Source organism: Polyodon spathula, chromosome 6 (genome assembly GCF_017654505.1).
Source record: "Polyodon spathula isolate WHYD16114869_AA chromosome 6, ASM1765450v1, whole genome shotgun sequence".
Lineage (NCBI taxonomy): Eukaryota > Metazoa > Chordata > Actinopteri > Acipenseriformes > Polyodontidae > Polyodon > Polyodon spathula.
The window spans coordinates 13,826,828-13,887,775 of record NC_054539.1 but is presented as its reverse complement, the minus strand read 5'-3'; the positions used below and the strand labels follow the sequence as shown (position 1 = coordinate 13,887,775).

The 60,948-nt window shown below is 35.3% G+C and overlaps 1 protein-coding gene and 1 long non-coding RNA gene across 2 annotated transcripts; both read left to right on the top strand.

The window, feature by feature from the left end:
- Nucleotides 1-264: 264 nt before the first annotated feature.
- LOC121316867 (myomesin-2-like) lies at nt 265-29,272 on the top strand. Its single transcript, XM_041252145.1, has 39 exons — nt 265-369; nt 2,127-2,263; nt 2,713-2,865; nt 4,050-4,185; nt 4,556-4,713; nt 4,940-5,032; nt 6,863-6,951; nt 7,069-7,119; nt 7,465-7,629; nt 8,814-8,975; nt 9,333-9,474; nt 9,740-9,939; nt 10,326-10,379; nt 10,741-10,868; nt 12,185-12,368; nt 12,601-12,618; nt 13,409-13,583; nt 13,887-14,008; nt 14,952-14,969; nt 15,743-15,930; nt 16,512-16,638; nt 16,931-17,109; nt 17,403-17,517; nt 19,095-19,251; nt 19,621-19,727; nt 19,971-20,015; nt 20,293-20,429; nt 21,050-21,194; nt 21,281-21,340; nt 22,085-22,152; nt 23,666-23,779; nt 23,899-23,986; nt 24,416-24,454; nt 25,160-25,265; nt 26,316-26,479; nt 26,830-26,866; nt 27,171-27,202; nt 27,340-27,386; nt 28,409-29,272. Exons 2-39 carry the CDS (start codon nt 2,148-2,150, stop codon nt 28,760-28,762), a joined length of 4,473 nt encoding a protein of 1,490 aa, XP_041108079.1. The 5' UTR covers nt 265-369; nt 2,127-2,147; the 3' UTR covers nt 28,763-29,272.
- A 7,455-nt stretch (nt 29,273-36,727) lies between these two features.
- On the top strand, nt 36,728-41,688 carry LOC121316866. The gene is made up of 2 exons (XR_005950463.1): nt 36,728-36,829; nt 41,648-41,688. It is a non-coding gene; the product is annotated as an uncharacterized LOC121316866 (long non-coding RNA).
- The last annotated feature ends 19,260 nt before the right edge of the window (nt 41,689-60,948 follow it).

The window sequence follows — 60,948 nt, the reverse complement described above, 5'->3', positions numbered from 1 at the left end:
TACGTTTCTGATGAATTACTGTTCATATATATATATATAAAATATTCACTTTCTTATTTTCAGTGTATTCGGTACCTGCTATGAATCGCATTCAAAGCTAACTATCTAAATATTATACACTGAGAGTTTCTTGAATGAAAGCATCTTATTAATATACGGCTTCTGTTGACACAATTGACTTTAAAATCCCAAAACAGGGAGAACATTGATGTAAATGCTATATATAGTTCCATGCCTATCCATAAATGGGATGGATGGGGAGCAGCATTCCTGCACTGAGGGATAATATTTTTGTTTTCATCAGCAAGTGGTTCCTAACGGGGTAAGGCTGAGCTTGTTCTCTGCTTTGCGATCTTCAATTCGTACGAGGTAAGTCACTTTCTTAAATCTACTCACTTTCACTTAAATATATCCTCCAGGTGACGGTTCCATTGTTCAATTTTAGCAATAAAAAAAAATAGAAATTGACATGATTTGTTGAATTGAAAAACAAAATCACAGTGTAGCAAGAGTCGGTTTGATGACTTCTGAATCTAGTTTATACATTATAAAATGAACGCGATATATTTTTCATAGACTTATTCAAAATATGCACCAGTTCATTAGTAAATATTATATTTAAAATAGCTGATACGGTTTAACAACCTTATCTATCTATCTATCTATCTATCTATCTATCTATCTATCTATCTATCTATATGAAATACAAAAGTTAGATTTTTTTCAGTACGGTATTTTAAGTATATTGGTAAAATGGAGTTGTAGGTTTTACGGCATCATTTGTGTCTTTCAATTGTTTGTTCTTTTCTATTGTTTGTTAAACTATTTAAAAACTACTAATTTAACTATGAACTGCTTTATAATCTCCTTCCTGTAACCCCCACTCTCCACATACACCACTCGTATGATGGACTACAGTAATCTCAAGATTTCGTGTTACAATGGTACACATTGTAAATTAGGCAGAACATAATTAATGTCCAGGTATCCTATGCAAATCTGACGAGCATTAAAGATCAACAGTGATTGCAACTGGACAGGGTACAGAACATTTAACATTGAACAATTAACGCAATTAAACAGTTAAAACAAACATAGTGGATTAAAGTCTGCATTTACTATTACTCACACTGTAAATAGAAAGTTTAAAATCCGATGCCTGTGCCTACATGAAGCAGCCTGGCGGCACTTGAGAGGTCTGCAATGCCGCCGAGTGGGGACAGAAATGTTAATTGACTGTCATTTATGTGGCTCAAATCTGGTGACTCCTAACATAGCGTTACTGAGGCTCGACAGCGCTGAAGAACAGTTTCCTACGTGTCCAGTTTTTTTTTTGTACCAGGGACGTGTGGTAGGGATTAAAGATTTGTGAACACCAACATCAGCCTTCCACCTTGGTGCAGTTTAGTTTTGCAAGCAGATTTTAATTTGCCCCATATCACCTCAACCATGGAAAGTTGCAAGTGTGAGAACTATGCTTCAATGTCTCCTTGCTGAAAGTGTATGTCCTTGGCAACAGGGGTCACATTCTTAGTGAAAGGGATATTCACAGCTTGATGTATCCTCTTGACTTGGTGGGGGTGTGGTGTGGGGTGGGGTGCAGTGTTGGGTGGGGTGCAGTGTGGGGTGGGTTGGGTTGGGTTAGGGTGGGGTGGGGGGGTAGGTGGGGGCTGGAATTGATCTTCTTGAACTTCCCCTCGCCTCAGTTTAGATCTCTTACGTTTCTTTGGAATCTAACACAAAATATGGTGACAGCATACTGGATTATATTATAGCATTGAAATGTATTGGTTATATTATAGACAAGAACATACTTGTTAAATAAACTATAATTGTATAAGGGGATAGCCCTATGATAAAATGAAGGGTGCTTTGCTACAAAACATCAGTGCAGCTACAGGTTTATTGCCTGTTGTACTGTATGAAGTGGCATTTTGCTACTGTAACCTAATATTTATCTGTCCAATAATTCATATTCTGAAGCCTGGTTATGCATTAAACTGTTTTATACCACTGCTCAGTGGCAATAAACCTTCCTTGACAGCCAGACGCTCTAAATAATTATTCACTGAGGATGAATCACAAGTAAGTGAGATTAGAAAACTGAATCTATGTCTTATTTGCAGGTTTGCTGAAGTGTGGCAGCTATGGCAAGTAAGGCAGTGCCGTTTTATCAGCGGAAGCACAAGCACTATGATCAAGATTACCGTAGCACTCAGACAAAATATCTGGTCCAAGAGTACTCGGCATCATCATCATCAAGGTAAGGCTGAAGCAGCTGAGGCATGCTTCATGACACACACATTATCGCACACACACACACAGTAAACATTCTTCAACTTCTTCTTTTAGCATCAATTACTTGCTTCTACTAAGGATTTGTGTTTTTTTTAAATCCAATAAGAGCCTTGAATGTAATATTTCACCTGTATATCAAAATCCCTCCTATGCGTGATTACGTTTTTTGAACACGTGAAAAACCATCCAAGGTCGTTATTAAACAACACATTTTCATTAAAACTTTTACAACATTAATTTTACAAGTACACTATAGCGATATTTGTTTTTTACAGATTCCATTAAAAGGGATTTGTTCTCAAAGTTTAATAACTTATATCTAAAAATAATAAATAACAGCATTAATTTTAAGTTTTAAACTGTAAGTCTACCTTCTGGTAGTTATTTGTTTAACAACCCTTATTTCAAATTTAGAGCGTCTTCTTCAAAGTCCAGAACATCACAATCAAATGTTTCAGCTCAAGCAGAGGGATCGGAATCTATAAGGGTTAGCCCCCATTCCAAGTGGCTTCGTTCTACTGCTGATGAAGAAATAGTGGAATATACTGTGCCCCTTTTTCGTACCAGGTTTGGTCTACAAAATCTATACTTACTGGGTGTACAGCCCTATCATGTTATAATTTTTTCCTATTAATATATAATATTTAGTAGACTCTGATGTCGAAGTGATACAGCCCTCTGAAATGCCAATCATGTGAAAGTTGCCTTACCTACAACCTGTTGACAGAATGATCCATAACGTTTAAAAGTAAAACCAGGTCTGACATGGTCACTTCAGAATTTGGTAACTCGAGATACACCTCTAGAGTGACCCCTCTGAAATGTCAGGTTGCTTTTCAGATGTGTCCATATCACCTTTACCAATCATTACATGTTCTGGGCTTATAATTCCGATGCCACACAAAATGCTTTATTGTAAATAGTTAAACATAATTAATTATCCTTTTTTTTTCCTGTATTTGTACTCATAACATTTAATGACCTAAACAAAAAAAAAAAGTGAATTATTTTGTGCATGTACTGACTGGTGCAGCACATACATGTTAACAGGTTTTTAACCAGGCATTCATTTTGTAAATTCTTCACATTTTACATTTACTTGCCAAATATCTTAATTAGATTTATTCCCACTTGTTGTATAAAAAGCAAGATGTTTTTTTATGGATCAGCTGCAGTTGCTAATCTTTATGGATCAGGTCCTATGGATCTGTTTTGTATAGCTTGTTAACATACTGTACAGTATCTCTGATAATAAAGCTCTGGAACTGAAAAAGGCAATCAATGTGTTGTACAGTACTGTTGAGAGGATATATCCTATAAATAGGCTGGATAAGCAAATTAACACTGGCATTTGACAGTTCTTTGAAATACAAAGAAGATACATATAGGGCTCTGATTACTGGGGGCTTTATTTTGTATTCTTTTCGAATAAATGTACATAGGATAAATAAAAAGATACAAATTTAACAGTTTATAATTAGGTGTATTTTGCCATACAAATAAAAAGAAGCTTTACTTTTTAATTTACTTCCATGTTAAAAAGGAAATATCTTTAATTTTTAACCAGGAAAAAAATATTGTTGATTTCTAAGTGTTAGTGTTAGATAACATTAAACCGTAAAACCATAAACCCACAAAAATACACAATTAAAAATGTGAGGGGTATAATTGTTTTGTATCACAAACGGCTGTTGTAAGAAGACTGCTATGTTTTTCTGATTATACTCTTTGCTCTTTGTTTATGCATGTAGAAGTGCAGCAGAACAACAGGAATATACACGCAGGGTGGTGCATTTTGGCAATGAGTTGTCATGTTTGGAGGATGAAGTCCATAGGGCCAGGGAGGCCACGAGACAGCAAGTGGACAAACTTGCTATTCAAAGAGTGGTAACTATCAAGTTTAGATAGGTGTTAATATCAGTTATTAGTTATGTATTTAGCTATTATTATTTTTCAGCCAAATAGTGTTTTAAAAGAGGGGTGACATGGTTAAGTAGGAATCATTTGCCAAATTCAGCATTTTGTTTATGGGAAACCCTAAAATGTAAGACTCCACAGCCTGCACATGCAACGTCACACATGCATAAGTTCAGGGTACCACAGAGTGCCACAGATGAATCTATTTTCACAAACTCCCGTTACTACAGCCTTACTTAACTATCAACTCTATGCCCAGGGGTGTTCACTTAGTAACATCTGATATATTATTATTATTATTATTATTATTATTATTATTATTATTATTATTACTAATCAGGTTGAAGAAAAGATGGCTTTTGAGAGGCATGTTCGAGAGGAATGCAGGATCCGTGCCCCTGAATTCCTTGTAAGACTGAGGACCCACACTGTTTGGGAAAAGTCACCAGTGAAACTCTTCTGCACTGTTGAAGGATACCCAAACCCTATTGTTAAATGGTAAGCAGATTCTATTCATATAATTTTAGCATAAAGAGAGTGCTGATATCCGATTCTGAATTAGCCATATTTATACACAATTTTCAATGCTTGCATGTTATTCAATTGGCCTGTCCTACACACAGTTGAGTACTGAAATCCACGTCTACAGTTTTAATGTGTAGTGTTTTACCTTTGCTGTCAGTGGTATCCAGAATATTATTTTACTTTTACAAATGTTTTGCAGGTTTAAAGACAATGTTATAATTGATACAGCAAGTGAACCAGGAAGGTACAGAATTGAGAGTAAATATGGAGTGCATAGCCTGGAAATTCACAGGTGGGTGGTTTTATTTGGCTCTGCAACATTGCATTGGTATATACTTTAGACATCTATTAAAAAGCTAGATGACCTAACCCAAACCTTACAAATCCAAACCTTGTCCAATGTACTTGAGTACCACATACTGTATCTGCAAAACTGCTTGTACCTATTGAAACATGAAGTTGCATTTCAGTTGGGCTAGGTAAATTAAAAATGATTGTAGCAAGTGCAAAAAGACACTGATGTAGGAGCTCTGTTGCAATTGTAATTAGACGGCTGTATAACTATCTAGAGTTTAGCTTGACTCCCTCTTCCATGGGGATGGGTCTTCCTTGCTTTATCACACTGTTTATTTCCACTACTCCCAAAAACCCAGACGACAAGCAACCTGCATAATTTACTCAAATGTAACGCAAAACTGGTACCCATAATCTTTCACCCACAGTACACAGTCAAAAATTGCTGGCCCTAAATATAGTGTGTGGAATACTGTATGTGCCAGAAAGATCACTTTGCATAGCCAGCCCATAGAAATTGTTGACATTTTTAAATACCAGGACTTGAATACTGTTTATATTGGACATAAAATGACAATATGACTTTCAAGAGAAGGTACATTCAGTATAATAAACCAAGAACTATAAGACGTTTCTGATGGTGCAAAGGAACTTGCCTCTTCAAGAGTCTCCAGCTGCTCATACCAATAATGCTGAGCTACGTGTCATCTGATCCATGCCCTCCAAACACAGCTTGGAATGTCTTGGCTGTCACCTAGTTAGTAGGTCAGCTGTGAAACCAGAACTAAAATCAGCTGCAGCGTTTCCACTCTTAATCTTATCCCTTCGACCTTGATATGGTAGGAGACAGGCGTGTAAAAATACCATGTTCCACTTGAAGCACAAAGCAACTTCTTAAAAGGGAAATGAATTGAAAACTATTTCAAGACCTTGTTTTTTTTTATTTTGTTTTGTTTTTTTAGGTGTTTAAATACTTTAAAATTAACAGCGACATTCTAAAATTAAAATAATGACAAAAGTTGTAATATATCATTGTTAAAACATGTCTATATTTGGTATAGTTTCAGCAGCCTCAGGTTTGAGTGACATGTAAATTAAAGTGTCCTTTGATCTGGGAAGTTCTACCTAAAATATTGAGGAAAACTGATAGCATTGTATAAGATGTCAAGGCTTTGTGGTGCTATTTTGCACCCAGGGTGACCTTTTTTGTGATAAATGTATAGCTGTATAAACATCCATATCACTATAGCAATCAGCTTTAGGCTCCTGCCCATTGCATCAATATTTACCAAGTAAAGCGGTAAATGTCCAAAATAAACGTGATAATGCTTTACTTCGGACATGTACCTGTAAATCTCAAGAATGACCATGTGCGTTTGCCAATAAGCTTTCAGTAAATATCCAAAAAGCAACACATTTCTTCATAATTCCAGACACTTACCAATAAGCTTCGGTAAATCATAAGATTAACCAGTAAATTGACTGAAAAGCAATCCATTTCTTCATAAATGAGGACATTTACCACCTTACTTTGTAAATGTTGACAGTTACCATCAAAAATGAAGAGTTACCAGATTCAAACTTTTACCGTAACATATACAACAGTGCAGTCACATATACAACAGTGCAGTCACATATACACGAGTGCAGTCACATATACATGAGTGCAGTCACATATACACTAGTACATACAAGGACACATTTTGCTTTCCTCCTTCTTGTATTTTTCCTTACTGAAAATTGATTGCAAACATTATGTACTAATAAACTGTAATATGTTACACTATTATGTAACAATAAACTATATTTGTTATTTGTTTAATCTCAGATGTGAAGTCCGGGATACAGCTCAGTACACTGCAGTTGCAACTAATGTCCATGGACAGACATCTACTAATGCTTCAGTGATTGTCAAAAGTAGGTCTTTCTAGCTCTTTGTAAATGAAACGTGATTAACTGGCATATTTGTTTCCATATCTATGTATATCTATATCTACCTTCCTTGTTAATAAATACGCTCTTACTGCTTTATAGGGTACAAAGGTGAAGAAGAGCCTTACCACTCGGTGATGCTTCCTATCCAGAGTAAGTAAAGGCTTACAGTCTGTGTGATTGCTATAAATAAAGATCACACAGTTTAACAAAGACATATTGAACTTAATCGATGTAAATATAATTGTTGGTTAGACTCCCCCCCCCACCCCAATCCTAACCCTAACCCTAACCCCCCCCATTTTATTATATGAGAGGGCACCATCCGGTGTTATACAGGTACTTCATTCTTGGTACAAAATTAAAAAATGAGTTCAAACTAGTTTTAATACAATAATCTTTTTGATTACCCAACTAACATCTGGCACTTACTTTTTAAGTAATAGTAAGTCAACTGGTGACATGTGAAAGTGCACATTATCGTTCTTTCTCCTTTAGTTCCTATGCTGCCCGAAATAACTTACACTAAAATTGATATCACGTTTCTGGAGAAGTTTGATGTGACCTTTGGCACTGAAGGAGAAACTCTTACCCTGGTCTGCAAAATGATGATTGTACCTGATCTGGCCAATCTCCAGCCTGAAGCTCAGTGGTACAGAGATGGTAAGGAAGCATTGACTTATCAATAGCATTAAAAGTTCTGAAGAAAAAAAGGGGGAATAACTACAAAGTACAATGATGTAATTTGATTTTTAATGATTGAACTGTTGTGGAAATAAGAATTTAAAGTTTTCCTGGGACAAAATATGCTTCTTATGCATATTCATTCACCTGTCAAACCCCCTTTTTATCTAACAACAGTCCTTCCCCTATAGATAATTTCCTCTACCCATCCTTTAATCAGCCAGGCACTAATTTAGTGCTGTTATTGCCCTACTGGTTCTTTCCCTGCTGAAAAAGACAAAAGCTCATTTAACAAGTCTTTAATTGCTTTAGGATTGCCTACAGTTAATTGGTATTTCATCACTGAAAGGAACTGTTAGTTTAGAGTACAAATACCTGCTAATTAGTCAAATAACCCAATGACCTCTTTATCAATTAAACCCACACTGTCAGCATTTAAGCCAGATAAAACATTTTCTTAAGTAAGGAATACAAAAAACAGGCCTCACAAGGCCTTTGACTGTAATAGCTCTAGAGCTTATTTAATGTTCTTGCTGCATGTCCAATAATACTCCTGGGTCTTTAATTCATTACATCCATCAAAGCACCTCCTTTGTATACCCTCTGTCAACTTCAGTCCATATTATTCCCTTCCTTACACGTGCTGTCTTGTCAAAAACCATGAATTGCATAAAACATCAGTTAAACCATTTCCAAACCTGCAAACCATGCCAATTGTAGTAGAGGCTGGTTCTGCCAAATGCCTGTTTGGACACAGTGGATTCTGTCAGTCGGGAGTGATTGTAAGACATCAAAATATAGGGGTATAAAACAACACAGATTTGTGTAAATAAATAAAATTTAAAGAAAATTATACTTTAACATTGCAAATCTGAGAAACAACTTCTAGTTTTTTTTTCTTTTAATGAACAGTTGTTTTAGACCTTGACTAGCACTAATTTTGGACTAACTAATGTTAATAGGTTCATATCCCCAACATCTGTTTGTAATAGTCTACCCTGTACTGTTTGCAATAAAATGCTAGACTTTGTGTCATGACCCAGTTCTGCCATAGCAAGGACTGTGTTATGTAGAACTGCAGTATTACTGTGTATCTTATTTGTTTGAGTGTTAAGTAAAGCTACAGTGACAATGTCTTTTTTTTCATTTTGTTTTTTTTCTAGATGTTCGCATTAAGGAATCAAAATGGGCTGAAATGAAGTTCGGAGCTTGTGTTGCTAGATTAACTCTGACTCATCTTAATAAGGATGATGAGGGCCTGTACACATTGCGCATGGTTACCAAGGGTGGAAGTTCTCAGCACTGCGCCTATATATTTGTAAGAGGTATGAAAAAGTTTCTGTTATATTGTTACATCTACTTCTATTGTATATTTTTTTAATTAAAATAATAATTATTATTATTATTAGTAGTCGTAGTAGTAGCACTAGTACTAGTAGTGCTGCTGTTGTTATAGCTATTTGACATTACTAAAATATGTAAGAACTAAATACATCTGAATATGAAGACATAAATAAATATTCTGTTTACTGAAATCCACAGATTATAGGAAGTTTTTGAAGCGCACTGATACCCGTTCACTATCACTTTCATCATCCAGACATATTCCGTTGGCTGTTCTGTTGGAAATACCCCAGTAGTTTAACATATATTGCAAATCATGTTTTTTTTTTATATTACAGATGCTGAGTCAACAGTAGCTGGAGCCCCCGGAGCCCCCATGGATATTAAAATTCATGATGCTAACAAAGATTATGTCATTGTATCCTGGAAACCACCAAATATCACTAGCGAGAGCCCAGTCATTGGATACTTTGTTGATAGGTAATTACGGAATACAATTTGAAATATGAAATATCTATTGCATTTCAAAGCTTCAAAGTATGATCACAATAAATGACAACAGAAAATATCAGCATATTGTAAATCTTTTTTTTATCAAAACATGAAACATTTTCAGACCAGCTATATTAATTCTGTGTTCAAGATGAGATACATTGAGTCACAGCTTAACTGATAGACAACATTTACTCACTAACTAAATACAATTTTGCTTCCAGTTATTTGTATTTTTTAAATTGTTTTACAGATGTGAAGTTGGAACTGAAAATTGGATTCAGTGCAATGACTCTCCCATTAAGATCTGTAAATACCCAGTTCATGGTTTATTTGAAGGGCGCTCATATATATACCGGGTGAGAGCAGTCAACAATAAAGGCATCAGCAGGCCTTCCAGAGTTTCTGAAGCAGTAGCAGCCCTTGATCCTGCTGACTTGGCTAGACTGCAAGGTAAGAACATGCATGGAGAATATTCCATCCCTACTATATATATATAAAACACCCAATAAGACTTTTTATTAAAAAGTCTGTCATTGAATATACTCTGTTTCTATTAGCATTTCTAAACAGTAGTGTTTGTACAGTACATAAGTGTGAAGTAGAAAGTGTACAGCTCACCTGCTATTTGGAGACTCTGGGTTTGTTTAATGAACTTCATAAATAATGTTTTCAACATCAATCAGCATTAAGACAGGGGTTATAGTCCCTGTATTTTGGTAGGGGTACTGAATTGTAACTGAGCTGCTATCCAGCTACCTAATAACAATAAATTTGCACAGCAGTTTTGCAGCTTCCAGTGCTTTTGTTATCAATGTGCTTTGCTTTTACTTCAACAGTCATTCATCTGGAAAGAGGGAAACAAATTGTGATCTGTCAAGATGAACTGGAAGGTAATTTGTGTTTCATATTGTTTTCCTTAATATGCATTTTAATAGAATCAACAACAATATCTGTACATTTACAGAATACATTTAAATACTAAGAAGTAAATGCATGCAACACTATGAATTATGTGTACAATACAGTACACGCAATCACGTACTGTAAGTGTCTTCCAAGTGCATGTTTTAAATATTAATGAACTGCAAATACAGTGTAACAACATGTATATAATATCCTTATACACTTTGAAGTGTATCCAAGAAAACACTTATGTGGTATTGAAACACACAGATCAGAGTATTAATCTGCCATGGAATTGCTGATCCAGACTAAACCTCCTAATAACACAGTGATATATGAATCATGTAGGTGATGTCAAGATCCCAGGACCCCCCACAAATGTGCATGCTTCAGAGACAAGCAAAATCTATGTTGTGCTCAGCTGGGAACCACCTGCTCCCCGTGGCAGGGAATCACTGATGTACTACATTGAGAAGGTATTTATCCCTTTCCTCTAAGTTTCATAATGAACCACTTCAGCACCCGAGCTGAAAAGTACATTCTGTTTTGGTTTTAAAAATGCTTGTACTGTTCAACTCTACAGAAACAGATTTGTCAATATCAAACTGGGTTAATGTGAAAAAAACAAAACACACACATGAATAATAAGTAATAAATCGTTATAAAAATGAAATATACTCAATGCAAATCAATTTTAAAAATAATAAAGTGTACTATTGTGCTTTTTTTAATTAATATTTTATTTAATTAACTGGTGCATCTGAAATGTGAAATGATAATATACATGCATATACATCTGACACGGTTTGTTCTTACAATGACAAATGCATTGCTTAATTTGTTAAAAAATCATTAGTAATGTATATATAAATGTTTTATTATAAAAAAAAGCTGTAAAAAAATAATAATAATGATAATACAGAAACACATAACACGTGCAACTAATTATAAACTAATTTTTACTACTGTATAACATAAAATTCACTGGACATGATCTTGGGCTGCGTAGAGGACCTCGAAAATTAATAATAGAAGATATATGCTTTAGAGAAGAGGAAGGAGATTCCTCTTGACTCGCGGGAAAGCCACCCGAACTGTTCGGTCTCCCAGTCTTCCCCCAAGGCAGATCTAGAGGAGAGAAATGGGAAGACGACAGTGATAGTTAAATTTGGCCGGGGGTCCCCCTTGACTTGCGGCAGTTGGGCTTCTAAGGTTGGGAAGTGAGCTTTAGTTACCCCCCAGGAGGGAGCCTGTGGAGTAGCCGAATAGAGGAGGAAAGCGTAGTGGGGGAGGAGGGGAGGATGGTGAAAAACAAAAATGCAAAAAGAGAGCAAATACAAGGCTTAGGGTTTAAATAGGGGATTAGCAGATGTTACTGGAAGGAAGTAGGGGGAGGAGCCCTCGTTCATGCCCCCCCCATAACACACAAGTTTAAAATGAATATTTGTTTTACTTATAAAAGTGATCATTATCAGGTATGTAATATATATATATATATATATATATATATATATATATATATATATATATATATATATATATATATATATATATATATTATATATTAATATATAGATATATAATATTATATAATTTCCATCCTCTATTATAATATATAAAGGTGTCATAGAAATCCTGCTTAAACCCTATTAACTGATAATGATGTTACCTTAACTGTTCATCACTTGATTCCAACTGAATTGTATGTATACTACACGCTATGTCCTTATTCTATAGGAGAGGAGGGAGGTATTATTGTAACTCTGAATCATCCTGTAATTGTTTCTTTCAGTCCTTGGTTGGCAGTGGAACCTGGCAAAGAGTTAACACTCAGATTCCAGTGAGATCTCCTCGATATGCTGTATTTGACTTGGTAGAGGGAAAGCAATACCTTTTCCGTGTGCTCGCTGTTAATAAGTTTGGGACCAGTGATCCTTCCGAGCCTACTGCACCTATTCAAGTTCAGGAGCTCTATGGTAATATTCATGTTGATATTGTTTTCTGCTCAATGTGTTGCTTTTTATTTTCAATAGCCATGTTATTTATTTGTTTCATTTGTCACTGAAATATAAATGTATATTATATACTATGAAGTTGTATTATTTAAACTGAAATTTACATTTCATGTGGTACAAAACAAAATATAATGTGAAGACCTTAAAGCTCTATGAGTCTAAATAATTGTTGTTATTTGGTTGTTCTGCCTAGGAGCAGGAGTGCCGTATGGTATGCCATTTTAAAGAATCCTTCAATAACAATTTAACTTTAATGCTGATTGATAATTTAACTTTAATGCTTTAATGCTTGCCAGAACACTTTTAATTATATTGCACACATTCTAAACTAATATGAATATTATGAAGTGTTTTCCAGTTCTAATTCACATTATTGTATGAATACATACAGCCCCTGTTAATTCAGTAGAACAATACATAACACACTGTTGACTAAATGGTGCTGCCACTCTTAACTGTGAAAGCATGAAAGTGTTGACGTTACACAAATATAAAATGCTCCTACATTTTCACAGTGACGTGCACTGTTCAATAACTATTTCTCTAAACAAGTGTTCATGTACATTTGATAAGATATTGTAGTTTAATTTAATTATAATTATAGAGTATAAATAAATACATGCTTATCAGTATGCAGTTATGGAAGTGAAAGACAAAACTGATATAAGAAGTCCTGCATAAACTCTTTATCAACCTTTTCTATTTTCATTATTAATGTCCTGGCTTACGACCACGGCCTTGCAAATGAAAAATAATTCTTGACGAATCTGGAAAACCATTTAATTAGTCTGTTGGATTTCAGTAAATGTAGAATTTGACATCCTTTTGCATATATGAAATGTCTAGTGTTCCTCTATATATATATATATATATATATATATATATATATATATATATATATATATATATATATATATAATTAATATATATAGATATGTTTGAAAACCATTTAATATATAAAATGTATGTGCATATTTAACAATGAAATGTATTTCACACAGGTATTCCCTCTGCTCCTGGTTGCATTCTGGCTACAAGAAATACCAAAACCTCTGTTGTTGTGCAGTGGGATCCCCCAAAACAAGCTGGAGGACTTATTGGCTATTACATTGACTCCAGCGTAGTGGGGTCAAAGCAGTGGAAAACATGCAACCACAAACCAGTCAAACACACCAGGTAACCTGAATAATCGGAAACTCTCCAAATTGCATTTACTGTTCTTTTCTACTCAGCACCTGGTTATGTAATTGTGAGGATGAACTCCATACATTGAGAATGCACATTACATCATTTCCTTATTCTTAAAATGTTGTTTGTAGGAACAATGTAGCTGCAGTGTAGTTAATGTAACTACAGCAACTGCTTTAAATGTATTGATAAAGATAAATAAACAGTCCTATGCATGTATAATAATAATAATAATAATAATAATAATAATAATAATAATAATAATAATAATAATAATAATAATATTTTTAGGTTTGTGGTTCATGGCCTGACTACTGGAGAGAAGTACATCTTCCGTGTGAAGGCTGTAAATGATGTGGGTTTCAGCGAGGAATCGCAGGAATCATCTCCCATCAGTGTGTATGCTGCTCTTAGTAAGTACTGGGAAATTATTTTCTGCACATTTGTTCTGCTTACCCAAGCAGTAGTCGAGATTGTAGTTGACATTCAAACCTTATGCTGATGCAAGTAGAGTATGCTTGTGTGGATCACAGTGACAGTAACAAGAGGCTTTGAAGAACAGTCTACAACATTGACTCATTTGTTTATTTCTTATTGAAAAAAGCCTAGTAAATCTGCCTTCAATTGATTAACAGATAATGTGTTGACTGTCTTTCATACTGTGAAATGTTGGGTGTGCAGTAATAATCAATAACTGGAGTCATTCCTTTTTTAGGGGCTTGAGAACTTTATTAAGGCTGCTCACATACACTGGACACACATACTTCCAAGCAATTTATTATTTGTTTATTTAGCAGATGATTTTATCCAAGGTGACTTACAGAGACTAGGGTGTTGAATTAAGCATGAGCTGCAGAGTCACTTACAACAACGTCTCACCCGAAAGACGGAGAACAAGGATGTTAAGTGACTTGATTTGACCCTGGGACCTCCTAGTTACAAGCCTGTTTCTCTAACCACTGGACCACACATATTACCCATTCACACAATAAAGTAAAAACATAAGTTAATACACATACATTATACTATTGGCTTGGATATGTTATGTGAGCTTATGTTTACATTTTATTATTCTGTTAGTCAGTATCTATAAATATTTTAATAATGGAAATTTTGCAATTTGAAATGCCATTGAAATGCCAAACTCTCTTCCAGTTGTGTGCTGTGTTACATATATATATATATATATATATATATATATATATATATATATATATATATATATATATATATATATATATATATATATATATATATATATATATGACTAGAGTGTTATAAAACCTATATACGTTTGTATAGATTGTATCTTGATAAATGTAAAGATATATGTTGTTATTTGATTGCTCTGTCTAGGAGGAGGAGTGTCACATGGTATGTACTGTATAGAACTTGTGTTTGTATAATAGTTGTATATCTTTTCTTCCCAAAACACTTTTTCTATTTTTGCACACTTTGACATGAATACATAATCACATAAAGTGTTTTGAATGCTGTTCACTGTTATAACACACACACAATGCCATCTAGTGGTATTAGTATTGAACTACCACAGATAATATGTTTGTAACTGTCACAGCATGTTCACTGTTATGGTGTGCCCCCCAGTGGACAAGATACTGCATAAAAAGTCTAACAGAAAACATTTCTTATTTTCTTATGAGCGCTACCAACATAATCACTGGCTTCCCTTTTCTTCTGTTGAATATATTGTATTGCTCTATGCAGATATTTCAGTGACTCAGAATACTTTGTATCCTTCGTGACCCCTGTAATTATTGCATAATTGTTTGGACACAGTGAACTAATTAGACAAGTAAAAGTACTCCTGTTTGCATTCGATAAGGAATTGATTCGACAAAGAAAGAAAGAAAGAAACACCTTTCCTGGTTTAATTAGTCTCCTCATTGACTAAATCAGAAGACAGCAGTCTCCCTTACCAGTATAACATATTTGTCTTGTATAATATCCACTCAGAAGTCTGTTTTCAATTTGTACCCTAGATTAACCCAGTTGCTTAATTATATGGACACATTTAACTAATTATTCCAGGAAAAGTACTCATGTGAGCATTCAATAATACCATTAATGCAGAAAGCTGTCTCTAGGCATTTTTCCTGTAGTAACTGTTTTGTATTACATTGCAGCAAGCCCTTCTCCTCCTTATGGCATCACTCTCCTTGCCTGTGATGGCCACTCCATGACCCTGGGCTGGAAGTACCCACGATATTCTGGTGGTGCTCAAATCACTGCTTACTACATCGATCAACGTGATGTGGCGGACCTGCACTGGAAGGAAACTAATGTGCCCCCCATCAAAGAAAGAATTTACAAGGTGGTTACCAAGAATCCGTAAAGGGTTGTTTTTTTTTTGTTTGTTTTTTTTAATCTCTTATTTGTATTTTTTGTAATGTAATGTGTATATGATCGTTTTTTTTTTTTTTAAATCTATTTGGTCCTGATTTCATGATACATTATATAGCGGGAGACATCACAACTGCTTCTTAGCGACATGTCATAGCAGCCTATCACTGATTCAGTTGAATTCTGACTTTGAATGGAAACAGCACTTAACAGACTTTTTCTAATTAAAATTCAGTACCTTAAATAAGGAAAGACCAAAGCACTTGCCATCTAATAGGTCTGTCTAGAAGATGCCGCTGGTGTAGTTGTAGACAACCATCTCTCTTCCAGTTTTAAAATCCTCGACTGTTATCTCCTCGATTTGTCAAAATGCCCTGTAGCCATGCCGTATTTACAATAGACATATTGAACTAATTTGAACAAGAAAAGTATTTTTTTGAGTATTCATTGTCGACAGTAATTGACACGAGGCCTGGTTTTCAAATACATTTATACAAGCCTCTTAAATATTGAATGTTCAACTGACCTTTTTTTTTCTTCTTCTTAATTCAGGTCGAAAACCTGAAAGAGGGCTCATTTTATGAGTTCAGAATTCAAGCTGCCAACCTGGCTGGTGTGGGGCTTCCCTCTGATGCAAGTGACCACTTCAAGTGTGAAACCTGGACTATGCCAGAACCAGGTACAGTGTGTTATTTCAGCATTTATTTCCAAGTAAATAAATTGGAAGGCACTGTTAAAAAAAAAAAAAATAGCAACATTATTTCTAATTCTACAGTTTCTAGCGTATATACAGACACACATGCATCGCACAGACGGGATGATTTGTGTTTCCCAAACGCATGCAAACTGAACAGTGGGTGTGAGGATTTTTTTTTGGGGGGGGGAGGGCGCGACGACACCCTTTTAAGGTTGATATAACTTGTAAGAAAGATGTGTTTGTCCCGTTGTAATGTCTCTCTTAAAATATTTAGGACCATCCTATGATCTGACATTCTGTGAGGTTAGAAATACTTCTCTGGTGATTCAGTGGAAGGCTCCTGTATACACTGGGTCAAGCGCAGTGACAGGATACCATGTGGATATTTGTGAAGTGGGTTCAGACGAGTGGAAAACTGTGAATGAGAAGACAATAAATCACTGTTACCTGAAGGTACACCACAATAAAAAATAAGACACCTAAGTAGTTACATTTTAGAAAACCGACGTTTACAAAAATTGTTTGCATATTTGGCCGTAAAAATGTGTGCAAGAAGTATCTGTTTAGAATGACACATGTGGTTTGCCTTTTAGATAGAATCTGCGCAAGCAGACCCTATTGAGTTATACAGGCTTTTTGCGCCCACGTCCACTTATTGTGCCATTGGCCATGCATTTAAGCAATTGCTTCATGTGTTTATTAAAATATTGCTTCTGTGTAAAAAATATTATTTTACAAACTTTCAGGTTTCAGATCTGGAGGAAGCCAAGTCATATGTTTTCCGAGTTCGTGCAGTCAATGCAGCTGGTGTGGGCAAGCCATCGGATGTTTCTGAACCTGTGTTTGTACAGGCTAGACCAGGTACAGTACAATAACATGGAAACAGTTTTAGTCCTTCAGAAAGAAGATGCATCCTTAAAGTACTTAATAAGAATAAGTATATGACATTGTAATTCTCAGATAAAACAGAATGCAGCAAAAACTTAAACAGTTTATTGATAGGGTGTCTTCAGAGTGGGATCCTATGGGGTTTCATGGCAAGTTTGATCCCTGACAGCCATGTGAATAAGATCAATGTGTATGTCTGGGAATACATGATACAATATATCAGATATACTGCTTAGTACCACAGAACATATTTTAAACTAGATTGGCACCACCAGCACCCCATTGAGGCAGAATGCAGTACTGCAGTCCTCCCTTGCCATGAATGACACATTAAGAGAAACAGAGAGACAGTGGTGTAAAGTAAGAAATGGAGTATTCTCATTAGATTTGTACAAACTCGCTTTCATTTAATAGATTTTGTAAAACCCAGGCTGGTGTCCCCAAAGGTACTTGAGGCTCATACTCAATTTAAATTATGACACTAATTGAAAAGGCAGTAACATTATTACAGATAATGCCCCGGAGGTGTTGCAGTTATTCTGTTTGAAAGCAATCCAGTGATCTCTGACAAAACAGTTTTAATTGAACTGGACATTTTTGTCTTGTGGGTAAACAATTAATGACTGGAAGTGCACGCAGTTCCTTTCAAATTAAAAACTTCACTAACTTACACTGGTAAATTGCAATAGTTTGTATCCTGAAATAATTTCTTTATTAAGCAGAATTATAGGCACAGGCCATTTGTTCCCATCTGCATCAGCTTTTGGGGTTCAAAAGTGCTTAGTTAAGACACCTTAATTTAATTTTAAAGTCATGTTTTTTGTGGGCAATGTCAATTGAAATAACTCTGAATAAACCAGCAGGAAGTAGGTTTAATCAGTTTCCAAACTGATATGTACAGTTTAGTTTAGTTTTTCACATTTTTTGTCTCTTGATTTCAATAGTACCAAAGACCTGATAATGAAATGCATAGTCATGCGAGTAGACCTTGTGACACTGTAGGCAGTTTGTCCATACCTGTGTTAATGTTAACACAAAATAACTCATCAAAGACTTTTTTATTCTAACATTTCTATTTAGTAATACTTTATGGACATTAAAGTGCAGAAGTCTCACCCCACTGTAGTTTTAAAATAGCTTTACTTAACTAAAAACCTGAGGCCAAGCCAGCTTTTTATACTTGCCAGGAGCGATTGTTGCTGATTTTGGTCTCAATTTCTACAATTACATTGTGTTATTTATAATGTAGATTTTTTGCCCTGAGTAAAATTATGACAAATGACCCTGTGCAAGTTACATTTATCTGAAATATAAATTGTACCTATGTTCCTAGAGAAATAATGGTAATACTTGCACAGCCTGTCTGCACAGTTGCAATGCCTGTTGGCCACCTTTAAATGCAAACGTAATGGATACAAATCAAACTATAGCATCTTATTCCAGTTTGAATCTTTTTAATCTAATTGAAACCATTGAGTAGAATAAGTGAGGTACCAAGGTATTAGGCTGTCTGCTGAGTACACAAAAATCATTAACAAATTGTATTTTAGGAACATTGGAAATTGCTTCTGGTGTGGATGAAGAAGGCAACATTTATCTGAGCTACAAATGTAATGAAATGACAGCCATTTCTCAGTTTGTTTGGAGCAAGTCGTATGGAGAAATCACTGATTTCTCCAGAGTCGGCATTGAAACGGAAGGAGATCAGTGAGTAGCACATGTTTTAAGCATGGCTTGAAATACCCACAATTAAATGAGGTCTATGGTTTACATTATCTATTGTTTAAAGGTACATCTTTAAAAGCCTGCAGGGTAAAGTTAACATGATAAAAAGCATAAGAATGACATAAAGAAAGAACTTGCAACTGAGATGATTGCACGCATACAGGAACCTCTTTGTGTTGTTTTTAAGGGTTGTGGCAGGTTCTGTCAGGCCCTACTGCTTTAGACACCTATGACATCTACCAATAAATATGTTCTGCTTTTGAAATTTAATCAAAATAAAAATGCAATGGTGATTTCAATTGCTATGCCCCTTTGATTATTTTGAGAATAAAAAAAATAAATGTTTTTCAGCTCTAAAATTGTCTTCAAAAACCCTGATAAAGAAGATCTGGGAACATACTCTGTGTCTGTCACTGACACCGAAGGTGTCTCTGCAAGTTATGTGCTGGAAGAGAAAGGTAGGTTGCCTGTAACTCATTACGTCATGTCACAGTTACTCAAGGCTAATAGTGCTTAAAGTCCCACACATAAGCTTTAGACTACGTTTGATTGGCCTGAATACAAATACCCTGTTTGATCAATGAAGCATTATTCACACAGGACCATGTGCTGAATAACCTTTAATGTGATTTTTAAAATTTTAATATATATTTAATTTACAATTTTGTATATTATTTTTTTTTTTTTTTATTATGCATTAGAACTGGAAAAACTGATGACTCTCAGTCATGAAATAAGAAACCCAAGTAAGTAAAAAAAAAGTATATGAAACCATGTTTTCCCTTGTAAATCTGACTTGATAGTAACGATTGTATTATCCAAACTCCTCTAATTAATCTAACTGTGAATAACCAAGAGGCAGCAATACTTAAATCTCCCTGTCAGTACAGAAAACTGTTGAAAAAGTCGTTTTCTAACTATGCAGTAGTAATAAGTATTGTATATTAATCGGTGTAATACTTCAAAGAGTGGTATGTAAACAACATTCCCCCTGAAGCATTCTTTTTTTCCATGCCTTTTCAGCGATCCCTCTGAAGACTGAACTGTCCTATGAGATCTTTGAAAGAGGACAAGTTCGTTTCTGGCTGCAAGCTGAGAAGCTGTCCTCTGCAGTCAATTACAGATTTATTGTTAATGACCAAGAAGTCACAAATAGTGAGGTATTTTATTTATTTATCTTTATTTCTGAATGTAGATCAACTGCAACCCCAACACTAGATATAGAAAAATATAAACCAAGATTGTTACTAACCCTAACGTCCTGGCTCAGCCCTGGAGCTTCTTACACTGGGTACCTTTATAACAGAACACAGCAAAACACACCTGGTTCCCTAGTCTTCCCCAGCAGGTCGCCTTGCCGCTCACTCAGTCAGCACTAACTCAGTCCCCTTGTCTGTCATATGTTCTGCGGCCTATATCACTCAAACCATCCCACATGTGCTCCATTCGTGAGGGACACTGAAACAACCCAGTCATAAAAAGGAATAATTTAGCAAGAGTTCCTCTGATTTTGATCCTACAAACACCATCGGCAATAGTTCTGTGAACTGCCAGAAACTAATTCATTGCTACAATATCCTTAAGAAATTACCCTGGACTGTGGTGTTGTGATACTGCCTGGATGTGCTCACTGAAGAGGCGTAAGAAGGAGACCTTTCCTGACATTTTTGGAAAGACAGACAGATGGAGGGAAGGAAGCATAACCATAAATAGCCAAACAGTAAGACTATAGTCTAAATTTTACTGTAGTATAATAATTGTATGTGTTCTATATCCTCAGACACATAAGATTAAATGTGACTCCTCCACCGGCATTATTGAGATGGTAATGGATAAGTTCACAGCACACAGTGAAGGTACCTACACAGTTCAAATGCAAGATGGAAAGGCCAAAAACCAGTCCTCGCTGGTTCTTATTGGAGATGGTAAGGCCAACTACATATGAGCAGTAATTAGCTGCATAGGTGTATTCATGGTGTCTTATAATGTTGTCTCTCTCTGTTATGTTTAGTTTTCAAGGCTGCCCTAGAAGAGGCTGAGTTCCAGAGGAAAGAGTATCTCAGGAAACAAGGTATTTCATTGATCTAAGAAGTGGGAAGAGATTGCAAATCAATCTGATCTCCTACTACAGCCATGGAGTCAATCAATACAAAAGCTAAAAAAAACAGAGCACACTTACTCCCAGAGAATTAGCCAGATACAATTCAGGAAACCAAATAATTTTGGTATTAGTCAATCAACATTCAGGGAGTTGTATATTAAAACAATAGTTTGACTAATACTGTACTTTATGTAATTTTTTTTTAATGCACATTTATATAAATAATTTAAACAGGGACTCCAATTTACAGTCAATTAATTATTTTGTTAACACTGGTGGTCAGACGTCAGCAAGCCACATTGCTGAATTGATAGTTGCAGAACATACAGTAAATGTCATGTCAAATGCACAAAATGTTGTTGTTGTACATGTACTACAAAGAAATGAGTATTGTAAAAAGACAATTAAACACTGACAGTAACTAAGTCCAAACATATTCTACTGCCATGTTAAGCACCTTCATGTCCACAAACTCACAATGTAAAAGTCATGAGGCCATTTAACTGTGCTGCCCTCGCCTCAAGGGTTGCCAGAGAACATCCACAGGTATGAAAAGATTGATAAATTAATTGCAGAGGTGATGCGACATTTTAACTACAAACAATTGATCAAAATAATTCTGCATTTTCAAAGGAACACACCACAACTGGGTAGATGGCATGCTCAGTTTTCTTTCTTTGTGTCATGAATTATATAATATTTTTCTAATACTAGGTCCCCATTTCCTGGAATATCTTTATTGGCATGTAGAAGAGGATTGCACTGTTATGTTGATCTGCAAGGTAATTCTATCTATACAATTGTATTTATTAATAACACTATGTAACACAATTTTTGTTCCTGGGTAGTAAGTGTTATTTCCTAATTGCTTATGCCTCAAAAGTATAGAAAATGGCTAATATTCCCCACAAACTTTGCTTTTGTGACCAGGACAGTGATAATTTGAAATGTACCTATTTCCAATTTGAAAACGGTCTTTTCGTTCACATAAAGTCAGAAAAAAACAACATATGAATCCAAATTAACATGTATTTATACTAAAGTAATACAAAAATGACTACAAAAGATTTAGAAGTGAGTATTTTTTTGGGATTTACGATTATACTGTAAATCACTTTCACGAATCAGCCCCCAAATGTAGTCTCTCATCATGTTCTTGTTATACTGTCCTTGGTAGCGGCGTTCAAAGTCCAGTATATCCTGGTGGAAGCGCTCGCCTTGCTCCTCCGAGTACGCTCCCATGTTCTCCTTGAATTTATCAAGATGAGCATCAAGGATATGGACTTTGAGGGACATCCTACAGCCCATTGTGCTGTAGTTCTTCACCAGAGTCTCAACCAGCTCCACATAGTTTTCGACCTTGTGATTGCCCAGGAAGCCCCAAACCACTGCGACAAAGCTGTTCCAAGCCGCTTTCTCCTTACTAGTGAGCTTCTTGGGGAATTCATTGCACTCCAGGATCTTCTTTATCTGTGGTCCGACGAAGACACGGGCTTTGACCTTTGCCTCAGACAACTTAGGGAAGAAGTCTTGAAGGTACTTGAAGGCTGCCGACTCCTTATCTAGAGCTCTGACAAATTGTTTCATAAGGCCCAATTTGATGTGCAGTGGTGGCATCAGCACCTTCCGGGGGTCCACCAGTGGCTCCCACTTGACGTTGTTCCTCCCCACAGAGAACTCGGTCTGCTGTGGCCAGTCCCGCGTGTGGTAGTGCGCCTTGGTGTCCCTGCTGTCCCAAAGGCAAAGATAGCAGGGAAACTTGGTAAAACCACCTTGGAGACCCATCAGGAATGCCACCATTGCAGCCTCTTGATGCCATCTCAGAAAAATGCAGATATGTATCCACTTAGGCAGCTGGAACTAAACTGAACTGGTGGGCTTAAGGCCTCTGTATTTATACTACTATTTATATTACTGGAAAGTTTTAGAAAGTTCTAGAAGTTACTTCAAGTCTACTCAGCACTGAATCTATCTGGAATGTTCTGGAAAACAGGTACATTTCAAAATATCACTGTCCTGATCACAAAAGCAAAGTTTGTGGGGAATAATAGCCATTTTCTATACTTTTGAGGCATAAGCACTTAGGAAATAACACTTACTACCCAGGAACCAAAAAAAAAAAAAAATTGTTACACGGTGTAATGATTCTAATAAACATTCATAATGTAAACTGTGGCCCCTGACATAGTAAAAGTGTAATTATAAAACCATAATAAACATGGCTTTTTATTCATAATGAAACCTTAATTTGATGTGTATCTGCCATGAGTTGACATGTCTTATTTATTGGAACAGGTGGCCAACGTCAAGAAAGAGACTGTGTTCCACTGGTACAAGGATGAAGTTAAGATTATACCTGAAGAACCAGATAATGTAATGTCTGGAATATGCAAGTTGCCAATCCCTCAGGTAATGCGTTCCATATGGATATTTCCATGTAGTTATATTTCAAATAAAAAAATCAGAAAATAAAACAGAATCAATACTGAACCGCAATTAACAGTGCACAATTATTTCTGTACTTCCAGTTCTCTAAGAAAGACCAGGGTGTTTTTAAAGCAACACTCTCCGATGACAGAGGGCAGGACGTGTCCTTATTTGAAGTAGCTGGCAAAGGTAATGATATAGCACATGTAATAACATACCCTGCATTCACAGAAATACATTATAGAACACATTTGAGTATTAAGAAGTCTATTAACCAGATTGATCCTAATAAAACTTGCAAAGCTAAGGTGCATGCAGTAGTTTTCAGTCTGGAAAAGTGGCCTTTCTGTGTGGGCCAATTATAATGAAAATGGTCTAACCAGACTGCTGATGTCTCTCATTAGTTTAGTTACTTTTTGGTGTACTTCTCAATATTTAAAAATGTATTGATTTTTTTTTTTTTTTAATTATCAACAATGTTAAAAACAGGTTGAGTCTAGAACAGGCAATTTCCAAATGAGCTTGCCTCTGATTTTTCCCTTCTAAGGTATTTTTAATCAAAAACTAAGGGGAAATACATTTATTATTGCCTATAACATTATTTCTGTTTTGTTTTAGTGTTTGATGATATCATAAACGGCATTAGCAGAATAGCTGGTAAGTACCCAATATTTTTAATTCTTGACTTTTCTTTAATGTATTACACTAGACTGGTCTATAGGTCTCAAAAGTAGTTTTCTTAACTTTTATTTGTTTAATTATTGATTTTACTCCACACTGGGGCAGATTTTCCACTGTGGAAAAATTGTCCATGTAATACATAAACAATCGAGTGGGCAATTTACCAACAATTTGCTATTGTGTAGCGACCCAGCTGAGTACTAAACCTATGACCAAAAGTTTGACCAAATGTGGCGGCATTTATACACCTGTGCGACTTATACACTGTATTTTACAGTAATTAACACATTTTACTTAATAAAGTGAAATGAAACCTGTTGAATAATTTTACGTTAACATATGGAATTACATGCTGCTTAGTAATTTTCCATATACTTTATGAAAAACTGACAAAAATTGAAAAATGTGGCATTTCGAAATACTGTACACTAGTATGGCTTCCAGTAGACTTTTGCTATATCAATTCTAGGTGATGCAAAACCTTTGGCCATAGCTGTATATGCAAACTGACACAATGACACATTCCTTAAAGGTAGTCCACGATGTGTTGTTTTATTTAGCATCATACAAATAAACCTGCAATTGCCTATTTGGTTTAAGTATGGAACTTCAGATAAACATGAATAGAAACATGCACAGATTGATTCAGAAGCTGAATAAAAGCTAACTGTTTGGTTTTAGGATCCTCTGCCTCCGAACTGAAGATTCAGTGCACCCCAGAAGGAATTAGGCTTCAGTGCCACATGAAATACTACACAGAAGAAATGAGAACAGTCTGGTCTCACAAGTATGCAGCTTTTCTAAAACAATCATTTTATTGATATTATTATTGCAGTACCCAGGCTGTGTATGCAAGCATTGTTTATAATTCTAGCATCAGTAAATACGCAGAAACATACACCTGTCTACAGACCACGGCGTGTGATGGCTTCCCTTAAATTGTTAAAAAATTGATTTTTTTTTTTTTTTTTTTTTTTTTTTTTTACATTTTTCGCTAAAATAAAATGAAAAAGGCAAACTCTTTAAGGGTATAACTTGGGTACTGAACACTTTGAATCGTCACAATGAATTATACAGCTGAAGTGCAACCTATAGCTGGACATGTCTTGTGCTCAGCTTTGTTTTTTGCTCTTCTCATATTCCAATAACATCCCTGTCTCTAAATTAGGAATCTGATTTAACTTCATGAAGCCGACTGTAATGTATTTATAAATGTGCAAAACTTATGTTGGAGGCTGATATTTTGTTTGTCGTTCAGGTTCAGATGGAAGTGATCCAGAGAAGCGTAAATGATATATCTCTTGCAATCACTGACACTCTCTTACTGTTTAAAGTTATAATAAAAACAGCAATGAATACAAATAAATATAAATTAAACCATTACACAAGAGACTGACTGAATGTAATACATCTTCATCTAAGTAATTGTAGCAGAGATGCTCTCAAGGCTATCATGTACTGTATGATTCACTGTGCTAGTCACATTCGCTGTAGTGTTTTATGAATTGGGATCTAAATTATACGTTATTGATGTAATTGTTTCCCTAATGTAGACTGTAGGTGACAACATCTGCATGTTTTCTCAATACACATATTTGGATAAGGAAATGTTTGTTAAAAATCTAGGACAAAAAATAAATATGGCACTGAATAAGCCTTTTAAAACCATGGTGACAACGGTTATTAGATTTTGTTCTGACATTCTGTTATGTAAATACTCTGAGTGTACATTAGATGATTGATACTGACACCTGTAATGTGGTGTTTCGTTATCCTTGCCAGGGATATGTATTTTGCTCACGTTATTTGTCTAATATGATTAAATTGTGTGTTTCAGAGAGACAAAGATTTCCTCGTCTGAGAAGATGAGAATTGGTGGTACTTCTGAACAGGTCTGGCTTCAGATCTGTGAACCAACTGATAAGGACAAAGGCAAATACACTATCGAGATTCTGGATGCCAAGCAGTCATACCAACGGTCCATTGATCTCTCTGGTCAAGGTAAAGTAGCAGCCATGCAGAACATCCTGTTTGTAAGACAAACCTTTACATCACTTACCAATCTGCAATCAGGTGGTAGTTTGTTTTTAAAAGTAGTGTACGAGGTAAATATTCAACATTCTAATAAAGGGCTTTAATAATTCAGATAATTTACCTTTGTTTTTTAATCAACTACAGTATTGACCTACTGAATAATGGATATGCATACTGTTTAGCAAATATCAAATAAAAAATATAATTAATTACTGTATTATTAGTTAAACCATGTGTGAGTGCATTTGACATTTTGCGTATGCTTTTGTTTTTGCCTTTATTAAAACTCTGTTACTTTATTTATTTTTATATTTCAGCTTATACCGACGCATATGCAGAGTTCCAGAGACTCAAGTAAGAAAAACAAATATTAATTGTTGTAAAGTGCTTTTTTTTTTTTTTTTTTTTTTTTGCAACTTGTACAGTATTTATGGCTCAGAACAGTTCTCTTAAAAAAAAAACACAGAATCCACTGCTATTAATATATTTAATAAACATTGAATACATATTTAACATTCTCATTACCAATGCTTATAGAAATTAAATTAAAACAAATTCTGTACCAATACTGAAACACAATTTCTCACTGACTGCAGTATATAAGGAATATCTCCTCTATGTTTTTAAATAAAATTGTCATATTGTTTTTCTGTTTTAGGCAAGCAGCCTTTGCTGAAAAGAGTAAGTACAGCATTAATAATATACTTACAATAATGCATAAAAAATGTTTTCCTTTAAAAACTCAGATCATGTTACTAACAGCAGAAGCAGTATTTTATAACATAATACTTTCATCCGTAGATCGTGGCAACCGTAGATGGTCTGCGGAGTTATTGGGGGTCTGCCTGCTGTGGTAACTATCATGGAAAACAAGGTAAATATTTATACTGTATATTAGAAATGTGTTTCTCTGTTATACTGGGCTTTCTTTGTGTCATGTGGCTTGATATGAATTATTCTTATTTAACTGTGTATTAAATTTTTTTTAACAGTAATGCCTATGTTATCAGCCATATCTAATATCTATATCTATATATATATATATATATATATATAATATATATATATAATATATATATATATTATATAGATATATAGTGATTAATCTTATGTTAGCCTAAAGTAAAACTGTGACAAGCAAGAGTAAAAATGAAAAAGCAGCTGCCATCTTATATTTTTTATAAACAAAACAATGCCCCCCTCTAATAAATAATTTGGACAGATTCTGCTCCTTTTAGTATGGAGTGTTATTTATCTGACAGAGCAAATCAGACAGAGGTAGGAAGTAATTTAGTGAAGGAATCGTGGCCTCTCACTTAATGGGCCTCTGGTGGTCGGGACAATACATTTAGATGCGAAGTGCCTGTATTATAGGAAGGGCTGAGTATGGGTAAGTAGTATAACAGGAATAAAAGCTTGAGTGCACATTGATAAAAATGTCTGAAGCCCTCCCTGCCTCACTAAAATCCTAAATATTTTCTAGTGAGCCGAAGTGATAAATGATTATTATTTATTATTATTATTATTATTATTATTATTATTATTATTATTATTATTATTATTATTATTATTTTTTTTTATTTTTTTTTATATCAAGTTTATAGCTCTAGGAATAAACTACATTTATCCTATGAGTTTTGAAAAGAACCTGTGAAGTCCTGTGCAGAACCAACAAATTCCATGCTGCTGTAGTACTAAAATAAATCTGAATACTTATTAACTACTTTTCAACTAGTTGAACTAAGTTGGTCTGACAGAACAGAAAAGGCCATATGGTGACATTTTTCAGAATATTGTAATTACCTTGCTGTTGTGTCTTGAACTCATCAAAAGTGAGGGTGTTGAAGACAAAAAATAAAAGCAGATGCTATGAATTTTCCCTCTTATCCTATTTAGACTCTTAGCCTGACTTGCACTGTGTTTGGCGATCCAACTCCTGAGGTGGTCTGGTACGCGAATGAAAAGGAAATTGACCTGGGTGATCACTTCAAAGTGACCCTGGAACAGGGGAAATACGCCAGCCTCACCATCAATGGTGTCTCGACAGAGGATTCAGGAAAATATGGCATCAACGTCAGGAACAAGTATGGTGGGGAGACTGTTAATGTCACTGTAAGTGTGTACAAATATGGAGATGATGTGCCAGCGCCCAAACTTGGCCAAATGCCTAAACCTGCCCCACCTCCAGTACAAAAGCCAGCAGCAAAGCAACCTCAGCCCCCCAAAATGGGAAGGCAAGCTAGGAAGTAAATAAGAAAAACTATATACACTACAAAAGAGAGTGGCAGTAAAATGAGTTTATAGCATGACTTTAGAAACAATTGAAGCTATTTAACTTGTCATTTTCCACTAAAGAGGTACTGGTCTATATTACTGCACCCTGATTGTTTGTACCTGTCATTTAGAAAGTCAAGGGATTCGTAGTGCTTCAGTAGTGTTACCTGTTATGATAAAACATGCAGTGATGGAAAAAAGCATCACTGACATTTAGAAGCTGAGGAGCTTCAATGATCCTACCTTCTTGCCTATTGTAGCTTTGGTGAAAAATGACCCCTGCTTTAATATTTAAGTTTGAAAGCTGCAACTTAATTTGTAAAAGTCTGAAATGTGTTTGTGGATTAATAGATATTGAATACTGAACAGTTACTATCCACAACAGCACACTGTTTTCTAAAGAAAAGTCACCTGACTAATACACTGATGTTGCAGAGTTGCTGTATTGTGTTTCTTTTGCTTTGTGTTAATAAAGATTAGAAGTCACTTTTGTGTTGTCTGTGCACTTTTTTAAAATAACAACACCAAATGAATAGGATCACTCCTGTCCACAGTATTTGAAACCCAATGTTTTTTTTTTTTGTCACTATATATTAATATACAGGGGTTGGACAAAAAAGTACACTAGTCATTCCAATGTCAACATTTTAGGCAGCAAGGACGGCACCTATTCAAGCTTGGGGTACAAATCTTTGGTGAACTGTTCACAAAAAAAGGTCTAAAACAATAATCAATTGATACCATAAGTAATTAGTCAAAAGCGTGATTTATACAACTGTTCATCTTACAGGTGTTTCTGTTTTTTATCCAACCCCTTTACTGTACTTAACTGCACAGTTTACACTTACCTTATTCCGCAGTTAACACTTTCATTATCGTGCACCTCAGTCCTGACAGTCCTTGAAAGAAACAAGGACAACATCTGCATAATACAATTCCTATGAGGTTAAAAACCACCTGTCAACAACTTTAACAGAAAGTTAAGTGTCCTTTGGTAATTTAGAATAAATTAATAGGCTGTCCCATTGCTTTGTGCCTGTGGATTTTAATTATTCTGAGAACAAAGAGACTGAAAAGTATTCTCTGCCGACAGCTTTAGAACATGATGTGCCCTAATGAGATCATTTTTCTCTAGGAATTAAATGTATTGACCTAGCTGAAACATCAAACAACAATCTAAACCTCTTAAAGACTTAGGCGGCGTGCTCTACTAAGTTGGTAACTCTTGGTAAGTTCAGCTTTCACATGCTTTTCTCTGCCTATCACAGTAGGCCTTTTGGATGGTTTGGCCCAGGTAGTATTAGAATGAGATGGATATTATAATAGTAGTACAATGCGATATGTATGAATGCAAGTTTAAACAGGAGCAGGAGGGGAGGGGGAGGGGGGGGGGGGAGGGGGGGGGGGAGGGGGGGGGGGGGGGGGGGCTTAGTAAAATCATAGCAAAGTGTAATAAAACACAGTGAAAGCATGGTAAAGCGTATGAAGATACACGGCAAACTATGGTAAATGCATAGTATAATCATTGGAAAAGAATGATAAATGTTCAAAATAAAAATCATATAAAAATACTGTGGTGAACTTTTATAAGGGACAATGACAGGGTGTTGGTATACTAAAGTTGTGGATGTTTGGAATAAGGTTTATCAAATTTAATATATACATAAAACAAAATACTTAATATTTAAATTAATATAGAATGTTTCTGCCTGTTTGACACAGAAACTGATATTGATATTGCATTGGTAAATGCTTGTCTTTCTTTACCATTATCCAGTACAAGTCAGTTTTCATTCATGAATGTGCTAAATACACAACAAATTAGTTCCTTTTAACTGTTGTTCAAAACTAGGTGCTACTACTAGGTGTCACTGTTGCATCAATAAAAAGGTACTCAATTGAGTGAGAATGTTTGCTTTGTGTGAAAGTGCTACTGATAAAAGCAATGCTTTAGTAATGCAGAACGCACTTCTTTGCTGTTTCACATATCCATTTATTATGGTCACATGAAATATAACCCCAATTTAAAATTGTGAAACATAGGAATGAGACATAACACTCCTCCATTTTGTGTAATGAATTTTTATGATGTTATTTTACATTTTAAGATGTGCTGAAATTGTAAAAAATAATAATCTGAGCTTTACTTACACAAAACGAAATTGTGCATTTTTATTTAATTTACAGTGTCACACTAGCTGACAACAAAAATGTGTACAACGATGATTCCATTTTTCTTTTGTTAATTTAACCAAAACCGATATGACTGTGATTACAATTCCGGTTACCAAAATGTAATATTCGGCAAACTTAAAACCTACCATGACAAAAAAAATGTAAAATAAGCTTCATCTTAGTCCAAGATGATTCATAATGTATTTTAACTGAACTTACACACACACACACACACACATGTAGCACTGCTCTTAAACACACGCACGCACGCACACGCACACACACACACGCAATCATGCACGCACACACACACACACACACACACACACACACACACACACACACACACACACACACACACACACACACACACTCTTCATTATAAATAAGATGAATATACTAAAAGATAACCCCCTATTACGTTTTTCTTATTTAGCTATCATAATTAGATTTTGAAAAGTACTATGAAGTGGGTAAAAAGAAAAAAAAAGGAAAAAAAAAAGATCTTAGATGGCTTTGAAGCCGATAGTCAAGCAATTGTCATTATCTGAGTGTATTAAGACAGTTCATACTTTCAGCATTCCTTGTGATAATGCAAGAAGGGGCTGATCTGCCTTTGAAGATATATTGCTTTTTTACATTCAGAACACTTTATAACTATTGAAACTTCTTCCAAATAAATAAATAAATAAATAAATAAATAAAGTAGGAGTTGCTATTACCAATTCATTACTGTATAGATAACTACTTAGTAATGTAATAAACACCCAACACATGCATATGATGCAGTTCACATTAGCAAGACGTTTTGGTTTGTCAGTTTCTTAAAAACTGTCAGATATGACTCAGATATCGTTGTTATTCCTTCATAACTTTGAATGCTCAATCATCAAAGTTAAGTTATATATATATATATATATATATATATATATATACATATATAATATATCTATATATATTATATATAAGGGGCAAGGCAACACAAGCAATCACAAACCTCATCAGTATATAAAGGGGCAAGGCAACACAAGCAATCACAAACCTCATCAGTTAAGCCGAACAACATCCAACTCTCTGCAGGTACCACAAGAGACATGTTTAGCGAGATTAGTCCTCCAAGTGCCGGTGCAGCGATTTACTGGGCCCTGGTGCAAGACTAGAGCCCCCACCACCACCAAAAAAAAAAGCTCACCACTGCTGCAGCACAACCTAAACAAAACCTTTTGAAAATAAACACATCAGCAGTAAAATCTGAATCGGTCAAAAACTTATTCTTTTTCAACAAAACATACTCTAATGTTATTTTAAGATGATTGTAAACAAGACAGTAATCAATCAAGTAACAGTATATCCAAACATTGTAATAAATCAGATGTGTAACAAAGTGAATCAATTTGATTAATAACTAGATTTCATTAATATTCAATCATATTAATAGCTTTGAATTAGTCACAAAATGTATTAATCATTTCATAGGCATCAATTGAATTTTTTAGTTAATGTTATTAAGTACAAAAGTTAGTACTCAAATGCGTCTATAAAAAAAAAAAAAAATCTTTTCTATGTCAAAACCTAGCCCAAGCAAAAACATCATTTTATGAACAAACTTAACAAATTAATATCCGAAAAGCATGTTTGTTTTTTTGTTTTTTTTTAAATACTGAATTTTGACCATCCGTTAGTTATGGCGGAATTCAGCTTGAACACGAATTTTAGAAAAAAAAATTAAAATCCTTACAACTCAGGAACAGATTGATCATTCTGTAACCTAAAATGGTCAACCAACAATTACAAAACATTTCAGAGCTGAAGACTAACCACAAATGCAGCAAAACCCAACAAAAAAGCACAGATTTTAATTTTATTTTCACTATCTGGATCTTGGAATCCGCTTATCGGAGCAGAATGAAAGGACTCACATCAAGAGATCTAACTAAAGGGACCACACAACCAAATTTTCATGCAAATCCATTAAACAGGGTCATAGTTTTTAAATATTAAAGTATATGAATTGGGGGTTAACAATAAACTGTCTACTCAGCCGATAGTGCCACACACACACACACACACACACACACACACACACACACACACATATATACACACACAGTGCCTATAGAAAGTCTACACCCCCTTGAAGTTTTCTCACATTTTGTTGTCAGAGCCTCAGTGTTTCATACATTTAAATGAGGATTTATTCCACTTATCTACAGATCGTACTCCACATTGTTAAAGGGAAAAGGGTTTTTAATATGAAAAACATTATATATTAAAAATATAAAACTGAAAGATCATAATTGGATAAGTCTCCACCCCCCCTGAGTTAATACTTGGTGGAAGCACCTTTGGCAGCAATTACAGCTGTGAGTCTGTTGGGATAGGTCTCTACCAACTTTGCACACCTAGATTTGACAATAGCTGACCATTCCTCTTTACAAAACTGTTCAAGCTATGCAAAGTTCGTTGGGGAGTGTTGATGGACAGCAATCTTCAAGTCATGCCACAAATTTATGATTGGATTTAGGTTAGGGCTCTGACTGGGCCACTCAAGGACATTTACCTTTTTGTTCCTTAGTCACTCCAATGTAGCTTTGGCTGTGTGCTTTGGGTTGTTGTCATGCTGAAAGGTGAACTTCCGTCCCAGTTTCAGCTTTCTTGTAGAGGGTAGCAGGTTTTCCTCAAGGACTTCTCTGTACTTTGCTCCATTCATTTTCCCTTCTATCCTAACAAGTACTCCAGTCCCTGTCAATGAGAAACATCCCCATAACATGATGCTGCCACCACCATGCTTCACAGTAGGAATGGTGTTCTTTGGGTGATGCGCTGTGTTGGGTTTGCATTTAGGCCAAAAAGCTCCATTTTAGTTTCGTCAGACCAGAAAACGTTTTGCCACATGGCTACAGAATCTCCTGAGTGTTTTTTTTTTGCATACTTCAAACAGGATTCAAGGTGGGCTTTCTTGAGTAATGGCTTCCTTCTTGCCACCCTACCATACAGGCCAGATTTGTGGATTGCTTGGGATATTGTTGTCACATGTACACTTCCATCTCTTAATAATCATTAACCGTGCTTCAAGGGCTATTCAAGGTCTTTGAAAATGTTTTATGTCCATCTCCTGATCTGTGCCTTTCAACAACTTTGTTCTTTTGAAAGCGCTTTGGTGCGCATGGTTAAGTCCTTGCTTTGAAATGCACTACCCAGCAGAGGGAACCTAGAGGAACTGCTGAATTTATCCTGAAATCATGTGAAATCATGTGCACTCCATCATATAAACACATTGCACAAAAAAAAGCTTTCTCAACTGGTTTATTGAAACGTCACTGCTACACACAGCTGACTGACACACGCACACAGCCTGTCTCTCTTAAAGGGGAACGCACCAAAAGGCTGATTGCTATAACGCTTTCTTTCTGTTTCCATCGCGGAAGCTGCATTTGCTGCCAATGCCATTACTCTCTTAGCCTACTTTTAATATTTATTTATTTATTTATGTAGCGAGGCGATTAATTAATCAAGGCGGTTATGTGACGGTCTGATATGTGACGTTCCACTGTATTTTTTTCTGTTTAGTGTATTTAATATCAGAATATAGGATTCTGTGCTTTGGATGTGGAGTTGTGCGAATGAGCAAAAATATGTTAGAAAGTTAGAAATAATCAGCTCATGGCAATTAAGTGTCCTGACCTTCTTTGTGGCAATATTCTGTTACATGTTGGGTGCAGAGACTGACTGCAAATTTGAAGGCAACTGAGGTTGAGCATATGGTAGAAAAATATGGTCAAATAGACAGTTGCCTACTAATGATACAGGGAATATACCATGAAATAATAATAAACTGGCTAGATAATCTTCTTTCCTCATCTTTAATGCATTTATATTGTTCTAGTCCCTGTTTGTGGACTTATGTTTTGTTTATACTGACTGGGTGCAGTATTTGAACTCCTGGAAAAATGTGTCTCTGTTTGATATTGTATTTTATAAATAGAGCTTTAAACCAAGAAGGAGTTGCACCATGAACATGAAGAGTATTTGCAGTGGCAGAAAAGAGAACAGAATGCTTTTAAAAGCTTTTGTTGGTTAGTACTGTTGAATGACCTTACCAGAAAGTTCAAGTAAGCTCAGTTTTATGTTTTTGTAATGCAAGCGTACAAGCACAAATCAACAAAAGAGCAGGGCCATTTTAGTAAAAGGAGCAGAAAAGGACTAAAAATGACAGATCCTTTAAATATTTGAATAATCTTTTACACAACTGATGCAAATTGAGAGATATCATCAAATCTGAAATGTTAAAAAGCACTTCAAACATGCAGGGCAACTACCCACAAGGTATAAGTAGCATAGCCAACTAAAGCATCACTAAATGTTCACTTTCATGTTTGTGGAACAGGGTTATTGGGTTTCTGTTTGATGATTGCCTAGACCCTTTTTTAAGTACAGTGTAAAATATCAAATACATGCACACAGGATTCTCTTTAGCATAGAACAAATGAGTTGAGGTTTGATCTTTGTTTTCAACTTTGTCAGTTTATTTAGAGAATAATCAAGGTGGCATACAAAAGGTTTTTTTTCCTTCAATATTGACACTTCAAACTATATAGACAATGGAACATTTTACTCACATATTACATAGTACGTACATACATACATGATTTTATATATATATATATATATATATATATATATATATATATATATATATATATATATATATATATATCTTACAGTATTGTACAGTAAAATAATAAAACTTTACAATACCTTGTAACTTCATGTGATTTTATTAGTCCAAAACTCTAATTCATTAGTGTTGTTTTACTACACAATGCCATAGCATAGACTAGTTTATGACATAGCATAGACGGTTTATAAAAAAACATACCAGAAAATTGTCATTGGATTACCTGTTGTGTAAACACAGAAAATACTAATAACAAACCAAAATACTAATAACATACTAAAATACTAATAACAAACTAAAATACTAATAACACTTTACAGACTTCATCTAATGAAATGATATATTAAACCAGTGTTTAAGGTAAGATTTGTCTGTACTATTTAAAAACTATAATAATCATAGATGGCTAAGGATCACAAAGGTGTTTGTGTGAAGACAATGTGCCTGATTTTAGTTTGAGCTTGGTTCAATTTCCATAGGCCCATGGATAACAAAGTTATTGGCAAATTTCAAGTAGTATATTACTAAAACCACATGGGACACTGCAAACATGCTTCCTTATTATCACCCAAAAATGTCCCATAGGAAACCAAAATAATCTTACAGTAGACAGACAGTATTTATATCCACTATCATGTACTGTATATTTGTTGTGTCAAATCCAATTGTCACATTCGCTAATATATATATATATATATATATATATATATATATATATAATCGATATGTCTAATTACATATATATATACAGATTTTTTTTTTACATACTCAATTCTTGTACATTATAATTATCCATATTTAGTAGAGTAATTCTTATCTCTTGTAACTTGGTATCATTCACAAGAAATGTGTGTGCTTGGCTTATCTGTTTGGCATTTGGCCATTCAGCTTGATGCTTATAATTTTGTCTTGTGTGTTGGTTGAAGTGGAAACAGCTGGGCCCAACATTAATATGAAAAAGCTGGTGAACTACACAGTATGCTTTTAACATGGCCAGCTGATTTTACCTGATTTTTTTTTTTTTTACAATATACATCTAAAACATAAACATGTATACAATAATTATTGTTATACTTTTTTTGCAGGTTGTCGTTACAGATAGACCTGTTGAGGCCTGTGTTGCCACAAAGGAAAGCAAAGCTGAATAATGTGCTGCTAAGCACCTTGAAAGAGCAAAGTGTGTTGCTCAGGTAAATCTTTAATTATTATTTTTAATTTATTGCACAACACATGCAAATAAAAGGATATCCAGAATTGTGGTGGAGGCGTGTTGCAGGTTCCCAGATTTGGAGAAATGAGACAGGAGCCAGTAGTCCGTTCAAACAGCAGTGAGAACTACTCTTTATAGAAGTTCAGCCCGCTCTTTTAGAAGTTCTCCTAAACAATGGATGTCACTCTCTCACTCAACAACTAACCCCCTCACACCCCTTACACACTCACATTTATACACCACACTTACACCTCATTGGTCATATTGACACACTCGCATGCAAATCAGTCCATTCATGCTCCAACCACTCAGGACGCAGTATGCAAATACATACTGCCGGGAACATGGGGACCAATCGCCGCGCACCCCAAGCACTCACAGGTTTTGCAGGCATTCAGTAACACACAGCACATAACAACACAGAACGTAGTCATGTTATTTACAATACATTTTTACCAATCCCTCCCCAAGCCCAACCCAAAGTCAAAAGTCTTATCTGGACGTTCTCAGACTGCCTGTCTGCTACAGTATATATAAAAACCAAAGAATCTGTATATATATATATATATATATATATATATATAATATATATATTTATATATATAATATGGCAATTTATCAACAAGAGATGTTAATTAATGTAGCTGACATATCAAATGCGTTTACATTCATTCATTTTCAAATTATTTGCACTCTGTATGAGTTTCTAATAGAGGTATAGATGGCAACAGCAGTGCTGTTTTATCAAATATACAAATAGAAATCTGCCGTGGAAAATAGCGTTGTTGGATTTAGAAATGTTGGGGTTTTTGTATACCAATATTTCATCATGGATTTTCTAGCATGGATGTTCCCAAATTAGAGCCTGGAAACGCCTGGATGGTTTCAGGGGAGCCGTAACAGATGCACAAATTTTATCTTCCCAATAACCCTGACAAAGCAAATATATCGTACTTCATAATTACTGAAAGTCATTTATTCCAAAGTGTTTTACATTTGAATATGCACAATCATTTGCTGTGTGGGGTTTTTCGGAATTTGTGTATGTTTCAAACACAAGAAGAAAAATTGTCTCTTAAAAAAGATATGAGGCTCTATGTACTAATATTACTTACATGTTTGTAAATACTGTGAATCTGTAGCCTCTGTACTTCATAGAATTTTTGTACTAAACAGCTTTTTTTCTTGAACAATCATTACAATCACCGTTATATCACCACATGTTTATGAACAGCATAAATTACAGCTCATTATACAGGAGAGATCAGAACTGGCATCTCATTATAAATACATTAGTAACGCCAAGAGTCAAGATTTAGAACTTCCTTCTGGCACAGATAAATGAGTGGTATATTGAACTGAAAGATGTAGTAGGCAAATGTAATAGGATCGATCTGTGGCTTCTGCAGACTCCAGCGTTGATGCAACTATGGCACCAGCCAAAAAGAAAAGGAAAACAAATTTCCATGAAGACGAAATTGTCCTGTTAATCAATGAAATGGAAAAATCGGAAATATTATTTAACGATCCAGACAATTTAATAAATCAATTAAGTAGCAAGATTAATCAATTTGATTAATAACTTGATTTAGTTAATATTGAAACATATTAATATCTTCAAATTAGTTACAAAACGGATTAACGGATAGTGCTGGGAGAAAAACAGGATTTTCATGTTCAGAATATTCGTTCAGATATTCGTTCGTTTTTCAAAAAGTTAACAAAAGCCAGTACAATTATTTTTGTCAAAAAGTAAAAACAGATGTTTATTGCATTCTGTCAAGCAGAATTTTCAACCGTTAACAGCAAGTTACAAAGGAGTCTCCCCTGCCACAAACGTCGTGCAATGTTTATCTTTTACGATGGTGGGAGCAGCGAAATTTACAAACGGTGACACTTTAATTTTTCTTTAATTATCCATCCCCAGTCTCAAGTTTGTGCCTCATGTTGATTCAGGCCTTCTGTGGCAAAGTGGTTTGCAGTGTGCAGGTGTAGAGGTGATGCAGTGCTCAGGAATGATTTGAAAGAACACAGTTCACAGTTAAACAGCTCTTTATTTGGCTGGGTTGCTTGTTTTGCAACCAGAAATAATAATACCTGGCTCTACACAGGGTTCAGTCCCGATATAATAATCGACACTAAACAACACACACAAACACAACATGGTCACAAGTCCAGAGTGAGTGCTCTTAGTGAGAGTGGTGATTTACTGGTTTAGCCATGCACAATGGTGAAGTGTAGTCCAGGTTTAATTGCTGGCTGTTTAGCTACAGCTCCAGGATATTAGCCTTTATATAAACGACAAATGTAACAGTTTAATAGAGAAACAAAACAACACACAAAAACTCACGGTTTCTTTATGACAGGGTACTCCTTCACTGGTCCTTCCGTAACCATTACAAAGGAACAGATTGCTTCACCACATCCCCTGATATACCCTCAGTTACGACTTTGGAAGCAAGTGCAATCACATATCCTCCAATCCACAACTGACACATAGCCTACCGCATTAAGGTGACAAATTCTGGCATTGTGACTCCATCTCCTTTCTGGGTGGTCGACTTCCGACTAACCTTGGAATGAACTGCCAAACCATTCATATATATCCCTATGTACAGTATAGCGAGGCATTTCAGAATGACGTGCTTGCCTTTTTTGTTGTATATACATTAATCTCACATACCGCACAGAGCACTTTTTCATTTGCAAATTCTGTTGAGACAATAAATAAGTACAAGGTATTTTTGTCATTTGTAGCGAATACGAATATCTGATCTTTGTATCCGAATGCATGTAAAAAAATATTAGTTTGAATATTTGTCCCAGCATTAATTAATCATAGACATCAATTGGATTTTTAAATTAATGTTATCAAGTACAAAAGTTAGCAGGAAAATGTTTATATAAAAAAAAAACAAAAAAAAAACATATATGCATCTCAAAATGGAAATTTCTATGAACGTAATTCTATGAACACACTTAACAAATTAATATCCCACAAGCATATTCATTTAATAACATTGCAGAAAACTTTGTTTGAGTCTATGTACATTTTAGTTATGTAAACAAAAAAAAGTACAGTGTATATAGACGCAAGTAAACTGACTTAATCTAGACAATGTGGGGAAGCTATAAAACAGGCCAACAAGATGCTCTAATATATTATGAAAAGTGTTCAATTTAAATCAAGGGAAGTAATGTTAAAACTGTACAATGCATTAGTAAGACCTCATCTTGAATATTGTGTTCAGTTCTGGTCACCTCGCTACAAAAAGGATATTGCTGCTCTAGAAAGAGTGCAAAGAATTATTCCAGGTTTAAAAGGCATGTCATATGCAGACAGGCTAAAAGAATTGAATTTATTCAGTCTTGAACAAAGAAGACTACGCGGCAACCTAATTCAAGCATTCAAAATTCTAAAAGGTATTGACATTCTCGACCCAAGGTATTTTTTCGACCTGAAAAAAGAAACAAGGACCAGGGGTCATAAATGGAGATTAGACAAAGGGGCATTCAGAACAGAAATTAGGAGGCACTTTTTTACACAGAGAATCATGAGGGTCTGGAATCAACTCCCCAGTAATGATGTTGAAGCTGACACCCTGGGATCCTTCAAGAAGCTGCTTGATGAGATTCTCGGATCAATACGCTACTAACAACCAAACGAGCAAGATGGGCCGAATGGCCTCCTCTCCTTGGTAAACTTTCTGATGTTCTTATGTTCTTAAATACTTTTCGGCGTATTTCAGTTGCCTGTGCACTACAAAATTAATTACTGATAAAAAAATATTTTCGTTTGTGTTTAATTAAAGAACTCTACGATGATTTGTTTCCATGCTTCCCTTCATTAATAAAGCACCTTAATGTATAAAAGAAACCAAAACAACATGCATGTATTGCCATTGTTAGTTAATACAGACTATTAAGAGATAATTGTCTTTGGTTTATTTTATATTTGAAAGTGCTTCATTTTAAAGTAACTCGAAGCCTGGCAATGTTTAAGGAAGTTTCACATGTGAACATCTAGTTGATTCTACACCAGCGAGAGGCATGTGTAAAATAACAGGCACCAACCGCAGTTGTAAATCAGGAAAAAATGACAATACATCCAGGGTAAGCGCGAAACTTCGATATTTTAATGAGATTCGTACATTTGCATGCGAAAGTAGTTTGAAACGAACAGTTGTAACTAAACTACCGTAGGTATGATTAAAGTAATTTTCGGGAGTGAAAATGACTAATATATCACAGGTAAGTCTATGAAGTCACAAAAACCTACAAAAAGTCAAGATGGGATAGAAAAATCAATGATACATAGAGCCCATGGTCTGGAATACATTATTTCTCACAGGTATGAAGTATGGGTTTTATATTATTTAAGGAAATAATTAAATAAAAAATTGAAAATTTTTGTATTGGAAAGACATGACTGATAACTAAACTTTAGTGATAATGTGAAATGTTCATCCTTTCAAATGGTCTACCAGAGTAGTAAATAACTGCATTTACAGAGATATAAGTTCCAGACAGTTATTGCTACCCTGATCTCTTATGCAGAGCATTGTATGCAGTCTGCAAATAGGGGGACCCTGGTTAGATGTTACTGGCGTTTTGTTAAACTATCATAAATAAATATTTAAATTTCAGTTTATTTTAATTATATTTCAAAGGCTGGAAGTATAAAAAAAATAATCATGTTTATCACATAGCAATGAGAAAGCACGTACAAGTCAGATTATTTTGTATTCACAAATACAAACATTTTACTTACTAATGTTTCACCTTTTTTTATTACCAGGTAACCAGTGGCACTGTAATTGTTTTACTGCACAGTTCATTCAAAAAAAAAAAGATCAACAGACAAGAAGTAGGAAGTCTGCTGTGAAAGATGGCCTTTATCACATCACTGTGTGGTCTTTTTTTTTTTTTTTACCACTGTCTGCATTCTATAGATAAGCATGTGAGGAAGACAGGGGAAATAATGTACAGAGTTTGACATTTTGGACAGTCAGTGCTGACGTTTGATAAAAGTTCAAGCTTACACGCATGGAAATGGAAGGGCTACTTGCTTTGCCTGTGTTAAGCTTTTGGTGAAAATGTTAGCAGACCACTGCTGGCCTAGCTTCAAATATAAAAAGTTCCCACAATGGCATGGCAATTTGACAGCTAAATTTGACTGAATACAACAAAGTGGCAGGCATTTAATAAATGTATTATCTTTATATGAACACTAAACATGTAACAGACTGATGACTACGTTTTGTTTTTTTACCCATCATTTATGTGTCTCACCTGCATGGTTTAAATAAAATACAAGGCACTATAGCATATTTCATTTTATTTCTAAGACTGGAAACACTAGTACTACAAAAAGGTGTGTCCACCAAAAAGATGTGAAATGTCCACAACAGAAGAAGGCGTTTAAACCAGTTTTGGTGGTGCTTATTCAGCTGGCAGGCAAAAATAGTCAATTCTCAACAAGTTTTCATAAGACAGCAAAAGAAATCACTGATTCTATATTCCAGAGAGCCACCATTTTCATCTCATGGCCCTTAACAGAACAATTGACAGCAATTTCACAGGTGCTAAGTCAAATACCTCTCCAGCAGGGATGGGCTTCTCCAGCTCTACGCACTGTTGTTTTTGTTTTTCGATGGTTATATTACATATTTACCATAGGTCACCATGGTGTGCCATTTTCTAAAAATAATATATTTGACCATACTTCTCTGGGCTTTACGATGCTTACTTATGTGTTCTCTATGCTTTATTACACTTTGCTATGCTTTTACTATGGTAAACTTCTATAACTTCTCCTTTGAGTCTGTCTGTTATTCCCATAGCTGATCTAACAAATACAACAGGGACTGGACAATAAGACTTCATAAGTCCTGACAAGGAGGAAAAATTAACTTTTATTTTCACATCACTGTGTGGTCTTTTTTTTTTTTTTTTAACCACTGTCTGCATTCTATAGATAAACTTGTGAGGAAGACAGGGGCAATAATGTACAGAGTTTGACATTTTGGACAGTCAGTGCTGTCTGCTGCTGCTGCCTTCCCCCACAGTTCGAAGCCTTGGTGTACGTCTTGACAGCAACCTCTCCTTTGATGCCCACATCTCCTCCGTGGTCAAATCTTCCTTCTACCATCTTTGAAACATCTCCAAAGTCCGTCCCTACCTTTCCCTCCCAGATGCGGGGATACTTTGTTATCTCCTCTCGACTTGACTACTGCAATTCTCTATATGGTGGTCTCCCGGCACGCACCATAAACCGCTTGTAGCTAGTTCAGAATGTCGCTGCCAGGATCCTTACCAAATGTAAAAAAACATGATCACATCACCACTAACCCCCCCCCCCCCCCGCCCTTGCCCAGCTGCACTGACTACCTGTAAAACTGTTCTGCTTATCTACAATGCTCTTCATTGCACAGGTCCCGAGTACCTCCTTAACCTGCTGACTCGCTATGTCCCTGCCCATAAGCTGAGGTCCTCTGACTCTGGCCTGCTTGTTATTCTCTAGCAAAAGTGCATCACACTTGGAGAACGCTTGTTTAGCTTTATGGCTCCAACTCTTTGGAACTCTCTCCCAGCTTTGGTCTGTGATGCTCCCACCATCGCTTGCTTTATATCAACTCTCAAGACCCACTTGTGCTCTCTTGCTTTCCACTCTCTTGATATCTGCTATTAGCTGCTGTGTTTCTGCTACTATCATGTATTATGCATTTCTCTGTATATAAAGTATTATGGATTTTCTTGTTGTTACTGCATCTTATAAAACGTTTTGTGATGTGCAGGTGTTTGGTATGACTACTGCTGATGGCTCTTATTGAACTATGTATGTGGCCTGAACTGTGCTTAACCAAATGGCACACTCTTATGTAATGTTGTAAGAATTGAACTAACACAGGCCCATTGAACTCTCAAATATTAGCTGCACACAGCTGATTTTAACCAGTATGTTGTATAAATCTATTTAGCACATGCTCAGGAAAATCACTAAAGCAGGTTGTGAAACTGGTCCTTGTGAAAATAGGGACGAGGCGCTTATGGGTTGCATAATAACCATCTTGAATACAGAAGAGAAACACGAAACACACACCATTGATGTAGTTGTTAACTGTCTTTGCTGGCAAGACTCAGCAAATCTGGGGTGCAACTGGTGACTTTTCTATTCTTCTGTTATGCACGACTAAGGGATCATATACATGGGAGGAGTCCTACGCAAAAAAAACCCACTCATTATTATATAATAGACGTACCCCCCCCCCCCCCCAACTCAACACCACACAACCATAATGACAGTAAAAATAGACTTAATGAAGTGTTCTTACCTTTGTATAAGTTAGTGATCAGCAAATGTGTCAGCTGCACTAAGAGCACAGTGTGTGGTTTTCACTAACACTACTGTGCAGAATAAATGTTTATAAATCTAAATAGTCCTTGTTGTATCGCATCAAAGGAGCTTAGGTTACTGAAGAAGAAGCTATTTTATGTACCTGTCTGGATCTCTGTTATGGCTTTATTAAGCTCTGTACTCAAACCAGTTAATCCTGATTTTGTGCATGCACGCAAAAAGCTATGTTCAGGGTAACCATGTGTTCAAGGAAAATAGCAATTAAGTCTTTAGGGACTGCCGTAAGCCGAGTTGTTAATGTATTCAGTTTGCTGCAGATAGATTGTTCCACGAAGCGCTGATCCAGGATCAGCTTCTCACTCACAGGGTTGCCAGATCTCTGAGAGAAAAAAGCCAACTGGACTTGAAAAAGAAGTCCAACCACCACTGTGCGTTCTTTCCAGTCACACGAACATTAAGTTGTCTATATCACATTATTGAACTTGTCTAAAAAAATACTGGGCTCCATGTGGAGACAAAGATATAACAAGTATTATAGGAAGATGCCACTGGCATTTTAAATATCTAGGTGGATGAGCTAGGGTTGCCATCTCTTATTTGAAAAACAAACAGGACACCAGAGCCATTTCGTACAAAAAAAGTATACTTTTAAGTATATTTAATATTTAATGTCCCAGGAAGTCTTAGAGATTTCCCAGGACAGCAGCCTGACAACCTGTTAGACTTGAAGTAGCTGACAAGTAGAATGCGGACTACTGCCATCTCCAGACTCAGCCACCGTGTTGAAACATGACAGTCATGTACTCGATATCACAATACACACAGAATTCTGAAAAAAAAGTTTTAAAATGTTGTAAACTTTTTTTCTATTGCCTGAAACTGTGTGCTGGTATAGACTGACTTTTCAGAGGTATTGTTATCATTTCAAAAAGGCTTATTATATTATGAAAAACTCTTACCATCCAGTCTACATTTTCTCTTTGTGCTTGCTTTGAACCAGTATCCAATATCTACAACCATATCCTCTACATCAAAGTCTGACAACTGAAATAGGAAATTCAATTTCAGCATTTATAATTTAAGCCAAAGTTTTCTATCACATATCTTTTAAAATTATTTTTGTTTCATCAGACAATTATCACTCTATAATTATCAGGTTCTAATTAGATTGTTTACACTAATTTGAATCCTCTAGATGATACAGTGAAACTTGAAGGAATTTAAACTTAATGCATATCATCAGTATAAAGTGTCGGTACAAACCTTAATATAATGAGTCCCAGCAGCACTGGCATTGTTGTGAACTATGTGGCAAGGACAACCGTGGACATAAACAGTCGAGTTTATGCTTAAGATCCTTGATTTGACAGAGTTACAGACACCCATCTTCACAATGACATTGTCCACTAACAGACTGTGGCAAAGTGCCCACCCCTGTGTGTATTTTGTGTTGTGTGTTAATATTGGCGTATAATGATTGGTACACGGGATATGAACGGGTTTGTGTAAAACAAGTGTTTAAAATGTATATTTGCATTTAGTCAGGAGGATTGCACAGCACTTCACGTGCAAGTAAAAAGTAATAATATGTGAGCACAGGGAATTGCACTTTATTAATTCACGTACAGTTGTACCACGACTCCAATTGAATGATTGAGTAGCAATCGAGTCTCGGTACAGCTGCATAAAAACAATATGTTTTCACCCATTCGGGGTTGAGTGTTCGGTGAGTGGAGAACGGGATTGGAGACGGAGGTAATAAATATTAAACTAATAACGTAAAGTTAAAATATCTGCTCACCGTGTTTTGTGTAATGTTAGTCCGTTTTGTTTGTCTCTTTTGTTTTGCCGGATGTGCCGTGTCCTGTGTTTTTGTGTTTGTTACAACCGTTTATTTTCTGGCTGTCTGTTCATTTATTAAATGCTGAGCGAAACCATTCGCTCAGCTCCACCAAACTCCACCTCTCTCTGTCGTTTATTTCCTGTTTTTGGTCTGACGTCACCCACTGCACCCGTCTTTGTGACACAGACCTATTCAGTTCTGCCATGGGATGTTATCTTTCTTGAGGGCACTGTCCATTTTTTCAAAAATGGTCTCTGCTATGGCAGCATTAGTGCCAGTTGTGATGCACATATCTAGGAACATGTGTTCCACCCTGGCAACATCAAACAACTTCAGTCATCTTTCTTTCCTAAAAAAAAAAATATATAATTGACAAAAAAAATAAGCTATGTATAAATCAAACATCAGTTATTATGCTTCAGTTAATCAAAAACTAGGATTAATGAAAATCATTAAAAGTCCTTTTTTTCTCTAAAATGAGATGTACCTGTATCATTTGATCCATCAGTTGACAAGGAGTATGGTTTGTTTCTCATCTTTTTGACCAGCTCATCATGAAGGTATGGTGCTATAGCCCTGTTGATAATACAAGTAGTCTTGGTCCTTGCAGCACCATATTTGAATCCTTAAAACACTCTTTCATCAGTGGGCTGAAGTGGTCAGCAACTGCGAGGGGAACATTGTGATTTACCATCGTCACAGCAACTTTGATCTCAGCTCATCGTACCTGAAAACAAAGTATAAAAAAAGAATACTTTTACAGTCAGAACAAAAAACTGTTTCTGTGGTTAGTCTTCCAGTGTAACAAAGGAGAAAAGTACCAGCCAAATGTGTTTGCCAATATCTTCTATACAAGACATGAAGAAAATAATTTTGGAAAAACAAAATGTTAAAGAAGATATTCATTCATACGTTTTGCCTCTAGTTGTGTCATGTTATCCACCTTTGGAGCTGTGTTCACTGTAAATTTGGTATATTGCTGCGATTGCTCCACTGCCTTGACCTTCTGACCTTCCTCTGGTGTGACTCACTCTATGTGACGCTCCACATCTGCATGGCCCATATGGTAACTAGCATTCTCAGTTCTGCAAATCTTGCACCAAAAATGATGCTGCGTGAGTCCCTTCTTAATAAAGGGCCATTCTGTTGTTCACCCGGGCTGGAATTTGGATTTATAAGTGGCTGCCCCCTTTTTTTTCCAGAAGAATTTGACTTATTGGCTGGCACAGACTTTTTTGTAGAGTCATCTGGTTCTGATAATAAATGTTGTAATAGTTTTTAAAGCATACACATTTTATAAAAGTGTACACATATTTAATAGCATAAACACTTGTAGGTATTTGTATGGCTATTTATCTGCCTTTTTATAATCTTTGTAGGTTGTTCACCGATGGATAACAAAGAGCAATTCTGAAATAAAGCTGAACAGAAAGATGAAATGGATACAGTGATGGCTTTGATGTTCTGACTGAGGCATTGCTCTACAATAAGTTTACAAAGCTAATCTGCCTTTACTTCTTTAGGATACTACTTTTTAAAGATACATGCAAAATTGATAAAAAAAAAACCAAATATATGGATATAAAGAGTGACTAAGAACACAGTGGCTTGACTGATTCATCCTGCCACTGCATTCTTTCTTAGGAGTATTGTACTTGTAACATTATTTTATGTCATATATAATATTTGCTAATTAGGGTGCTTTGGTATTCCAATGTGTTTTTTCAGGATATTGAATTTCAAGATGTGTTTAACATCGAATCCCAAAATATTCACCCAAGGCCTGCAGTTTATATTGGATCCCATGTGGGATGATGTGGTCTTTATTTGGGCGGTGATTTTTTCATGAAGACAGCGAAACTAATAATTTAGTGGAAAGGTGAATGTAGCTTGTTTTGGTGATAGTTTGGCATAGGGTGTTTTTATTTAAACTTTTTACACAGACATATGTGCAAGGTGTATTTTTCAAAAAGTCATGCTGTTTTTTTTTTTTAAATAATTGTTTATATAATTTTCTATAGTTTTTATCGTGTAACGCCTGGATACTGTACATTTTGACTTTTTAAATTCATGCACACTGACTTCCATGTTGAAAAACTACAAACTTCTTTGCACAATACATTTCTTTTCAGATTTGTCCTGGGTGTGAGGTATTACTTCTTAAATGGGTACTGCAACCCTAGACGGGATGATCTGTTACTCTCACTGAGTAATCGAGTGCTGGGATATTATAGGTATTATAACCTATGTAGAAAGAACAGATATTAAACCTAAAAATCTTAATTCAGTGCTTCTATTTATTTTTCATTTTTTTCTGTGCTTTTACTTTCAAACAAACGGAAGACAGAACAGTAAAACATTGTCATAGTCAAGATTGAATTAAGTTTTTATAAAGCTACACAGTTTAAATTAAGGGACCTGTTTGATACAAACTAGTTCTTTACTCATTTTTTGGATAAATAAAAAAAAAAAAATTGGTGGTAGGCATCAGATTTGAGTTTGTTTATGGGTATACAGGATGACTTCCAAAGCTCCTCTCCAAATAGCTAAAGTTCCAAAACTGTGTTTAAGTGATAAAATATTAATTTATATTATTTATTTTCCACACCTATGTTGTCTCTTGCTAGATTGCAATCTTTAAACTGTTAATTTTTCTATCTAGTCAATCTAGTAGTTTTTTTGGTTGCAGTTTTAAACATTGAACATAAAGGATGTTGAAAGGATTGCCAGCATATGTGTGTTCATATATATATATATATATATATATATATATATATATATATATATATAATTGTAACAACTTTATTGATTTAGGTATATTGACAATCTGCAAAAAGTTGGATGGCTGAACAACCCAAGAACTACAAAGGAGATGGGAGGAAAAAGGAAAGCTGAGGAACTCATACAGAAAGGCTGGATTGATAGATGTCACTGGAAAGATGATTTCACCTGTCTAGTGCCGTCTTCCAGCACAGTAACCTGTGCACACATGTGAAAGCATATCAGCTTCTTGTAGAGGTATTTAAAAAAGTTTCAATTTATTCATTACAAAAATATGATCGAATGAAATATTTTGGTCTGGTAGACTATCAAACAGTAATAGTTTGGAGCATAAAGTTTTGCCAAATATTTAAAATAGTCTTTTTCTACATTTGAAGCAATATATTAAAATTGATGTTCTTAAATCTCACATTAGTAAATTCACTTTCAAGCTATATTCAGCTTTTTCCATATCAATATAAATGTTTAATTGTACACCAAATAATGCAGTGATTATCAGAGGGGTTACAAGATATTTCTAATCTAAGGTTATATGAAAGTGCACTATATTTAAAATCAGACTGCACTATAGTTTATGTAAATTAGTGAATCTGACCCTGTTTAGTATAATACCTCCTTTGACAGAAATTGGTCCGTCATTTTTTTTTTTTTTGTTTTCTTGAATTAAGTTAAATTTCAAGGTTATTTATTTGTTGCAAGGTTTCTGTTAGCATGTCTGTAGCTTTTTGAGGCATAAAGGACTTGAACTGAATGACATGCATGAAAAGGCTGTCCAAAAAATTGTTCAACAGGGAAACACATCACAGAGCAACATGTTTTTTGTGCCTAGTTTGTTTTCAGAAACTGTCAGTTGTATAGATGTAATCACCAAAACCTGCTCATGTACAGCTGCAAGGCATGGTAAACTGCGTATATGTATGCATGTATTTAACAAGCTCAATACAGAAAGAAGGCAGATGTCCCCCTAACTAATCCCCCTGAACCTAACTGCACTCCTGCAGAAACTGGATTAAGAGTCCTGATTTTAAAAACCATGCTTCAACTAAGAAATATAATGGAGAAAGCTAACCATATTGCTTTCAGTAAATTTTAGTTAAAATCTCAAAAAGAAAAATTCAAGTTTTGCATCAGTATAGAAAAAAAAAATCCTAAAGGCCAAACATGTAATGAAATACCGCAATTACCATCGTACCAATGGTATTAAAATCAAAGAACCTTGACAGCGATTTCAAAGTTAAATGCAAATCTCGGGGAAAAAAAGGAAGTATTCACAAGTATTTGGATAAAGTAGTTGTGTAGGACTTCAGAGTTTACATGTTTTTAAGTATTTGTGAGGTTCACATTTCTCAGACAGAGCCCACAAGCTGCCTGTGTTTGACAAGGATTGAGATGTGAACTATTTCAGCATTCATACAAAGCATCTATTCGTGTAGCACCTTTATTGCCAGTGTCATATGTTCATGCAACCACATATGGTAAACTGGTTCAAATAAAGAAAATTATGACAGGCATTATTCGGTCCATTTATAGCAATTTCTCTTTATGAGAAAATATTAAAATAAATATTCTGTTGATTACATTTATAAACATATTATGTTTGAGATGTTAAAAAGAGGTTCTGTCCACATTTTGGACATTAAATATCCCATGGCACTTTTTGCAAAAGCAGGGATGTTAATCCTGGTGTAATGGACAACTATAAAAAGCAGCTTATAAAATCTGGCCAACAGTACCTAAAGTCTCCCTACTTTAATTAGGGTTGAAGTCTGTTCCTGCCCCCACCTTCTTTCCCAGGATCCCATTCGATCGTACCATATTTATATTATCATAGGTCACCAGTAGATAATGCTTTGTACAAAACTAGACAAATAAAAACAACCTTGTACCAACAGCTTCTGCAACTGTTTCTATGGCAATGTATTTGTAATGTATGAAATGAGAAGCAAAGACACTCAGGTCTTCATAAAGGGCTGAACCATCTCCTAGCAATACAGTATCAGAAAGGTACAAACTTGTTTGAATGACTTGTCTTTATTAAAATGTGTTATTACCACATGCCTGAGTGATAAATAACAAAGCATTTATACACCATGTGTATACATTGGTATCAACAGTTACTCAGTTTTATGGCAGCGCACACAAAAGTAAAAGTTTTTTCCAGTATTATAATAGCAAAGGAACGTTCAAAGAGGAGGTTAAATGTCTAAAAGATACAAATGGGGAAAATCATAGACAAAGAGAAGAAAATAGCAAATCTACTAAATTATTACTTTTTACAAGTTTTTGCAAAGGAGGCCCCACATGTCGACCTGTTCCTATCCAGGTTTAAATAACTTTAGCATAACAGAGGCAGAAGTATTAAAGGGACTAGGAGCTCTTAAAATAAAGAAATCCCCTGGGCCAGATGAGATCCTCCCAATAGTACTCAAAGAAATTAATTAAGTTATTTACAAACCACTAACTAAGATCACTTAACAGTCCCTTGACACACGGGTTGTACCGACAGACTGGAGAATTGCAAACGTAATAGCGATCCACAAAAAGGGAGACAAAAACAAATCAGGTAACTACAGACCAATAAGCCTGACTTACATTATATGTAAACTTATGGAAGCTATAATAAGATCCAAAATGAAAAATTACCTATGTGGTAACAGTATCCTTGGAGACAGTCAGCATGATTTTAGAAAAGGGAGATCGTGTCTAACTAACCTGCTTGATTTTTTTGAGGATACAACATTGACAAAGGTCATTTCAAAGCATATGACATGATTTATTTACATTTCCAGAAAGCTTTTGACAAAATCCTGCATAAAACATTAATTCTCAAACTGAAAGCAGTAGGGATTCAAGGAAATGCTGCACATGGATTAGGGAGTGGTTAACATGTAGAAAACAGAAAGTAGAGGAGAAATCTCAAAATGGATTGAGGTAACCAGTGACATACCATAAGGATCAGTATTAGGTCCTCTGCTCTTCCTAATCTACATTAATGAGTTAGATTCTGGTATAGTAAACACACTTGTTAAATTTGCAGATGACACAAAAATAGGAAGAGTGGCAAACACTGTTGCAGCAGCAAAGTCATTTAAAATTATCTAGACAGCATTGAAAACTGGGCAGATGAATGGCAAATGTTTTAATAGAGAAAAGTGTAAGGTACAGCACAAATACATTTTTTACTATAATCGCCGACACTAAAATCACAAAACTAAACCCTATTCGATTCCAATCAACAATGAGTGCATGACCCCAGTTTGACGCTTGGTTGTGACAAGTTAAAAATACAAAGTCAATGATGGCATCTGTCTTCCTTGGTCAGACACAGGCTGGTATGCCCTGGCTCGAAGCAGAGAGGTGTGTTTTGGGAGCTCTCTTTTATAGCAGGGTGCCCCACCGGGACACACCCGCCAGCTAGTTAAAAATACTCAGCTGGCAGCACGTCACAAGTGGAGCAACTGGTCTGGCTCCCACCTGCAAATACATGCATGCGTCTGAGAAGCCAGTGACGGGACATGGTCCCTGTTACATTGCTCTCTTTAGAAAGAATGCAAACCCAATTTCATCGTGTCTGGTTTAAATGCTTAATCTTCTGTATCTCCCTGAAAAAGATGACAGAATGTCGCATTGTATCAACACCTGTTTAAATATTCTTGTTGTAAGAAAACACACACAAGGATCGCTGTGAATTCTTCAAGCTAATTGCAATTCTGTAATTAGCCTGATTAAGATAATTACATGGTCTAATTATTCTCAACATAATGAGGATTGGTGTTCAAATAAAGGTCACTGGAAATTTGGAAATATACGAGGCAAAATGATAAATCAGATATCCTTCACAGCACAACCGATCTGAAAAATAATTCACATGTACATGCACCAGTGGCTTTGATGTGTGTGCAACTATTTGAGTCACATTATACAAACCAATTACAACTAAACAGTTTTAACCATTACTATTCATCACCAGTAGAAAACGATAATTACTGAAGATATGAACACAAGTACAGTAACTGGTGAAGGCCTTTGACACTTGCCTGTTACCGACTCGTCCCAAGGCAAATTATTATTATTATTATTATTATTATTATTATTATTATTATTATTTATTATTAATAGCAGGATGGAGAGTGTTGGGAAGGCATGAGCGGAGGGGGCGAGGGGGGTGTGTAAGACACAAGGGATTGGAGGTAGGAGAGGACAGAGTGGTGAAGAGAGCAGTACGCAAGAACAAGTGTCAATTGAATGCGAGCAGAGATAGGGTGAAGGGTGAAAAGCAGAGGGGTAGCATGAGAATAGCTAAGCTGGGAGGATACAAGTCGAGCAGCAGAGATTTGGGTGGAGGGTTTGGATAGCTGAAGCAGGGAGACCAGCAAGGAGAAAGTTACAGTAGTCCAATCTGGAGAGTACAAGAGCTTGGACCAGGAGTTGTGTGGAATAAGTAGAGAAAAGGACAAATTTGCTGAGAAATAAGCAGCAAGAATATGTCAGAGAAGAGATGTGTCTAGAGAAGGAGAGCAGGGTCAAGAGTAAAACCTAGGTTTCTAGCAGAAGGAGTTGAAGAAAGAGTACGAGATGGAGAGGTCAGGGGAGGGAGAGGAAGCAGAAGGAAAGAGGAGGTCAGATTTGGAATGGCTGAGCTTGAGGTGGTGTGAACGCGTCCAAGTTGAGATAGCCGTGAGGCATTCTGAGATGAGGCAGGATATGTGGGCGTCAAAGGAAGGAAAGGCGAGTAAGATCTGGGCATCATCAGCGTAAAGGTGGTAGGTGAAGTCAAAAGGAGAAGAGAATACCTAGCGAGCGGGAGTAGAGTGAGAAGAGGAGGTGTTCCAGGACAGATCCAAATAATACAGCAGCAGTGTTCTGCATATATACTGACAAATATAAAATATGCTCCAGAAGCATCTTGCAATATCTAAATTGTGTGAAGTAAAGACAATATTCTCTGGCAACATCTTATTAACTAGGCCACTTGTCTAAATTGTGACAAATAATTATGCTTGATGCTCTGGGAATGTAAGCCTTACCAGGTGAACTGGATGCTCGCAAAGCATAAATGATCTTATATAAAAGGATACAATTTACTTAAGAATATGAATCTTCTTAAGAATAAAAAAAAAGTGTCTATTTCTTTATTTCTAAAAATTGGTAACCCATATTATAAGTACAATAAGACATTCCAGAGTGTTGGCTGTGCTAGAATAAGTACACTTCCAGGGCTAAAGGCATAAAGTCTCATGCGTTACTATGCCTCTGGGTATACGGTTATTCTAGCACTAGCAACACCCTGTCATGTCTTATTGCTTACACAGTGCATATGTAGGGGAGAATAGTGTATATTGGGGCACAGAACCCTGGGGAAGACCTTAGTCAACCCTTCCTTTTATGAAAGATGTGAGAGTTTGGATCTAACATATTCTCTTCATTAATCCAACCCTATTCTTCTGATGATAGACACAGCCTTTGGAGAAAAAAAAGGAAACACACATTTTGTTTCTAGCAGTTATGCACTGCTTTGACTGCCACTCCACTTCTCAATTTCAAGTCGTTTAAATGTAATCTCCCTTCTTGATATGTATTCCAGTCATGTCCGTAACTAGCTAGGAGGATACTGAGGTTGTATCCTCGGCTGTTTTTTTGCATCATCAATACTGATACTCATGTAAATATTCTATTAAAGTACAAAAGACTCCTTTGTTTTCTTTGTTGGTTTGCTGTGTAACATAGATTTGCAGGTTGAATAGTAAATACCAAGCAGTCATAGAAATACTGCCAGCTTTAGCTTGAAACCAGTTTGACCTCAGTAGAATGTCATCTCTGGTTACAGTGTGCTGTGCATATATACTGCACATGCTTATTTTCTCTTTGTAGATAATTTCATGGCCTCTGTTAATAAACAGAAATGCTACTCTTTTTTTTTTTTTTTTTTTTTTTTACCCTTGAAAGCAGATTGCAGGGTGCATCAAAGCTGTCAGGTGAAATCAGGTTAGTTGTGCATTTTCTTCAAATGACAGGCTGCTGTTTTATTTGCCAGTTTGTAGATTAATATTCTGACGATTCAAGTTATTTCTACAAAGCAATAAAGGACTCTAATGAGAAAGCTTCTAGAGCAATAATATAGATATGTTGTGATGGGGCATCTGTAGTGATTGAAAATTAACTTCTGATGTATTCATATATCTTATATATATATTTCTTTCCATATTTCTCAAGCTCTTCCTAAATTAACCACACATACACAATATACACATTTACTTGTGCAGGGCCTTAGCCCTGCCACACATGTATCTTTGCTCTTTAAATTTCAAACGTTGTAAAGCAACCTCTGTTTTGCATGATCTTTATTCAGATATGAGACTTTTGCCTTGGACTCCATGAGAATGCATTTTCTCTTTCTCCTAATCTGTTTTGGGTTATTAAATCCTCCTTTAAATGAATTACATTTTCTCCTTTTTTTTATCTACCCAATTCAGAGTTGATTGAATTTTTAGATGTATCATTAGGATTATCAATCTGGAAATCCCTTACTTATTTAATTTTCTGCTTCTACTGTCTTTTGACCCCTTTTTATTTTATGAACAAGCAGAGTCAGCAATTTCTCTGACCTGTGGAAACAGACACTGTGCCATTATATCAAAGGCTTTCCTAAAGTTATATTCAGTCTCAGGAATGTCAGGGGGTATCAGATCTTCACTCAAAGCTCTTATACAAGCAAGATACATCCTTATTTCTCTTTGTCATGATATTTTCCATAAAGTAGATGGGAAATGTATTCGCATTACTTTATCTCTTTCATTTTTGATTGAATGTTGTCACCAAACTCAGGGAATACAGGGTGCATGTGTGCTGGATTACTTTAAGGAGGTTATAGTAAATGTACTTCTCTCATTTAAAGTGGTTTTATTCAATCAGCCATATATTCTCAGCATACAGACATTTGACGCATTTGCAGAGCCATTCGTGCCCTTACCCAAGTGAGTTGCTAAACTGTAGTTCAAAAGGAGGTTTTTTGCTTAACATATTGCTATTACTTCATTGTTTAGAAATATAGTATCATATCTGATCTTGTAAGACACCATACACCCTATTAACCAATGAACCTCTGGCGTGTGTCATTACACGTGCTCACTCAACTGAACGGTACTGATGGAAACTGATCAATGCACATTTTATTATGGGTCCCAAACAGTGAATTCAGCTCTTAGCAGGACAGAATCAATTTAGTTTCAGATTTTTTAAAAGACAATGCATTTGGGAATTCGTTTTCACTTTTTACATGCACTTCATTTTACATCACTTCATGTAAAACAACTATTTTTGGAATGCTTATTTTTTTTTTTTGTAAATGGTCAAATACTGAATTACAATACTTTGTTTTGCTATAATAACTTCATAGATTTTCTTTGCATAGTATACATGTAGTACCATACTTTATACACTAATACACACATGATTAAAATTAACCCTATGTGTAACACTCCCCCACTCAGCCTTCTCGTATATTGAATGGTTTGGTTCAGAATCAGCTTGTCTATTGCAGCCGCTTAAGAGTGAATGAGACTGAGGTTTTGAAACAGAAGTGCTCCGTTTGCAAAAAAAGATGTGTAAGGCCACAGGTACCCTTTATTTGCTTGTTGCATTAAATACATGTTTAGCTTATTTTATCTGCATTATTTATTATATAGGGGCCTAAAAATATAAACTACTCCAATTATTATATCTAATTGTAAAATGCTGACACCTTAGCACAGCGTTGATACAGGTTCCCTTCACCTCTCTATATTATGCACACCTGTTGTTCCAGACCAGGCATGCTACATTCAAACTTTTTTCATTATTTATCTCTCAAGGGTTTCTTACGGTTATTGTAGTCTTTGCTTATTTGTATGGGTTATACACACGTATATCTCCATATATTTATAGGAGCAAAACAGTTCAATATTCTACACATGAAGTATGGAAGCAATGCTCCCCCCCCCCCCCCCGCACTACACCCCTGGCATGTACCTGACAATGTTAATGTATAATTCCCCGACATTAATAAAGCAACTACAATGTTGTATAACGACTCCCTCTGAGATATGATTTTTTTTTGCATACACAGTGGACCACTGAAACCAATTAAATTGGTTCTCATATAGTGGAAATATTAGATAGCGACACTTTGATGTACGATATACCTATAAGAATGAAGCACTTCCATATCATTAATTAACAAACATATTAGTATGAATAATGTTTCTAAACAAATAATAGATAGAAATATATGACTGTACTTTTATAACAAGCATGTATTTTTAAAATTAATTTATTAGTTTAATGATTTCTTTATTATATTTTTTTCCTAAAGATTTTCCCAATATTGCTTGATCATTGGTTCTATACATGATTGAAAAGCCCTAAGATGGATAAAGCATGTATTAGTTTCAAAACATTAGTTTCCATGTTCATGTAAAATGACAAAAAATAAAGGCAAATTGGCTTCTTAATAAAATAACATACTTAGCACATATCTCTTCAATACTTGCTAAAGATTAGTTGACTTGCTGTCTATATTCATAAGATGGCACTGTTGTAAAGCATGGAGATTGTTCCTGTAGTTTAATATTCTTCAGTCTTCAAAACAAACCAAATGTAAATGTGTATATGCAGGTGTACAGAAAAACACTAATACCGTGTGCTCAAACTGTATTAAAGTGTCTTATTGAATTAAGTGTTTGATTTCTAACTGCAAAACTTGATGGCTAGGCTTTAAAATTAGCCAGATATATTCCCAAACAATAATTTTTTCATAGCCATAAAATCTACAGACTGTCACACTGCAAAGCTGCAGTGAACTCAAATTCACCCTATTAAGAAGCGTGAATGTTTCACCTGACAATCACATTTGGAACCACTAATATGCAGTTATCCAACATACAAATTAAAGAACAGAAATAATAACCTACCTTACCTGATGTTAAAATCCGCAAATCTATCCTCCTGTTTTTCATTGCAAACCTGTCGAGTACAACAGCCGTTTAAAGCATGACTTTCATGGGATTTTTCATGGGATTCATGGGAAAAAATTGGTGCCCTCAGAGATAGGTCAGAAGCAGAGGACGCCAAGCATCCTCCCAGTCTTTTGTTTTTGTTTGTTAGTTTTATTTTTTTTTATCAAGGAATGTCGGTAAATTCAAATTTAAATGTGATGTTTTGGCCAGAGAAGGCAAGTTTTGTGCATGATTTATAAACAATGAACTGGGTTTTAAATACTGTAACTAATTTCATTGTACCTTCTTTTCCAAAGGCCACACATGAGTGATATGTATTTCCATACATATCTTCAAATACACTGTTAAAAGCATACATTTTTTAAGAGTCGCCAATTATGTTTTGTATTTTCACACGTCCCCCAAAGCCATAATATCTATTTTAATCTTCGACTTGGACGTCTCATCGCATGTCAGTTTGAACAGTACCTGCAGATGCATTGTCCAATCAAAGGAGTCGAAGGCTGAATCTGGTGTAAGAATGACACGACTGACCAATAACAACTAGATATGTGTTTGACTGATTTTTATATCTATTTTTTTTTTAAGTGTGCTTTGGTTAAGCCGGCAGCAAAGCAAACAGAGCTTACATTGGTTGAGACAGGGGTTTACAGTGTCGCAAGTTGGCAGACGTTTTCTTTTTCTCCCATGTCATTGAATAATGCATTAAACATCTCTGGAAATTATTGTGAGCTGAGTTTTATGATACAGTATTTCTTAGTAAGCCATTTTTTTTCTAATAACATAAAAAAAACTCTATTATAAATTAAAGACTAACATATATCAAGGGCTTGAATTGAAACGTCTGGAAACAACACAATTTCATCCATCTCTAGAACTTCGGAATTATGGAAAGATACTAGCCACCTGCAATATGTTTTAGCTAAAGAACACCATTTTGTAAAAAAATGATTCTGCCTATATTATGCATTCTTTATTTATATCAAGCTATACAAATCCACAAAACCCTTTCCCTGAGCAATTTCTAGCCTGTACCATGCAGTATCATATGCCTATTTTACAAAATAAGCACTGTACAAGAGGAATAAGTGCTAAACATCCATTTATTTCCTAAGAAATACACTGTTAAATATGACTGGTACATTTCACACAAATGTGAGACAGTAGTTCAGACCATACGCATTACTCACCATCCTTGGTTGCCATCAGGGTATCAATAAGGTGTTTCATTCTAACTCTTTGGAGGAATAATATCCATAGCCTATGTGATATATTTGTGTGAAGCTGCACAATTACCTTAAATTGAGGATTTTTTTCCCCAAATGTATTCTTTGCAGCAGTGATAAATGGGGAGGCCTACATAAAATATGACCTGGAATTCTAAGCAATCAGCTCTCAACGGTTAGCTAGTAGAACATATTTTTCTACCTATTTTGCATCCTGTTTGTCAGTCTTATTTCACAGAAACTGCAAACAGTCTAAGGAGAAAATAGGTGGTGCATAACAATGGGAGTCTCTGGTTGTTGTCATTTATATTAATCGGCACAGAAATGATTAACTTTTATGACCATAACTAATGAATTAATAAAAACTCACTTACAGGAAGCCCCAGCAAAACACTTATTCTTAATAACTCATTATTTCTCAATAAGGAAGCAATCATATGTATACAGCCACATTCAGCTATATTGTCTGTATTAAGGGTTTTTAAATTATTTCATTGTACTGTAATATAAGCTGGGGTGCACTAAGAATGGCATGTCACTGTAATGAAACAAATAACAAACATCAGCAATTTAAAAAAAAATAAAAAAATCAAGTTGGTTAATAGTTTGGAAAGAGAACATTTAAGTAAAATATTTACTTTGTGATTACATTGATCACACTGCTTACAAGCTTTAAGTGTTAGGGGGCCATGCAGAATAGTACTGGATTTCTCAACTTGCGAATAGGTGTCCACAACTCTTATCATTTGTAAAACAATTAAAATCAATAAGTATTACAGTCCTTTATTGGAGGATTTTTGGTAATAATAAATGCAAAGATAAACTTGAGATACAGCATTTTGTTTTTGCATTATTTTCATTATATACACTTCACACTGACATTCATGTACATAATCTTTTTTTTTTTTATAGATTCAAGTTTCTCATAACAAAACATATATTGTTTCATAACACATGAAAACAAATCATGAATCATATTTTGTTTTGAGAATAATGAACTACATTGAAAAATATTAAAGCAGTTTTCAGTGGGTGCTTATTTTGAATTACCACCAAGGCTGTAAGACAGGATGTCAACTCTCAAACAATCAGGCTCTGCCCAGACAATCAGTAAACCACTTATGACATGTACTGGATGTAGCATGAAAATCAAATTACTGTGGTGCTTTCATGCTTTGATTATAGGAGGGTTGTGTACTGTAAATCTCAATTTGTATTATAAAATAGCTTTCTTACATTCTTGAAGTGCTAAATTTGCATTCTATGCAAAATAAACTAAATGGCAGGACATTTCATGACAAGCTCTGTAGGATACAAAGAAGAAATACAAGGCTGAAGATATTTTTCTTTTTTCTTCATTAGGATTAGGCAACTTGTGACAAAAGACTTTCCAACCAATTAAACAACACAAAAAATAACAGTAGCAAAACATGAAAACCCTACCTTGAAAGCTGTGTTCTATACACTAAACATTTTACACTCTGAGAGACATTTCATGGAAATGAGCATATTTAGTTCATCAGGAGACAGATGGATGTTTTGGACAGGGTACAAATTCCCCCCCTCAAGCATCTGCTGACTGTTTTCTTTTGGATTGCTTCTCTGGGCACTGCAGGAATCTTCTGACTTGATAAATATACAAAGGTGAATGTTACATAGGGAATTACTAATGCTTGATAGTTTTATGATCTATGAAAGACGTACACATCAAGACATGAACATTATGAGTGTAAATAAAAGCTTTGTCCCAAATCACTCATGTATGATTCCATGCTTAATGAGCATCCTCATCTAGTCTCTGAAAACCAGTATGAGCAGAACATTTTATTTTATACCTCAGTTTTCATATCTGCATGATGTAAAGTACAAACTAAATACAAAAGGCAATTTCAGTCTAGC

Excerpts from the sequence above, each read along its gene's own strand:
- LOC121316867 (XM_041252145.1), top strand. The coding sequence starts at position 2,148 with ATGGCAAGTAAGGCAGTGCCGTTTTATCAGCGGAAGCACAAGCACTAT. Across the intron at positions 19,728-19,970 it reads TTATGTGCTGGAAGAGAAAG|AACTGGAAAAACTGATGACT; the intron begins GTAGGTTGCCTG and ends ATTATGCATTAG. Across the intron at positions 24,455-25,159 it reads CGGCATTAGCAGAATAGCTG|GATCCTCTGCCTCCGAACTG; the intron begins GTAAGTACCCAA and ends GTTTGGTTTTAG.